Raw genomic sequence first — 72,089 nt, forward strand, 5'->3', positions numbered from 1 at the left:
TCTATTTTCTAGGTCATTTCCTCAACTTTATCTTTCAACCCATCTACTGAAGTATTTTATTTATGCTATTGTACTTTTAGTTTCAAAGATACTTTTTCTTGCCCAAGTATTCCTTTTTCATAGCATCCTGTTCCTAAAGGCAATATCCTATTTGAGGACCATATTGATCCCTACCCCGCTCCCCCCAACTCCTCCTAGTCTTGTTTTTTCCCTCAAGTTGCCTTTCTCTGTTTTCTTCTTCAGTCCTCTAGTCAGCGTATAGAAAAAGATTCTAGATAACACCATGCTGGCTCTTTTTGTCTGTTTTGTTTCTTTGTTTTGGCTTCTGCATTTAATACCAGATGCCTTCCTAGAATGCCTAGTGATCTGTGACTGTTTGGTTATTCTTAAGTGTGGGACATTACAGAGCTGATTGGAAGATCTATGTATGGGGTGGCTATGTTGACTCTTGGCCTAACTGTAGGGTGATCTGGGTGAGCGTTTCATTAGCAAATATCCAAAGTCAGTATCTTTCAGCGTTTTCTCCTGGTATGACCGGATTCTCCAGAGAGCACTGTCCCAGTCTCTTGCCTGGAGAAGGTAAGTCTTGCTGCTGGTGTTATATGTTAACTTTCTCTGAACCCCTTGTTTCCAGGATGGTAAGCTCTCCCTCAACGGCTTCTGGAGTCTCCCAGTCCCAAAACTCCATTTTTTCCCACATCGCCATATGATCTATTGCTAGGATGGAGGAAGGGACAGTTACCTGGCTGCTTGGGATTAGTGAGGGAGCTGAAAACGTTTCCTAAATTGACTCTGAGCCAACTGCACTGTTTAGTTCCACATTCACCCCACTTCTTAAGGAACCTGGTGCTGCCTAGTCTTGAGTCTCTTGAGGGATTCTGCAATGTAAAGCAGGTTGCTTCTTAGCTCCCCCCCCGTTGGCTTTCTTAGATCTGCTAAGTCAGTTAGCACTGCTTTCCACCTGCTTCCCAGAGTTCTGTTGTCTCCTCTCTCACTCCTTATCTTTGGGAGTTCACGTCTGTGACCACCGATGATCCCTTCCCCCTACTGTTCACACCTTTTGAAATCCCCTCCCCTTGAGTGTGCCCAGGACCTGTGACTTACTTCTAACCAATAGATTATGGCAAAAGCTATGAGATGTCACTCCTCTGATTACCTGATATGATACAAGACTCTATCTTCACAGCAGAATGGAGTATGAGCTATAAAGTTATTTCATTGTATTTTTGATTAACTTTCAAAGTTAAGTGACAAAACCCAAAAAAGCAAAAATAAGCCTAAACTCCAGTGGGAAAATTGAGAGGGAAATGCCTTTTCTGTAGGAAATTTGCACCAATGACTTTTTGATAAGAAGGTAAACATAATCCATGAATTTATCTAAGACAATTTCATAAGGTTTCTTACTCCAATTCAGATGATTGGAAATGCCTCATGAATAATGCTATTTTATTCAAAAAGAAACCCAGTTTGTGGCAGTGAGAAGCTGGTACAATTGACACAATTTCCGACAAAATCTGCTCATCTTCATTTATGGAGAAATTCTTTTGAATCAAACCACATGGAAATAAATCTTTCCATTTAACTGACCATAAAGAGGGCAGTGATGTAGCCGCTGAAACCTCCCAGACTCCTCAATCAGAAAAATTCCTTCTAATATTGAGCATAATTTCTTCACTGACATTTAGCTCTAAATGTCAAGTTGTTCCAAAAAATTGTCCTTGATTTTAGGGCTCCCAGCCTTATTCAGCTGCTGAAAACTGCGTTAGCATGATGTTGCTGGTGGACTCTCCAGTGTGAGACAGTGCATAAGCGCCTGAGAGAGGAAAAAGAGGAGAAGAATTATTGCTACCACGTTGGAATCAAGCATGAGACCAAAATCAATATAAGCCTATGCAATTCCTTAGAACCCTGGACAGTTTTACAAAGATGTTAGGAGAAGATAGAGAATGCAGTTGGTCTATAGGCACAGTATTTCATTAATGCCGTAGAAGCTTGCATTGATCAGACTTCTCCCATTTGAGAAGAGAAGCACCACATCTGTCAGATATTCAGATATTCAGCTGGAAAATGAGATAAAGTAGATTTGAGATCACAGAATGTTATTGCCGGAAGGAACCTTCGTGATCTCTTAGTTTTTCTCTTTACTGATGAGGAAGAAATGCCTGAAAAGGTAAAGAGATTTGTAAAAGCACTCAGGCTGGTTGACAGCAGTGATCACAGGACCCAAGGCTTCCAGATGAGCACATGGAACATTTTGGGAGGGAGGTGACTTTTCAAGTTCAGACACTTGAAGTTTATCTGGAATTCAAATAATTTTGATTGGAATCTAAAATGAGTTGCCTGTTCCCCCACCTTAATAAGGATATTAACATAATTCACGTGAAATGAGATTGAGCCACTTAAATAAGATTTCAACTTAACTTGGAATGCCATCACTCTTCCTTAGCCTCATGCTCCACCCTTCTCCTCCAGGAATACTGGGACCATTTGCAGTGCTTAACTATCAGTCTTCCAGTAGCTGAATATCATTGTCTTTAGCAACAGCCAATATATGAGCACAGGAACCACGCATGTCGTAGGTGGAGGGGGCAGTGCTCTCTCGCCCATACCATGTAGTGGCTCCTCCCTTTCTGGGAACACTTTAGGGAGGAAGATATGTCCAACATCAGGGCACAAGCACCTGGCCCCAAGCCCACTGCCCAGCAGCTGGCACAAGAGTTTGCTTCTCCAGTAAGGACACAATTGTTGTTAGTCTAACCACACTCCTTCACCGCATGGCTCTGATGATTAATATCACAGATTTATGTAATATCTAACTGAGGAAATGGCAGTAATTAGTGATGAAATTAAAAGTGACACCTGCTAGTCTCCATGAGTGTCAAATCTCCAACATTGTTCTGTCAGCCCTGAGCATCATCCAGATGAACTCTGAACATGTGGCTGGCTGATGTCCTCACACTTGTCACGTATATTTTCTTAAAGTTGCCATTGAATTTTCCTCATATGATGCACTCATATTCCTTCTTCTTACCTTTTATAACCTTTGGTTTATTGTAACTTACCTTTGTGTTGCAATGGGTTGAAAGGCTTTGCGAATTTGTGTTGGGCAGATAAATCTGATGATTTTTGCTGCATAAAAGAAAAACAAGTCATTTGGACATTAGTAGTATTCTTTTAGTGACAGTCTGCATTTCCTGACTTCTGGATGTCATTAGCGATCTTGTACTCCGTTTACGTAGTGCACTATTCTCTTTTCAAGAAATTAGAGTCTTTACTTGCTTACTCTTTCCTCTGCTTTGATCTATTTAAATATGCTTAAGAACTTATTTCTAAGTGAATCTTGTGTTCCTATATATTCTCACAACTTTTAACAACAAACTAGACAATAGTTTTAAAGGAGATATTATCCTTTTTCACATCCACACTTACATTTCTTTGATTCACACATTTATCATTTGAAGAGGAACCCATGAAGGAAAAACAATGCTTCTAGTAAAAATGGCCTTCAATAAAGCTTTGCTTCAGTGTCGCTCATCTTCACATTCAAATCTCTCTATGAATAATCTTTTAGTTACTGACGCAGAGGTGAAACACAGTTCAAAATTTTTAAAACTGAATTATCAAACTGAAATAAAATATTTCAAATAAAGAACATGCACTTATTGGGAAAAATAAAAGTGTTAAGATACATTGTATCCTTTTCCCACTCATTAATTGATTTCCTCACTAATTTAACGTTTCATATTGAGTGCCGTTGTGTGCCACACACTGTTTTAGACACCAAGAATATTGGAAGGAATGAGTTCCATTTCCTACTACAGAACATGTCATTAAGAAGCTAAATGAAGGGGCTGGCCCTGTGGCCGAGTGGTTAAGTTCGCGCGCTCCGCTGTAGGCAGCCCAGTGTTTTGTTGGTTCGAATCCTGGGCGCGGACATGGCACTGCTCATCAAACCACGCTGAGGCAGCGTCCCACATACCACAACTAGAAGGATCCACAACGAAGAATATACAACTATGTACCGGGGGGGCTTTGGAGAGAAAAAGGAAAAAATAAAATCTTTGAAAAAAAAAAAAAGAAGCTAAATGAAGACGGGAGAAATAGGTTCTTGTTATATGCCATAGACAGCCCAGTGATCATTTCCTGATTTTCACTGAAATATTTAAGTGGTTATCCCACATGAAGCTATGAAAAAAAATTATCATAGAGACAGGAATGAGAAATGTCTGAAAGTTCCAAAGTAAAAGAATTGATTTTCTAGAATTTAGAGCTCAGTAAACATATAATACTATAACCCTCAAGAAAAATCCTAAAGTGATGATCATTGCATTTAAAACGGCATCCTGCCCCATTTGGAGAGAAGAATCTTAGATTGCAACACTCTCAAGGACTCTACATGGCCTGAGAAAAAGCAACCTCTTTGGGCGTGTAAAGTTGTACGAGTTTAAGCTATTGGTCAAAAATAGGACCTGAGTCATTGGAACTAAGAATACAGAAATCCCTTCTTTGTGGAGGGGAGCCTGTAGAGGCCACCAAAGCCTACCTCTTGGTGAAGAGTCACAGAGAACACAGCTAGGGACAATGGAAGGGCCAAGAAGGAGCCCTGAGCCCGCAGCAGGGAGAGGATTTTGAGATAAACCACATTATGGGTCTATACAGCGTTATGGCGGCTTGGGGGAAGGTCCTTGCTGAGAACATCGTTAGTTTCTTCTTCCATTCCCTTCAGCCAACCATCCAAATTTTCACTGCTCTTTTCAAGATCGCTACTTCATCATCCCTTTTCCCATTGCTTCGTGGATGGCCATGTCTCTTACTTTAAAAAAAAGGTATCCAGATCTAAATTCTCTCAACATCATGACCTCACTCTGTACATGTTGATGGGAATCTGCATCAGCCTGATACTTCCTTGTCTAGGGAAGAAGCTAATCTCTCTATCTTCAGCCCAGCCCTCCATCCATCTTCCCAGGAATCCTCTTCTCTCAGTTAACCTCCCTCTCTTTTAATTTCAAACTCTCTTTTGCTGGCTTCTCCCTCCCAACATATGGACTTGCTCACATCCTGGCAGCTCAGCTCAACGTTGTTACTCCAGGTCCCATGTCTGCATCCAGTTACCACTTTCACCCTCTTTTCACTCATAAGCAACCTTCTTGACAGGAGCAGCCATGCTGAGCTTTCTCTTCCTCGCCTTATTCCTCAACCACTCTAATCTGAGTTCCTGCTTTTTCATTCAAACTCCCTCAGAAAATTACAAATATTCATCTTTTCTTCTGCCAAATGTACATTTATTTTAAAGCAAATGAAACACCTAATCAGAAAACAAAAATCCCATTATTGCCATGTGATTTGAAAACAACGGAGAAGGGGTGCACATCCAGAAAACGCAGAGCCCTCCCCGACCGCTGTTGCCTCGTGAAGTGTCCACGCTTTACTTTAGAAAAGGGGAAAAAACAGTCAGGGACCTTTACTGTTGTTTTCACTTGATTTTACTTTTGGGTGTTTTACTCTTTGGTTTTCAAATGAGAAAAATTCTGACTTCCTGCTTTGGAGGGTGGGGGCTGTCCTGTCTCACTTTATTAACTAAAGGTGGTCTGTAATTCAGCCACCTGTGCTGTAGCTCCCGCCTTGTCTTAAGAGTAGTGAATGATTTGCTAGTTTCACATTTTCTGGTTCAAGGGACTTTATTTCTCCACAACATAAACTCAAAATCACAGAACGTTAGCACTTCCGCTTTGAGTAACTAGTCCAACGCTTCATTTTAACTCTTGAGAAAATTGAAAGCAAAACACACTATGTGACTTTCCTAAGATCACGAAACCAATTGGTCACTGAATCCGAAATACAGGGCAGGTCTGTCTGCTCAGGGGCCACTGCTGCCTAATTCTCAGCAGTGTCCTCTACCTCAAAATGCAAACCTGGGAAAATTTTTTCATGTCAAAGGTTAATTTCCTCACTGTTTTTTATTTCAACAGGTTATGTTGTCCCTTGTAAAAAATCTTTAAACATCTGTGTAGGTTTTCATGTACTTAACTCTGTCGACTTTTATCCAACACAGAAATCTCTGCTTTAAAATACTTTCTGAAAGGCCCTCAGTGTTTTGCCAAAAAATGAAAGTCTAAATTAACATCAAAAATGCAAACTATGGATGCAGGTACTTTTGTTTCTAACTGGACTTTCCTTCTGTGGATTGCACTTTTATGGCAAAGAATGAAACGAAAATCCTCTGTTTCCCTGCAAACTCATCAGTTTGTAGACTTCAGAGCTTCAAATCGCAAGTCTGTGTCAGTTATACCAGCTTAAGAGAGACAATTCAGAGAGAGTATTTTCTACATGAGAAGTTAATCAAACCCTCACCCTTTACTTTTCTGGAGAAGGAAAAATGGTCTGCAGGAGGTCCAGAAAGTCAGGCAGAGAAATGGGCCTTCCTGATTCTGGATATTGGGAGACAAGTCAGACTAAAGCAAACGATATTGTTCAAAGGCATTTGCTCATGATAGCACCCACAGACCTCAATGCTTGAGCATCCTTGAAGCTTTCCATGCTTCTTATTCATTCATTCATTCATTCATTCCCTTGCTTGCTCACTCAAGAACTCTGTTATGAGTATTGACCATGTGCTGGGCACTGTGCCAGATACCAGGAATATAATGGTGACAGAAACTCAAGGGGTTTACACAAAAGTGGGCTTGCTGTGGGACTGCACAAAAAGAAAAATGCAAAACTGGAACTTCATGCATTGGCTCCATGGTAGCAGGAGAGAATTACCTTTGATGCATGCTTCCAAGAGCTTAAAGGAGACAACTTGTTGAACAGCAGTTGTCGCAGCTATAAGGGCAACAAAAAAATATTGAGGAGATAAACATATACCATCATACATCAAATCAAGAACAAAACTGCACAGAAATTGTGATTTTACAGTAGTATTTTCTGGAAGCACTTAATATACCACAAGCATGAGGATCTGATGAAAGCATTTACTTTCTTTTATTTCTTTTCTTTGCCTATAAACAAATCCAGAATTAAACAAATAAAAACAGTACCAAAAGCCATAATGACTCAGATTCTAGACGTTAGTAATTGGCACTAATTCCTAAACTGAAGTTTACCTTTGAAGTGAAGTTTCCTGACCATGTGAATGGTGCAAACAAGGGAATACTTAGTCCAATCAGGAACAGAAAATTGCCTCTTTGTAAACAAGAGTTTTGTGCATGTGCAACAATTGTGCTAATCATAAAATATCCTTGTCTTCTTATTACAACAAAGTCTATGTCTGTTAGCTTACTGTCTTTACCTCTCAATAGAATTGCTCAATGCTTTGGAAAAATAATGAAACAAGTTTATTTTTAATTTTTTTTCTTGATCTTTCATTTACATTGATCGTCCTTCATTAGGAATTTTATTTAATGCTAGAGATTATTTAATATTTACTATATAAAACTCTACAAATATAGAGGTAGATATCTCTTTCAGTATATTCTAAGTAAATGGATAAATTAATCAAAGGAGAAAAAGGAAATTCACCCCTAAGGAAAGTACTTTTGCTCTTGAATTATTGCCAAACCATAGCTGAAGGTAGAAAAATTAACAAGAAGAACAATTTCTCTTTTTCTTCTGTAATGTTCACATTATAAGTTGTGATTGGCTCCATACGGCTTTATCATCAGCAGTGAGTGTTTAGTTCTCTTGTCTCTTGACTGAGTCTGCCTTTTGTAAAGTTACAGAATTTTATTTAACAAGTACCCGTAGTCCACCCTCTTACCACATGAACGAGGGCCCCAGAGTTGAAGGGGAAGGATTGGATGCATGGGTTGGGGATGAAGAGAGAAATGAACATACATACCTTACCATCCAAGAGGATTCCAAAACATAAGATGAAAAACCCCTTAAAAAAGGAATAAACCACATGTATTATCTTTTTCTTTTCTAGAAAAGAAAGCATTTATATGTTATAGTATTCCCTCACCCGACACTGAAGCTGTTCTCTTGTCTCTCTCCTTACTAGAGTATGGGCCCCTTGAAGTCAAGGACACTGTGTGACCTCCACAGTGCCTGGCATAACACAAAGTACTCAAAAATCTTTTCGTTGAATGTATAAGTAAATGAATTATTGAGTGAATAAAGTTTCGAACACATGAAGAGTTTCGTCTTCCCCTTTGCGTTATCCTAAACCCAAAACAAATAACTTCTGTTTGCTCCTATATCTTAGTCTTTTTTCAGAACAGGCATTCAGTGAACATTTCCTAAGCATCTATGATGGCAGCAGGCACTGAGGGCCAACCCTAAGGCCAAGCAGAGGAAGTTGACCTATATCAACACCCTTTCCATCAAGTCCATCCCTTGGGGAACCCTTGGCAGAGCCTTTCTTGGACCTTGAAATCCTCCTTCCAGTCAGAGCACCCTCAGTTGGCGTCTGTTCAGACAGCACATCACCACGAACCTACTCCTGACAGGAGCTCCGCAAACCTGCCACGACTAGGTGTGTGCTCTCCATGATTGCCATCTGTACCATCACTTAAACTTCCACTGAGCTGCTGAAGAAACTGGAGAACCAGCTGCATTTAGGAGACAACTATGGAGCATTTATGATGTACCAGGCACTGTGCCAAGTGCTAAATCATCTCACTTAATCCTCACATTTACTCTGTGATGTAGGTAACATTGTCCTTATTTAGCAGATGAGAGAATTGAGGGACAGAGAGATTAAGTAATTTGTTAGAGGTCACACAGTTGATAAAGTGACAAGTTTGAGCCGAGACCTATTTAACTCCAGGGCTCAAACGTTTAACCGCCACTTCCCTGAGTCATTGTCCAGAGGTGACCCAGCAAATCAAGATTGAAGACTCTCTTCCAGATTCATCAAAACCTAAGGATTGCTTGATCCACCTACTCGCCAAACATGCTCTAATGGTAGTGTGTAAAGCCAGCTTTTGCAGCAGGGGTTGGCAAACGTTTTCTGTAAAGAGCCAGAGAGTAAATATTTTAGGCTTTGCAGGTCATGCAGTCTCTGTCGCAACTCTGCCAGCGCAATGAAAGCAGCCATAGACCATATGTAAAGGAATGGGCGTGGCTGTGTGCCAATAAAACTTTATTTACAAAGGGTGCTGGCCGCAGTTTGCCAGCCCCTGCTCTGTCTCACTCTAGGGACCACCTTTGCACCATTTAGAGTTAACCAATACTCTGGACTTTCCCTGTGGGCTTTTACAGAGGTCTGCACAAGAGAAAGAGAACTGAGTCAGCAGCCAGAGGGGTTAATCTTAGCTACATAAACTCTAACAGATTTAAAATCCTGGAATCGATTACTGGAGAAGTCCAATATTCTGCTTCAGTCAGTATGAGAGCAACTGTTGGGAAAAGTGGGTCCTTTTTTTTTTTCTTTAATTCACTGTTGCCAGACAGTTTGGGTTATAGTCCTGCTGGAGACAGGGAGATGAGAGAGCCTTCAGAGTGGTCTTACCAACCTCAGTTCTGTATAATTTGTCTAATTACCTAATGATATAACAGGTTCTTATTTTTTAAAATTATTTTATTGAGTTCATAGTCGCTTATAACATTGTGTAAATTTCAGGTTATCCCTATTGTTCTCACCTGGAATGCGTTGAGTGATGCAAAAATAACGTGCCAAGCCGGATTCTGTCTGTCCACCATTATTCCTATGCCAAAACCCCAGGTGAGCCCCAGCAGTGGGGTCAGAATGAGCAGGCTCTTCCCCATGCGGACGATCGTGGCCTTGTAGTCCTGACTCAGTCTTTCTCCCACAGCGGGCCTCCAGAGCTTCGTGAGAACTAACAGAACCACAACCAAATTCACAGCCACAATAGTCAGTGCAGGAACACCGAAGGCCAACAGAGGTTTGCTCCCTTCAGCCCAGTTAAGCCAACACACATCTTTGCTTTTGTAGCTATCGCTAGGTTGCGTGACTGCAATGGTGATGACAGATATAATGAGAGGACATCCGTAGCCCAGGCAGAACCCGACCGCCATCATTGAAGGCATGGCCATGTGATGGAACACGAAGATGATCCGATAAGCCAACAGGATGCCGAGCATGAGCATCCAAAAGAACAAGGAGAGGTAGAAAAGGTGCGTAAAGAACACTGCAGCTATGCAGACTCCAGAAGGGTTTACCGTGGTATCCACAGTGGCAGCAACAATAAACCAAACATCAGCAATCAGGAGGCACAGGGCTATGTTCACCATGCAAATATGACGTGTGTGTGAGGTCTGGCTTTTCTTGACCTGCTTCCAAAACAGAGCTTCAATGATCAGGCATAAGATGAGACTTCCGATGGAGATGCCCAGTCCCACAAAGGTGATCCATTTCACAACGGGGATGATGGCAGGGGGGACAAAAGAAGCCATCAGCATGGAGAAGGAGGTCAGGTGAGTACATCGACACATCACCGTGTCTGGAGTTTCATTCACCAGGTGACAGCCTGCATTGTTCCATCGCAAATGACTGAAATCCCAAAACACACAACGAGGCTGGCTCAGGTTTGACTCTATCTTGGAAAAAATCAGGAAAATTTCATTTATGGTATAGTTTTGGATAACCGTAGATATCACAGGCCCATTAACTTGAGCATTTCCATTTTGGGTAATGGGTAGAATGTTCCCCATGGTCAATGAGGCCATGCTGATAACAGTTTCTGGAAGGGACCTCTGGAATTGGTCTGACCCAATTAGCACATGGCCTCTGATGGGAATGGAGATATTTTGAGGGAGCATTTCAGTCTGATAGTTGTAACCCTTCTCGAGTTGGATTTCAGACCCTGGAATCCCTTTCCAGTTAATGAACTCCCGAGAAAAATTCAGAGGCAGAGCTGTCGGAGGTACCAGCATGCTGATATTTTCCAATGTCTCTAGTAGCTGTGAGCTGGCATGCTTTTCTTCCCGCAGCAATACTGTCCAATTGGTTACAGATGATGAATTAAGAATATGGTCAGCTATCCTGATGATATCCTGAAATACAAGGATGAAAGTGAGTTTGTATTTTGAATAAACAACTCAGAGGACTAAGAGTGAATAGTCATTAATATTAAGCATAAGAAGATTGCCCAGAGAATTGGCTCAGTTGAGAATCACATGAAAACTCATCAATGAAATTCATCCTGGTTGTTCTGCACAATAGAAGCTTCGGTTTAAGAAACTTGGGTCAGCAGAATCATGTAAGTTCGGGAGTGATCACCCCAGGGCATTCATATGCACACCGGGCTTTCAGGATGAGTGACAAAGAATCCTGCAATTTGGGCTGCAACAGTGCGCGTTGGTTCCTCCTGAGATGGCAGACATGACTGCATTGCTACTCAGGCTGAGGGTCAAAGAGTGAGACATGACTTAACTGCTTTCCCATCTTGTTTGTTTTGCCAGCATCTGAATTTCTAAATTCATGTCACAGACTGTCAAGTTTTAATTCATGTCTGTTTATGACTTTTGTTTAATAGAGAAGAATATAAAGCAAAAATCCTCTAAAACTGGACCTAGCAACAAGAAAGCATTGAATTGTGGGTTCTATGGGTCAGTCTCAGTTTGAGAGATTCTTTTTTCAAACAACTCCTCGAAAGGTGCTGCTTTCTCCCACAGGACCCTCTCTTGCTTGTGGCTCTGGTTCCCAGGCCTTCCGCCACAGGCATCTGTCACTCTGGCAGAGTCTCACCCTGCTGCTGTGGCTTCTGGCCCACAGTCCCGTAGCACACTTCTTCTATGCACCCCCAGGAAGCTCTGCTTTTTTTTTTTTTTTTTTTTTTAAGGAAGATTAGCCCTGACATCAGCCACCAATCCTCCTCCTTTTGCTAAGTAAGATTAGCCCCGAGCTAACATCCATGCCCATCTTCGTCTACTTTATATGTGGGACGCCTGCCACAGCATGGCTTGATGAGCGGTGTGTAGGTCTGCACCCGGGATCCAAACCGGAGGACCACGTGCCACTGAAGCAGAGCAGCGGAACTTAACCGCTACAGCACCAGGCCAGCCCCTCCTCTGCTTTCTTTTGGTTTGTTCTTTGCCTGCTCTGTTTTTGCCCTTTATTTTATTTTACTTTCAGCCTTTTGCGTTTAAATTTTTGTTTTAGTCTCTTGTAAACAACATATGGTCAGGCTTCTTTTTTTCAAACAAACCTGAGCATCCTTTCTTGGATTCGGGAAGATTAACTTATTCATGTGTAATGCCATCTCTGACATAATGCTTACCTTATGTAGTTAAGTATAATTGTGTGATCATGTAATGTTATACATTATATAATCCAGTTTTGCAAAATATTTTATTTTTTAAAATATAAAATGCATACATCCAAAATGTTGGGAAGGGATGTATTTAGCAAATATTTATCGAGTACCTCTTAGGTGTCACTTGTCATTCTTCTGGCCACTAAGGTGATACCTAAAATCTAAGCAGTGGCTATTCCAGGGTGATCAGATTACAAACTATTTTTCTTTTTGCTTATTTGCATTTCTTATAGTGACCAAGACTTATGTGTATAATTTTTGAGTTAATTTTTAAATATCTATACTAAATGATGAATTTCCCAGTTGAAAAAAGAGTTCTTAAAATATATGTTACTCAAGTCAGAGCTTATGGCCACAGGAAACAACTATTGTAGATTGCAAACAGATGTTAAACAGTTGGCACCTGTGTCATATGGTGCAAAGGCACTAAGCTTCCTCCACGCCAGGTGCTATCTAGGCAGCCTGCCCAGGGGCAGCTCCCTCTTCCTTTGAACTCACATAATTGATCCCATGAGTTCCCGGTACACCACAGAGGAAGCAGTAAAGCTCACACAAGGACTGTTTGCTGGCTCCTGGGTCTTTCTCAGTCGTGCCCCATCAACTCAGGCTTTTGTCATTCCTCCTGCGAGATCGAGCATTTAAAGAGAGCCCTCCAAGCACACACAGACCATACCTCCATTGTCGAATTGGACACCCTGAAATGGCGTGCCGTAGACAGGGATGAAACGTTGCCCAGAATCGACACCACCGAAGCCAGATTCCCAGCCGTGGTTGATTGGCTTTGCTGAATGACAACTGAAAGACTTCGCACCACGGATGACACGGCTGCCTCAGTGGCATTGTCTGCGATCACACTGAAATTCTAGAAATAAAGATGGTTACATTCTAAAAATCAATAAAATGCTATGTTTCATCAAATTTCAATCAAATTTCTTGACCACATATCACTAATATTTGTATGGTGCTGTATAACGTAGGATAATTACATAGCAATGATAACAACAATGGCTGTTATTGAGTGCTTTCTACACTCCAGACACTGTGCTAAATGCTTTACCAGGGATTTGCTGAGTTAATCCTTTCATCACCCCTTGAGGGAGGTGCCATTAGTATTTTTATTTTATAATTAAGGAAACTGAAACTTGAAGAGACTTATTAAAAGGTATTTGCATATGAATTATTGTCCTAATTTTACGGTTCCTGATGTTCAGGGAGATTCAGTGACTCTCCAAACAGTCCCCAGCTAGGAAGTGGTAAGGTAGGGTCTACTGGCACTAAATCCTATGCTGTATACACTATACTATGCTAAGAAATCCTTGTCAGATGGGCAGTAGAGGGACACGCGTGGAGATGTGACTACACTTGTCACTGGATTTGGAATTTTAGTTTTTCCCTGAGGCTCCCATCTGCATCCACTACACTGAGCTGTCTTGGAAGGCACCAAAGGGCTATTCCCTTCCATTCAAAACAAGTCAGCCCAGGAGCCCAGATCCCACCGGTTTTTCTTTTCGCTCTTCTCAGCGGACAGTGCAGTTCTCTGCCTGGGGCACCTGAGATCTGCCTGCCCTCACACCCTGGGGTGGACTAGTCCCAGCTGTGGTCCACGTCCAGAACTGAGGCAAAGAAGGCAAGAGCGAGGAGGCATGAGGAACCATCTGATCCAATCTCCCTCCTCCGTGAACAGATAAGGAAACTCAGGTCCAGAAAGGGAGAAGTAAACACTCTGCAGTCCCTTGATAAACACCATTCTGGGGTTCTTTACTGCAACAGCGGGTCTCTGGCTGGGACAGAAGTTCTGCTCAATATGGGGAGCTATTTGCAGAACAGTATCTGTGATCGGGTCTTGGAGTCCCTCTTTCCCATGACTCAAGTCCTAATTCCTCACCATTTGCTTCCATCTTTCTATCTACCTTGTCTTAAATCCTTGAACCTTCCTAAAAGAGCATCATGTGGAGGTCACAGCACAGGACTGAGAATCAGGTGGCCATGTTTCCAGTTCAACACTATTGCTACCAAAGGGACCATTAGCCCCTTAGTCTTTCATTTCCTGATCCTTGAAAGACGTTGGTAAACCAGATGACCCTTAAGGTCCATTGCAATTCTATCATTCTATATGGCTCACCTCTGCCTGACCCACTCCCTGCCCTGAATTCTGACATGTGTACATCCTCACTCGTACTAGGCCTACAGCTTCTGACCCATGCCTTTCACTTAGATCTTTGATTCCCAGGCTTTCTGGACTTCGGAGGCCAGCTGACTTGCTGTTCTACCATCTATCATAGATGATTCAGCATTGATTCACTCCTCTGCAGCACCCCTCCCCACCAAAACCATCAACTCTGACATTTTCTGACCTTCTCAACTGCCACTTAGACTCTGATACTCAAGCCCACACTCCCTGGGTTGATCAGTGTCTGATGTTACCCTCACATTCTGGCACTCAACAATGAAACAAATTGATAAATTTTATCCCCCACCTAACCGTGCTCACTGGGAGATGCCCACTGTGAAACTCAAAACCAGGGCGAGTCTGCAAGGTGGAAATGCTTTACCTTCTTCAGTTCTTCCAGCTGAGAGAGCACACAGGTCTCCCTGAGGACCTGCCACCCAGAGGGCTGGCACCTGGCAGTGATGCTGCCAGTGTAGCCGCTGCTGCAGGGAAGAGTGTACTCATCATTCGTAGACCCAAATCCAAAGCCAATGCTGTTACACTGGACTGGAAAAGAATGGAAAAAGAGGGAAAATGCCTCTGAATATCCTGGCACTCTATGTAAACTATATAGCAGTGCTTTAGAAATCATAAGTTCAGAGACAAAACCCAGGCAAAACTCAGGAGGAGAAGTTTGTCTCTGATGCCCAGCTTCATTCCCATCAGCACATCTTTCTCCTTCCTGATGCCCTCCCCTCCCTAAGGCTGACCCCTCTCCCTCCAGGTGTCTGATCTGTGCCAACAATCTCATTTTCAGTGGACTATCAACTACTATTTGGTGCCAATAAGGTAGAGTAGGATAACCACCAGGAAATATTTTCACTCTTTAAGGGAATGCTAGAAAACCAGACAACCTTCAAGACACTATGGAACAAAGCAGTAATGACATGGTTAAAAGATGGGCAGTTGCCATCAGAGGTGACATATCCTACTTCGTACCCCTTTAAAGGTTTCTCACGCTGTGACCAGCCTCTAGCAACTCTTGCAGCTGGCCCTTAATAACATATTCTACCATGACTGGGACTGAGAGACAGAAACCTTGAATGGAAGATCCTCAGGGCTCCGATTTTTGTTTGTTTACCCCATTGCTGCGTCCCAAGTGCCCAGACACTTGGGACACTTAGTCAGTGTTTGTGGAATAAATGGTGTTGAAAGTGGCACAAATTTTGGTGGGAGAGGTTTAAGAGTGAATGTAAAGAAGTGAAAGAAAAGTAAAAATATCTGATGGGGGGGTGTGTGTGTGGACGACCTTGATGTATGCATTCCTCCCTGGATTCTTCGGACTACGATTTAGGAAGACTCTCAGCCCCAGCGACGTTTCAGCACGTACACACGTGCATTCCCGTCACAGCCTGCGCTGAAACCAGTCTTCTGTGACGTTCACAGTGGAGATCAGGTCACCGATTAGCAAGGGTCCAAACTAGTTGGCTGAAAGTGAATCTCACCATGAACAGCTGCCTGTTTCTCCTGAAAGTCAGTCTTAGAATAATTCTGTATCAGAAATTTCTCCGATCTACTTCCTGAAGACACAAACGGGCTACTAATTAAAGGACTCTCTTAACCTAAGCCGAGGATGGAAGTCCAGTATTACCTTTTCCGAAAACTCTGAAAGAGTCGTCTTCTAGTGGAAACAGCTGGTGGAGGCCTGCCTTAGCCTCCTCAGCCACCTGCTCAATGGCTGACAGCAGCTCAGCCGTGCTGCTGGAGCCAACCACCTCATACCCAGCAAGGATGCTTCCATCCCTGTCGTGATTATGTGGAAAGAAAAATGAGATTCATTAATTTAATCACTCAGGGCCTACTCTACGTGTGCATGGCATTAGATCCCTGGGAATAAATCAAACAGGTTTGGTCACTGCCTTCACGGAATGTACATTCTAGTGGAGAAGGCAAGGCAAATATGAAACAAGTAACCACTATATATAAGTAATTTCATATATATATAATTATTATATATAATTACATAATTAAGTATATATCATTATATTTAATAATATATACATATACATTATTATATATACACATTATATTTAATAATGATGTGTAATAATATATACATATATAAAATTATTACATGTAATAATAATATATAATTTTATATATATAAATTTTGTAAGTGTTACAACAGACAGGTACAGTAATAAGAATAACAGGTCAAGATGAGGCCTGCTTTAAATAAGGCTGATCAGGAAAGGCTTCTCTGTGCAGTCTTTGAAGCTGAGGCCTAAAAGATGAGAAGAAGAGGCCAGTGAAGCAAAGAACACTGGTGTAGCATGCCAGCACATGTGAAGGTCCTGAGGCAGGAAAACATCTATGAGTTTGACAGATTTAAAGACTAACATGATTAAAGTTCAAAGAGCAAGAGAGAGATAGGCAAGAGATGACATAAGAGAAGCAGCCAGGAGCCAGATCATATAGGGCCTTAGAGTTCGAATTTTACTTTTTATTAAAAGGTTTTAGGGGCTGGCCCTGTGGTCGAGTGGTTAAGTTTGTGTACTCCCCTTCAGTGGCCCAGGGTTTTGCTGGTTCGGACACTGGGCACGGACCTAGCACCGCTCATCAGGCCGTGCTGACGCAGCATCCCACATAGCACAACTAGAAGGACCTACAACTAGAATATACAACTATGTACTGGGGAACTTTGGGGAGAAGAAGGAAAAAGAAAAAGATTAGCAATAGATGTTAGCTCAGGGCCAATCTTTAAGAAAAAAAGGTTTTTTTCTTTATTAAAAGGTAATGGCATGATCAGATTTATTTTTTAAGATCATCACTCTGTCTGTGGTGTAGAAAATAGACTGAAGGGAGATAAGTAGGGAAGCAGGAAGACTAGTTAGGAAAGAGGTGGTGGTGGCTTGAATTAGTTGGGTAGCAGTGCCTGTGGGGGGAAGCGGTCAGATCCAGGTTGCATTTGAAGACTGGCCATAGGACACGCTAATGGAGCAGACTTCCAATGTGGGAGAAAGAACCAGTCAAGAGTGACTGCGAGGAATGGAAAACAAACCAATGTATTCGGACAACATAATCCTACTGGGCAATAGGAAGGAAGGAACCACTGATACTCAGAAAAACAAGGATGCATCTCAAAGACACCATGCTGAGTGAAAAAGGGCAGACACACAAAAAGCTACACACTGGATGACTCCATTTAAATGAAGTTCTGGAAGGGGTAAAACTAACCTATGAGCGTAGAAATAAGATCAGCGGTTATTTCTGGTAGGAGGGTGGGGCTGGGTGTGGAGACCGGCTGGAAAGCAGCACAAGAAAACTTTTAGGATAATGGGAATGTTCTGTATTATGGGAGGTGACTTGTAAACATTTGTCAAAGCTAATCAAGCTGTACACCTAAGGTTTGAACACACGTATGTAAATTATACTTCAATAAAATAAATTAAAACAAAAGACGCCTCCAAGGTTTGGGTGTGTGCAACTGGAAGAATAGCATGGCTGCAACCGAGACGGGGAAGACAGTGGGAGAAGGAGGTTAAAGGTCAGGAGAGGTGAGTGGAGGACCCCTGTTTTGGACATGTTATGTTTGACACATATGCCAGAAATTCAAGTGGAGATGTTAACAGGCTTTGGATATTTGGGTCCAGAGTTCAGGGGAGAGGCCAAGCTTGAGCAAGAAATTTAGAAATCATCAGCATATAGATGGTGTTTGAAGTCAAGAAAGTGAGATCACATGTTAATTCTGCAATAACTCCATGAGGTAAACACTGTACTATCCCCATTTTATAGATAAGGGAATTGAGTCCTGAAGAGAAGTTGAGTCAGGTAATTATCAATTACTAATTGATGAGTTAGAATCTCTGATGCTTTCAAGTTCAAATTCTTTTTTTTTTTTTTCTTTTTCTCCCCAAAGCCCCCCGGTACATAGCTGTATATTCTTTGTTGTGAGTCCTTCTAGTTGTGGCATGTGGGACACTGCCTCAGCGTGGTTTGATGAGCAGTGCCATGTCCGCGCCCAGGATTCGAACCAATGAAACTCTGGGCCGCCTGCAGCGGAGCGCGAACTTAACCACTCAGCCATGGGGCCAGCCCCTCAAGTTCAAATTCTTAATCACTACATTAAACTACCACTCGCAATAGCTAAATCCAAATAGGCTTTTATGTAGTGATGGTCACAGTGTCTTTGTGTTCATATGGCCCTTCTATATTGTTTACAAAGTAATTTCTTGCCTATTATTTCATTTTACTTAATGAAATTAAATCAAGTTCCACAGGTATTAACAGTCCTGTTTGACAGATAAGTAAATTGAGGCAGAAATTAAAATTTACTTTGAATCACATACGTAAAGAGTAAAGCCTAAACACTTGTGTTTTATAAACTTATGCCTACTTTTACTGTGATTTTGTCTACAAATTATTAGAGACAGCTTCTAAGACATAGATGATGGAATGAAAGTTGAAATATAAATAGAAAACCAGGACCGAGGAAAGAAAAATATGAGTACTGAATATAAAACCATTATGACTGAGTTTCAATTTTGTCTATGAGTTCAATGACAGCAAAGTCAAGGGAAAATATAATCAATTATATAGATCTTGATGTAAGAAAAAAAGAGGCAGTGTTTTTCCTAGCATTGAATTTTAAAGAAAATTATACATTTTATAGGGACGTGAGATGACCTAAAGGATAATGTCCAGGACAATTATTCACAGCAAATGCTGTTGAAATTTTTCTATGGCTGTTCTTTCAATTAACTGTGAAAAAAAATATGTCAAGTTTTCTCACCTCTAAGCCACTTCCTCTATCAAGCTGACTATTAATGCTTGGTAAGCAATGCACACAGGGCTAACTAACCCAATCCCTTGGAATTAAAGCATAATAAATAAAGCATAATAAATAAATAAAGCATAAACAAAAGGATAATTTATTTGTTGTAAACAATGACTACCAGGTTTTGAACTATGGTGCATACATGATATCTACACAAAAATACAGTATTCTACCCAAAGCTCCCCTTCCGGCTCCCAATTATACATCATACCCGCTCTGTGGTCGTGGAAGGAGAAAATCTATCCCTCTGCAGCCCATAATCCTCATCGCCACCACACACCCCTTCCCATACATGCGCATCATGGTCTCCTGCCTTCTTTCAAGTTCTGCCGTACTATGTGGGTTTGTAATCCCAGTCTCTGAGCCATAGCTTTGAGAATGTCATTCAATATTTAAGTTCCTAAATTCACTTAAATGAGAATATAGACTTTCTTCTTCAGACTTTTTAAAGGATCACAGACTCTAGTCCAGTTTTAGTAATCCTACTAGAAAGATCAATTCTGCCTTCTTTTCTGTCAAGGTCACTTGAGAACAGCACTAGGCATTCTGCGGGCCTGGTGCACAATTCCGGGGATGCCCTTCTAAGGCCATTGTGTTACTTACCGAAATTGGGTGACTCGAACTGACTCAAAACCTGGAATTCTTTTGTATGCTTCTTTGAGCTTACAAAGAGAACAAAAGGCAATATGTTGGTCTTTGTCCCCACAGAAGAAAGACGTTTGAGCGAAAAATGGATGCAGACAATAAGCAAACCAACAGAGTCACTGAGCAAAGGAAAGAGACACAGCGGGAGGTAGTTTCATGTTGTATGAATACAGTTAAAATGACAGTTGAGAATGTATGCATACACACACACACATATAATTTACTTTTGAGATTGCTAATAAAGAGTGAAGAACCAATTACTTAGAATGGGGCGTGAATTTGGTGCCAGTTAATACAATAAATTTACCCAAAATCTATTTATTTTCTCCTTCTCAAAAATAAACCATGAATTTCCATATATACTTAAACTGAATCTATCGGCAAAGTATTTGCACATGTCTTCAGTTAGAACCACACCTGAACCATCATCTGAGGCAGAAGTACACTGATCTCATCTTTATGTGACTTTACCATGAGTTTAGAATTTTTCTCAGTAACTCTTTAGCTGTCAACAAAAGAGGCTTCCTTTTTTCCTTTTTTTAGTGAGGAAGATTGGTCCTGAGCTAAAATCCTTTGCCAATCTTCCTCTTTTTCATATGTGGGATGTCCTCACAGCATGGCTTGATGAGCGGTGTGTACATCCGCCCCCAGGATCTAAACCCACAAACCCCGGGCCACCAAAGCACAGCATGCGAACTTAACCACTGCACCGTGGGACCAGCCCCAAGAGAGGCTTCTTTATGGAACAAATCCCAATGAAATTTTCCCAAATGAAAATTGCATTTTGATAAATAAAAAACAGAAAATAATCAAGAAGGCTTAGCATATTACCCACATAAATGAGCAAAACTGAACACAAGTGGAAAAAAGTCAACTGCTAAACTCTCTTAGAAAAAAATTGTTCAAAATACGTCAGTTGTGCGTAATGCTGTTAACTGCTCTGTAATAACTCTCTGAAAATGAATAATTAAGAATATATATTAAATAAACATGCTAAATTGAAAACATCTGAATTTCCTGGTTAAACAGCCAACAATTTCTTATGTAGTGAGTAGAAACTGCTTACTTGAAGTTCAATTCCAGCGGTATATCTGGAGTGTGTAGCAGAGGATGAATTCAAAAGGTCTTTGGTAAATGTTTCATTAATTTTGAAAGTGCCCCAAACTTCTATGGGAATTAAAAAGAAGTTTATAGATACAAAAGCTACTCGATTGTATTATAGCATAAAATTACAGAAGTACAACTTGGAGCCCATCTATTCAACAGAGGTATTTCAATTGCTTTTTATAATGAATGCTCACCTAAAATAATATAGGAAGTGTACATAAAACCAGACCTTCAATTGTGGATTTGGAACATAATGGGAAAGTGTTGGTAATCAAGGCCACCTCGTAAGTAGGTAAACGTGTGATCACTCAGGTGTGGTTAAATAAGGCAGTCACTTAACACTGAAATACATCCCCATCTAGGCATTGAGCTTAAACATTGTCCCCATTAAAAATTTTTTTTAAAAAAATCACTACTTGCTAACTCCAACATACCCCTTGCTTACTCATCGCTGGTGGTTTTTTTGCGCTGAGATAGGTGTTTCCCCATCTTTGCACGGACAAATTCTGTTCATCCTTCCTTCAAGACCTAGTCAAATACGCCTCCTCTCAGAGAACTTGCCTGATCCCCAGATGCAAAGAGTCTTGTCTTCCTCTAAATGCCTACAGTACTTTATCCATGCCTCCCTTATAGCCTCTGTACCTACACATCTATTTGTGAACATGTCGCATGTATATATGTCCACACTCTACTTTGGGAAGCCCCTTATGAGGGTAATCACTGTCTGATCCATCTTTGCATCCTCGAAGATGGCGCAGACATGGACCACCTTTCAAAAGGTAGGTTTTCATCAAAATTTCTTGAAGAAATTACATTATCTTCTTTCTTATACTAGTAAGATACTTATACTAGTCTCCACAACTAGCCTGCTAATTCACAGATAGCAAGAGAAATGCTTCATTGTGTCCTCCCAGAATTTGACTCAGATCTGAGTATAAAAGTGGTGCTTAATCAATACATGTTGCCTTAACCTGAATTTCTGGGATCCCAGGAAAGGGAGCCAGGAATACCCAGGAAAGCTGGGCTACGTCAGGTCCTCTCTCACTCTTTGCTCAGCTCTACCAAAATCCAGAGCCTCCAGATAACTGGTGTAGTCTTTGAGGAAACTTCTTAAAGTCCTTCAAGTCCTGGAACACACGTCATTTGACTCACCTCTTCATCCACTGAACGAAAACCTGAGTCAACAGTAGTCTCTCAGCTTCCACTGGTTTCCCGAGCTAGGCTTGTAATTTGTTTCATTTTGGTAATGCATTCAGTATACATATTTGTTGGCAACTTAGAGCATTTCTTTCAATATGGTCACTATGTATTCTCCCTGCTTTCATACCTCTAGACTTCTCTTTTCCGGAAATTGATAATGGCAAAAGAGGTGAAAAGAAGGTAGGAAGAAACATTTCATTTACTCAAGCATTTCCCTTACTTGGGATTTCAGCGAATCTCCCTAAATCTCAACAGAATCATAGAATCGCAGAGCTGAGCCAGAGGCTCCTCAAGGCTAAAGTGACACCCAAACATCTACTTGCATTTCTGAATCTTCTCCACCTCTGAGGCTCTCGCTGTATCCAGCAAAGCCTAGCGGGGTGTACCATCGCTGCCCTTCAGTCTCCCTGCAAACACTAGTTCTGCTGAGGGAGGTGAAGAGTAACACATGGGCAAAGAGCTAGAGTCCCCTCTCTATCACATGCTGGGTGGAAGGGCCCCAGCTCAGAGCTCCCCTCCTGGCATCCGTCTGTGCTTACTTGTTCTCTCACAGAAATTGATGCTCTGGGTGAGGTTGTTGAGATGACAGTCACAGCTCTGGTATGATCCAGCCGTGTGAAGATAGCATTTCTGGGGATCAAGGCATGAAGGAGGAAACCAAGTATAGTCATCTTCACAGGCACACCTCAGGAACCCATTCTTGTTGTAACAGTCTGCACAAAAAACAGAACTTCATCTCATGGGGCCTAGTTAATAAATTGACTACTGCCCAGTTCTGATCTATGGCTCTGAGATAGGATCTGACCCAAATATTTCTCACCATAGGCTAGAAGGATGAAACTAAGATGGCAAATTGTTTAAGGTAAAGAAATGCTCAACTCAATGGATTATGAGGTTGGTATCAGAAATCTATCACACACTAAAATCAAATGGCTGGGACTGGCATCCAAAAGAAAAATGTAGATCCAGTAGATATCCCTTAGAATGGCAGAAAGAAGCAGAAGAAGTTACATCACCCTGGGAGTTATTTGAAAAGTTCTAGAGGGTCTTTGTCCACTATCTTATCGGAGGCTCCCCTCATCCACCTAGCACCACTCCCAGGTAGGCCCTGTAAGCAAGATGGCAAAGGCAGAGTGCCTTTTTTTTTTTTTTTGAGACTCATGATAAAAAATTCCATCTGCGAATCCTGTATGCTCATTCCCTTCAAACTGACCTAAAATTCCCACCAAAAACCATTCCTTTTTAATAGACAAAAAAATGAGGTAAAATCATCAGACATCTTTGTGAAAATAAGCATGACAGTATGCAGTGTATGGCTCTCAAATTTGATCACGCATCAGAATCACCTGGCAAGTCTTATCCCCGAATTGCTGATTCACTATGTCTGCGATGGGGCCAAGAATTTGCATTTCCAGTAAGTTCCCTGATACTGCCACTGCTGTCAATCTGGGTACTACACTTTGAGAAGCATTGCTTTAAACAAATCATTTAACTTCTCTGAATCTTACTGTATGCTCATTAGTGCTATTTGCCAAATATGCCTTGTTTTCCTCCAGGCACATGGTAGGATTGCATATTCCGGGCCCCTGAGATTGGATGGGGCCGTGGAACCAGTCCTGGCTGATTAGTTGTGAGCAGAATTAATGTGTCCCTTCTGTATTAGAGGATTCTACTGCCAATGTGAAACCCTCCAGTGTTCCATTTCTTTTTGTCTCAGAATGGGTGCATTTGAGATAGTGTCTGATTCATCAACCTGGGTCCCCAAGTGACCACACAAACACAGCTCTTCTGCCAACTGCAATGGACAGAAAGCATGAAGAAGAAATAAAATGTTTATTCTTTTAAGCCACAGAGATTGTGGGGATGATTGTTTCCACAGCATAACCTGACCTAACCTGACTGATACACTCACCTTCCCCAACCTACTCCCAGTCCCCAGAGAGCTGACTTACATGTGGTGGCCTTTGCTCTGATAATCGTCATTGGCCCATTTGACCATAATGACGGAGGATTCAAAAGCTTCAGAAAACTCTTCAAATCTCTTTTCTCCTTGGAATCTCCATAGGCCACCTGAAGCAGCAGCTCATACTCCTGGACAGCGCCTAAAAAGAGGGAGATCATCAGAAGCCTCCTTTCTCAGTCTGGGAGGGAAATATGGCCAAGGAAGTGACTGGGAAGCAATCATCAGATTCAACCTGGAGGTCACGAACTGCCACACTGCTTGTTATTGACTTCTGCTCATCCAGACATTGACTAAAAATGAGCATCCAGAGCAAACATGCAGAGTCCCACATGTGCCTGATCCATGTCTATCTACCCTTTCGCTTCTGCCAGGCCAGCTGCCCCCACGCTCTCAGACCCAGCCCAGCATCACCTGCTCACTTTACACCCATCCTCGGGACACATCCAAAGTCAAGTTTCAGGGGTCAAGATTGAAGGGAGAAGAGGTGAGAAAATCCTCGTCACTGTTCCCTCCTCCTCCCCCAGCTCTGGTCTCCTTGAAGTACCTCCAGTATACACCCCCAGTCTTATACTTTCCTCCCCAAAGAGTCCTTCCTTCACTTGTAAAACTGTTCCATTAAGTATTTGAGTTTGAATATTTATATGAAACGCAAAAGAAAAACAAAACAAACCCTTACTTAAGCCCTTATGCACATTCATCTCCATCCTATGATTTCTGAGCAGCACTTTTGTTTCCCTAAGGAAAGGCCATTATGTGTTTTCGGCTGGGAGAGAAGGTGAGGCCTGTGAGTCTTCTCCCCCACAGAACTCACGTAGGCACAGTCACATGAAACTTAGTATGAAATTCCACGGGGTTTCAAGACCCTCTGAAGCTCCTCTATGGACCCCAGATTAAGAACGTAAGGACCTTACAGAAAAACAGGCAAAAGGTGAACATCCTTTTACACTGGGTCCCATTTCATTACCATTGGTGGTGAAATTTAGATTTCTCAGGACACCCCCATGCTTTTTGCAGGAACAGAAAAGATGTGGAGCTTCTATGAGACTGTCTCATTTCTTAGGGGCCCTGTGGGGCTAGACAGAGGAGGTTTATAGACAAGCAAAGCAGCTGGACCAATCCCTAGGCTTCTCACAAGAAAATCAAGAGGGTAACAGGAAGCTGGCCGAGGCTGCCACACGTCCCAGGACATTTACAAGAGACTTCTGTCTGCCATAGCTCCCACCATTTCACAGCACAGAGCCTTAACCGCCTCCTCTTACTCTCCCCAGCTCCTCGCAGGCTGGACCCTCTGCCCCAGGCCTTGGAAGTCACCCCAAGTGGTGGAGCTAAAGGGATGCCCATTCCCACTGTGCAAGCAGGTGAGGAGTGGGGATCAGGGGAAAGGTTAACTGTGGTCACACTGCCAGGGGTTAATGGCACTGGTTCTGGAGCTAGACTGACTGGGTTTCATCATTCCTCCTGCCCCTCAGCTCTGTGATTTTATTTTACTATCTGTAAAATAAAGATGACCATTGTACCTAACTCAGAGGGTCAGTGTAAGGATTGAATTCATCTAATGCATCTCAAATAGTGCCTGGCACGTAGTAACAGCTCAACAATTATCAGCTGTATTTTTGCTGTCAGGGAAAATGTATTCATGGCATTCCAAGTTGAATTATTTCATTTTTCTGAAGAATTATAGCCTTGCATGGTGGTAAGTTCTGTGGCACTGTTAGCACATTGCTGTATGGCAGATTTACTGCACTGTAGGAAGACTTCTGTGGACTGACCCAGGAAGCTGACGACCATCTGGGTGCATCACTGTTTCCATGAGGAAATGTATTCGGTGCTTGAAATATCAGACCCACAAATGAAATTTCATAAACAACTCATTCCCAGAATGGAGGCTGTGACCATTAATTACATTGTTAGGATCAAGGTAAGGAGGAAAAGGAAGAATATGGAGCAGCTGCTTGCTAGGTATGGAGCAGGATCCTATGCCTTTGTTATATTATTTAATCCTTACAAAGTTTTACTAGCAAGAATTACTACTATTCTCATTTTACAGTTTTGGGGTGTTTAGTAATGTGCCAAAGATCACACAACCAGTCAGAAGTACTGTTGGGGTTTGAACCCTGGTCTCTTGGCACCAGCGCCCACTGCACCATCTATCTAATGGAATCTCACCTTGAGGCTTTTTCTCATTCACAGTGAGTTCTCTTTTTGTTTTGATGCCATCTCTTCTCTGTTAAAAAGAAAGAAAGAATAATTACGGCGAGGCTCGTAATGTTGTACTTCATGAGGTCTTGTTGGATTTCCCAGATAAACTGAAATCGTGTATCTAAAATGAAAGCCAGGGAAGGTGGGGAGGTGGCAAGAGAGGGCCTCACTGAGGCAACTTTTAAGCACAAACCTGAAGAAGGAGGGGAAGTGAAGATCCTTAAAGAAAGAACTTTCCAGGCAGAGGGAACAGCACATGCAAAGGCCCTGGGATAAGAATGCACCTCGTACATGAAGATAGAGCAAGGAGGCCAGAGTAGCTAAGTGGAGCAGGTGAGGGGAGAGGGGCAGGAAGTGCGATCAGAGAGTGTCTCTGGGGAGGCCAGCTGTGTAGATCTTTACAGGCTAGACCAAGGGCTTAGCTTTTACCTGAGTGAGACGGGAACCCACTGGAGAGATCTGAACAGAGGAAAGACACGCTCAATTTGCTTTTTGAAAGGCTCCATCCTGCAGCCATGTTGAAAATAGACAAGCACAGAATCAATGAGAACATTCCAGAAGTTATTGAAATAATATGGCTGGGAGGTGATGAAGGTGTGGATTAAGGTAGTAGCTTTGGAGGTGGTGAAATGTGTTTGAATTCCAGATATATTTGAAAGATAAATCCAAAAAAAGGAAGAGCCAATGGTTTAGATATGGATTATGAGAAGAGTCAAGCATGAAAATATGTTTTCTGCCTAAGCAGCTGGAGAGATGGTGATATCGCTTGCTAAGGCAGGAAAAGAGGAGCAAGTTGGGTGAGAAGAAATCAAGAGTTTAATTTTAGACATATTAAGTTGAAGCATCTATTGGGCACCCATTTGGAGATCCAAGTAGGTAGCAGCAATGTGAGTGTGGAGCTCAGGGGAGAGGTCTGAGGTGGAGACATAAATTTGGGAGTCATTGGCGTGTAGGGAACTTTAAAACCACGATCCTAGACGAAAGCATCAAGAAAGTGAGTTTAGATAGGGAAGGGAGGGTCCAAGGATTGCTAATGCCAACCTATGTGATTTTTCTCCTTCAAAGATGCCATAGGAGAGAATGTGTTGAACTAGAAGAGATCTCCAAGATGTTTAGTCCAAGATCCTTGTTTTGCAATTAGGTCATCTAAGCTCCAAGAGATGAAATGACTCATCCAAGGCCACCAAGCTAATATTGGTAATCTTGAGACAACAACCCAGGACTTCTGATCCTGAGTTGGTTAAATTATGTAGTTTCAGTTGCTTAAAGAGTGATGGATTCTAAAAGTGCCAGAGGGAGAGAGGAGAGGCGGTAGAGAGGAAAAATGGGACGGACATCAACTCACCTCCAGGAAGCCACCACGGCTCTCGGCGATTGCGAAGATAGAGACGAGCCAGAACACTCGAACTCTCATGTTCAGCAGGTCCCTCTCCTTTTCCTGGACTGAACACAAACAGCTGGGTTCACAGTCTGTGACTGGACAAACAGTGTACCACACAAGGCTGAGCACAAAAACAAGTCCCTCAAGCCAAAATTTAAAAACGTACCCGGTGGTAGGGCTGACTGAGCTGATCAGAAGCCCTGAGTGTTGATTGTTTTTCCACTTCCTGTACACAGCCTGAGGCACCATAACCCCTGCTCCAACTGTAGAAGCAGTAAATTTCCCTCTTTGCAAACTTACTAGAAAATGTCTGAAGAGCTGTCTTCTAGGTGATCAAATTTAACTAAACACAGGCTATTTGAAAATTATGACTTGCTCAACTTTGAAACAAGGTACATTTAACATCCAGCCTTCTGTGCTTCCCTGAGGTTTCCTTTTTATCTCTGTAAAAACAAGCATTAAGATAACCAAGGACCTTTAGAACCATTAATGTAAGCGTAGAATCTGAGTGTTTAGGCATAAAAATAATAATGAATCAATCTGGCAAATCTCCTTCTTTATAGCTGATGCAATTAACAACAATTGTCCTCCAGTTTATGGTGATCTCAGAATAATTTAGACAAAACTCAGCACATTGGGATGGTCACAAAAGTAGTCATTCATACCCAGGTTATTTGTGTCAATGAAACAAATCATGATAAGTTAGAACTGTTCTCTTCAAAAAGTAGTTACTAGGCACATGTGGCAATCTAGATTTTTTTTTTTGCTAAAGAAGATTTGCCCTGCCAATCTTCCCCCTTTTTTGTGTGGTGAGCCACTGCCACAGCATGGCCACTGACAGATGTGTGGTCTAGGTCTGCTCCTAGGAACTGAACCTGGGCCACTGAAGCAGAACACACTGAACTTAACCACTAGGCTGCCAGGTCTAGCCTATGGCAATCTAGATTTTAATTTTAATTACAATAAAATGAAATTAAAAATTCAATTTCTCAGTCACACTAGCCACATTCTAAGTGCTCAATAGCCATATGTGGCTAGGGGCTACTACATTAGGCAGCACAGACACAGGACATCTTGGCCAAAAGTTTTATTAGGCACGGAATATTATTCAGCCTTAAAAAAGAAGGAAATCTTGTCACAGGCCACAACATGGATGAACCTTGAGGACGTTATGTCAAGCGAAATAAGCCAATCATAAAAAGACAAATACTGTATGATTCCACTTATATGAGGTATCTAAAGAAGTCAGACATAGAAATAGAAAGTAGAAAGGTAGTTGCCGGGGGCTTGGAGGAGGGGAAAATGGAGAGCTGTTATTCAAAGGCTATGAGTTTCAGTTTTTCCAGATGAAAAAGTTCTAGAAATCTGTTGCACAATGATGTGAACGTACTTAACACTACTGAGCCACTACATTTAAAAATGGTTAAGATGGGACATTTTATATTGTGTGGGATTTTTTTTACTACAACTAAAAAAAAAAGTTTTATTGGACAGCAGTGACAGAACGTGAAGGAAAATTTCCCTGCGGCCTCCCAACGTTTCTTTCACATCTCCATGGGAAAAGACGAAGAGCTAGGATTCCCAAACTCAACGGCCCACCAGTGGGCTTAGTGACTTGATTGACAGCAGAAAAGAGGCAGAGCTGGGCTCCCTCCCGGCCCCACCTCCTTCCGAGGGGTGCTTCAGCTTCACGCCAACCCTGCCATGGCCCACAGTGCTGCCCCACGCTGTACTCTCTGATCTACGAGAAAAGCGGAAAGGTATTAGAGACAGGGAGTGACGACCACAGACACGGCCTGTGTGCCAGCAGAGGCCCTTTCTAGGGCTTTCCAGGGAAGCATGAAAAATAGGCAATGGAACATATCAACTTTTGATTTACCTTCTCCCTTTTGGTGACGGTCCTCTCGTCCCCCACTTCCTGCTTCCAAGACTCCTCCTGAATCTGTGGCTTTAACTCTCTTTGGGCAGCAGCCTGTGCTCCAGATCATTCTTCCAGATCTTGTTTCCTAAAACTTCCCTGCTCTGAGTCCTATTTCCTCTGCTCTATGCTCTTTGCTTTCCAAAAGTGATGGATATTTGTCTTTAGAGTGGTGTATTTCAAACATTTTTGACCCATAGAAAGAAATATATTTTATGACCTGATATATATGCGTATACACACACACACACACACACACACATAATAAAATGTATGAGTGTATGTGTGTGCATACATAGAGTGAGAGTAAACAACTGAACAGTTGTGTGAGACGGAACTAATTCTTTCACTGAGACGTGCCCTTGGATATTTTATATTCATTTTGCTTCATTTCATTTTTATTGGTAAATCGTCACAACCCACTAAATTGATTTCCCCATACTTCCTGGAGGGCAGCCACATTGCAGCGAGAACTTGGGCTCTTTCCAGCCCCTTTCCCACTGTTTCTCCACTTCCAAGGAAGACTCTTTTCTGAGAACTCCTGGGTACTGTTCAGGCTGTGGTCTGCAGTGGGGGGAGCTTTCAAAGAGCGTAAGAGTCTCGGTGCATGTGGGTGTGATCTCTCATCTCTTGAGCCAGGGCCTGCTTCCAAATGGGAGGCCTGGCCCTCATATGGCTCTTTCTCTCAATCTCTCTCTCTCTCTCTCAAAAATCTTCTTTCTTCCACGTGGAGTCCAGGCCTGAGGCTGCAAACCCAGCTCAAGAAGGCCCGGGTGACAGCTCTGGGCGTCGTGAGGAAACTGTCTCTCACACTCTGGGCCTCTTTATTCCTTCTTCCTCCTACTCTGGAGGGTGGATTCTTGGCCGTCTCCTTGGACTTGCTAGAAGAGGTAAACTGAAACTTATAGTCAGGGTTTCAGACCAGTGATTCCCAGGCACTGTTGTGTAGACCAATCATGAATAGCTGGACTACAAAAAAAGAGGAGGAGGAGGAGGAGGAGGAGGAAAGAAAACACGTAGGAGGAGCTCATGAGAAGACACAGATGACCCCGTCCTGCCCTAAACCTACTAAATCTCGCACCAGCTGGCTCAGCCACGTGCATTATTAAGGCTACCCGAGTGGTGTTGACCTTCAGGTAGCTTTGAGAGTTGTGATTCTAGACTGGTTCTTTTCTGTTGCTGTGAGCACGGTAGAGTGGATTTCGACTCCTAGCAACCCTGTGTGCAGCAGAGGGGAGCCCTGCCCGATCTTTTTGTGCCATCTTCTCACCTTCCAGTGCTGTATCTGACAAAGCTCCAATGCTATTCACACAGTTTTCATCGCCAGTTTCTTCGGAAGTAGGCGGCCAAGTCCTTCTTCCTAGTCCGTCTTAGTCTGGAAGCTCCACTGAAACCTGTCCGCCATGGGTGAGCCTGATGGTATTTGAAATTCCAGTGGCACAGCTTCAGCGTCATAGCAACGTGCAGCCACAACAGTATGACAACCGATAGAGGATGGTGTGGTTCCCTGACTGGGAAACAAACCCTGGGCCCCAGCACACGAATCTTAACCTCTAGTTCCAGGATAGGAAAAAAATAGTTTAACACCTAACTTAATCCTGCGACTGGAATTCTTCTTTGGGATTTGGGACTCAGGCTTCAACTACTCAAAAGTTTTTCTTTGCTTCTTTGATGCATGCAGCTCTTTTTGAGATAGGGTTGGAAAATTGATTTTCTGATAAGTAGCAAATAAATAATTTTTTATTGGAAGTATGCCCCACACAATACTTGGGACACTGTTCATCGTCCAAAATTATTTGTTGTTGTTCTGAAATTCAAGTTTAACTGGACATCCTGTATTTAACAACTAGTCAAAGGTGGGAAAACAGTCTATGAAGGTACACAGGTGAAAACAGGCTGTGTGGCCGACTGCCCAGGGTTCAGGTCCCAGCTCTGACATCTGTCAACTGGATGCTCTTTGACATTTTCTTGGACTTTCTTTACCTCAGTTTACTAATCCATAAGATGGGGGACATAGTATCTAATTCAGAGGCTCTCAGGAGAATTGAATGAGTTATTGCATATGTTGTCCTCAGAAAAATACCTGGTGGGTAGTAATCCTCAATTCTCGTTAGCTATTAATATGAGCATTTTAATCTCATCACCAGTTTATATAGTTACTTGCTGGATTGTGCCAGAATTTGACTTCAATTCTGAGTCAGATTAACTTATCAAATAAAAAGTGCTCCTGGGTTGATGGCTGCCACTGTAGAACTGAGGGATCCCAGCCTCAAGGTAATAGAAACACGTTTTTATAGGAACCGAGCTACCTGACTCAAAGGCACGTCCTCGGTAGTGAGGATGTTAAGACATACTGGGGATGGAGGGGCGCGTCTGATAACTCACTGTACTTTGCCTTTACTAATGCAAACCTGATAGTATTTTCAGCACCTCCCTTTCAAACTGGAAGAGTCCAATTATTAAAAACATTCTCAAGCCCACCCTGACGGCCTAGTGGTTAAAGTTTGGTGCACTCTGCTTCAGTGGTCCAGGTTCCAGTCCTGGGCGTGGAACCACATCACGCATTTGTCAGTAGCGAGGCTGTGGCGGTGGCTCATATAGAAGAACTAGAAGCACCTACAACTAGAATATACAACTATGTACTGGGGATCTGGGGAGGGGAAAAAGAAAAAGAGGAAGACTGGTAACAAATGTTGGCTCAGGGCAAATCTTTCCCAGCAAAAAAAAAAAAAAAAAAAAAAAATCAAGCCAAGTGATAAATGCAGTTCTGGCCTAAGTCCGTGTGTCCTTGCCATAGAGGAGGAGCTATTGTTGTCATTAGAGTATGCATGCTTACATCACACCTCGCTCTGTGGCAGCTGGGGGCTGGCCAGCAATGCCTGACCCGCAGCTGTGTTGGCACTGGCATCCGTGGGAAGGCTTCGCTGTGGGAGGACCTCCCTCACTTCCTTGAATTCATTCAAGTGAATTCACTCCTGATAACCCTTGTCCTTCAATTTGCAAAGAACAATCATCAGAACTACGCCTCTGGAGACTGTTGTCCATTGTCTCCCAATTCTTCCAGTTCTGTATTTATGACTCGAAATATCATTTATGTCAACAGCTGTCTCCTTACCAACAGTATTGCTTGTTTGGAATGGCTCACACGTACACTTTCCAGCATTTTTAGCAATAATCTAATCTCAGACGCAGTTGAACCCTGGGGTTACTCTCCTGGCATCGATCTTTGTGTTTCTTCCTCTACAAATAGAAGAATTCCCAGTAGAGCTGTCTTCCCTCTCTTTGTCTCGGACTCAGATGTACACGTATGAGTCACATACACACACACACACACAAATGGAAAGAGTAGCTCTCCAGCTAGGATCTGAAAGAAATCATGACTCAAATAGAACTGATTGGTTTATAAGCAGAGGACCTATAAAATCTTGTTTTCATTTTACATCTTATTTTATAAGTTTTTGGCAACATTTTCATTGGGCTCTGTATTTGTATAGAAACCTGTGGGCCATCTGCCTTTGAGCATGATTTCTTTGTGCTCCTACAAGTAGGCAGATAGAGAAGACAGATGGAAAGATAGGTGGGGGACAGAAAAAATAACCAATCTCATATCTGGAAAATTGTTTGGAGTTTTGATAAATTTCATGGGCTAGACAAACATCTTCTGGAAGCACTATAATTTAAAGTTATTTAAAATCTCAATGAGAGTCTGCATAAACATGTGTGCACAGTAAAATTTTAAACACATATTTCATATTTTAGCATGTTTTTAGTATGTTTATGTTGTATAAAGCTAGCGGAAAGAGACCTAGCTGAATTAGACCCTGATCCCAGGTTTGTCCCTTATCTGTTAGAACTTATGAAAGTTAAAAAATACCCTCACTGGACTCGCTTTCCTCCTGGACAAAATAAGCGATAAAATAAGGTGAGCTCAGATCCATTCACATTCAGATTCTATTATTATATGGCCATCTTTCAGTTCCTGTTTATAGATTATTTATTTAATTGTTCTTTTCATTAATGTCTGTCAGTCATTAAGTCTAAGCCTGGAAAGATAAAAAATTTTTCCTGGGTTTTATTCCTGTTTTCTTTTCAAACTGGTTATTATAGTTCTTGAGCATCTTTTGAGATGGGCTGAGGACCTACCAAGAATTAAGTCCTTGGGTTGAGAATAGAGGTATGGTTTTTAAGAATTCTTAAGAATTATAAGGCTAGAAGAGACAAAAGGAATTACTGAGCTCAGTCACCCTTTCTCTGGGACACTTTAATTTCTTCCCCAACTGCACACTGAGGGCTTCTGATCTCCCAGGCGCTGTGCCCGGCACCGGCTGTTGAGAGCACAGTCACGCAGGGTGTTCACGCATTGTGGCTCCATCCATTAAGAGAAATTCCAAAAGCAGTGATCCAGGCCCACTTTTGAAAACAACTGCTGGGTTGCTGGAGTCTCTTTGCTCCAGGGTCCCTATGTAAGTCCTCCAATGTTTCAAGGAAAGGCTCTCCTTGAAGAGTCCAGTTTGTGACCCTACCTCCTCATCTGATCCTTTTTGATCCAACAATTGAGATACTCTTTTTGCAAGTCTGTGTGCCCTTTGCCACCCATTGGAACTTCAGCTCCAGAGCATTTCTTCTATTACTGGTGCTGTCAGCCTAGCCCAGCTGTGTGTTCCCTCCTAAGAGTATTCTGGGTTTTTTAATCAGTTTAGTCTGTGCTTTGTATCTTAGAAAAGACACAGGGTGATGTGTTGTTCTTAGCTCAATGCCCGATACTTCTTCAGGTGTCCTAGTAGAGTTAAATTCCCACAGATGACAAGTCCAGCTACATTCCATCGTAAAAAGTTCGATTGCCAGCTTCACAGGCAATCGGTTGGCTCCATTCACAGGTTGGCTCTATTCCAACTCTTTGTAACTAAAGGTTTTCTCCTGTCACTCATGGTTCGGTGAAGCAGGAGTTACCACCGAGCCCTTAAAGGATGATTAATGGCATTCCAGAGAAGGTGCCAAACTCTTTCTTCCAGCCAAGCCTTCAGCTTAGCAGTGGAGACCCAGCTTTCCCGGACTTTCCCAGGTCAGGCTTAAAGTGGGTAGAGCTCAGAGAATATCAACTTCCTCTTGGATTGTTCACTTGAAAAAGTACCTGAACAGCACTCAAGAGAGGTGACAGTTACATAAAAATAAGAGATAAGAATAATTCTTTCTAATTTACAACTTTCGTATGTATTTATTCGATTATTTTGGTAATCTTGTAGATTAAGTGGGAATTATTTCCATTTCGCATTTTCAGAAAATGAGAAGGGTAAACCTAAATTCTAAATAAAAACAATTTATCAATTATTTTTCTAAATTTATTTCCCAAAAGAATCTAATTTTTCTCTGGACTCTGGGCCAGCTCATTTTGTTGCTTGGGGCATGATTTTAATGAAGTCGTGATTGTTAATTGGGTCTCCACCTGAGTTCCTTAAAAATAAATGCTCATTGTTCAGGAAAAAGAAGAACATATGTTTCAAAGCTATCCTCCTAACAAACGTGAGTGTCATCGGTGTCTAAGGATACTCAATTGTCTAAGGATGAAAAGAACTCATCAGGCCTACTCGAAAGAGGCTACAGACGAGCCTCTGTGGGGTCTTCAGGTGTGAGTGGTCGGGTTAGAGACATTACAAACTCTTCTTGGATGGACTATTTTTAAATAAAACAAATATCTGACTTCTCATTCTAATGCTTCTCCTGATAAACTTTAATGGTTTCAAATCTACCAAAAACACTCATTCTTTAAGCTTCCCTATGCATAGTAACAATATTTTCATCATAATTTCCTAAAGAGTAAAGGCAAATTTTTAAATCTTATTCCCAAAATGATCCTCCTAGAAACAGAATCAGATGCCTGGCATTCCACCTATCCTACAAATATCACGTCAATCCATACTCAAGAACCTTCCAGTCTTCACACTATTCAGATGAAGAGTGAACTTATTATCATGGCAAACTCATTATTTGGACTCCCACAATCTGCCTTCAACGTTCCTTCTGTTAAGCTTCCTCTCGTGTATCCTTAATTCCAAGTGAGCCAGGATCTTTCTGGGTTAGAGTGAAGGCTTGCAAATTTTGAGTTTTGATATGCATGGCCAAACTGCCCTTCTGGTTTGTGCCTGTTTACACTCACTGGTAAGGTGTAGAAATATCTGTTACACCACACCGGCCCCAACATCTTTTTAATGTTTGCCAAACTGATAGGAGAAATTTTAACTACTTGTTTTAATTCTCGTGTCTTTGATTATTAGTAAGATTAGGCATTTTTTCGATGTTAGTTGGCCATTTGTATTTTTTTTCTGGCTTGACTATTTGAGTCATTGTTGTAAGTTTTTCTATAGGAATGTTCATATTTTTTAAGAACTGCTTCTTAGGAGCTCTTTATATAGCAGATATTAGCTCTTGTCTGTCACTTGTGTTATAAATAATTGCTTATCAATTGTCTTTTGTCTTTTAACTTTTTGTGTTGTCTTGTTCTGCACAGAAGTTCAAAATGTAAATGAAATTGTACTTGTTAATTTTCTCCCTTATAGATTTTAAACTTGAGGTCATGCTAAGAGTTTTTTTTCTATAAAAAAATGATAAAATATTCTTCTATATTTTCTTCTAACACTTCTTTAGGATTTTTCAAAATCCATCTAAATCTTCAATCCCTCTGGAGTTATTTTAGGTTTTGGTGTGAAATAGGGATTTACTTTCACTTTCCTCCAAATGAATAACCAGTTATCCTAACTACATCTCTTGGCTGAATGATTCTTTGTCAATACCACCCTGATAATTCTTTATCAATTTTAAAGGCCACCTTGTCATATAATAAAATTCTGACTTAAATATATTTTAATTCTACTGCTATCTGTCTTTTGTTTTACTAGTTACTTGCTTAATTGGTATCTTGGTCAACAAAACATAAGAAAGTGTTATATGCCCAAGAAATATATCGTTAACTTTCTTATCAGAAATAATTAGCCTGATTCCCTAGAGATTAAGCATAGGAAAGTATTCAAACAAAATTAGGCCAAAGTAGAAACACAAGTATGAAAGGTTTTCATGGAAAATATAATCTGCTTCATATAAAGTCTCTTTACTCAAAACTTTGCAGGTGTGACTCCGTTCCACTGTGACATGCTGTCCTAACACCACAAATTTATAGTAAATGCCAGCTTGTCCCTAGCAATGAAGAAACTCTCTGATCAGATTTTTTTTTTAACTTTACCTTACGAGAAAGAAGCCAATGATAAGAAAATTATCTTAAAGACTTTCTTTAAAGTCTTTATTTAAAACAAAACAGAAAAACTAGAGTTTCCAAGATCTGTGCGACTCTGGCGATTACAAACTGATGTTTGCACTGAGGACACAGAGACGCCGTGAAGACCTGATAACCATCATCAACAAGATTTAACTCTATTTTGAACAGTTTTAGGACTACATACTTCGTTGCTGTTCACCTCTTTGTATTTGGCTTATTCAACTGACTGCCCACGGGGAATTTACCATAACTCTATGAAACGCCAGGGCACTTTCACACTTAATAATTCTCAGGGATTTTCATTCTCAACATGCCAGAGCCCAGATTTCCATCTGCCATTCAGCAGGAGCCTCTATGAGATGACCTGTGGCTTGCAGGGGACGGGGTGTGGGAAGAGGGCCTCCCCTCCGCGCTGGTTTCACGCTCTGCAGGTGTGGAATTCAGCAAGGCTGGAACCAGCTGTGCATGTGAGAGAGGACATCTCAGGCCATGATGCTATAGACCCTTGCACTATGCCTCCAGGTTTCTAGATCATTTTCACAGCTATTAAGACCACATATCTACCCCATGCAGAACTGTGGAGACCTTGACATCCTGTGAGTACTTCTCTCCTCAGACACAATCTAGGAGAATCCATGGTGTGTTTGGGAATGCGGTTTCCCATTCTCTGTAGCTGTGGGTATCCCCTGCCGAAGAACTTTAGAAAGAGAACAAGGCAGGAGATTGTGAAAGTTGCAAATACACATGTTTAGATTGGGTGGGACGTGGGCTTCAGTGACATTTGTCCTGGGGGTACCCTCCTCCACTTTCTGAGTCTTTTACCCTTGTGGCACGCGTCCCTACCACTGCTAATGCCCTCAATCCCAGTACCCTCTTGCTTCCTCCAGTTTACACTTGTTCCCAACCAAAGTGCTAAAATCAGTCACTAATACCCTGGTTTGAATGAATGTGTTCATTTATTTTCCTATGAGGATGTTTGCATTCTTCTAATGGCAGAATGAATGACATCAGAGAGCACATGGGTGCGAAAGTATGGTGCTCCCCTTCTCTCTCAGCACAAGCGATAAACTCTGTAAGGCGGACCCTGTCTTGTTTTTAAAAAAATTAAAGAAATTTACTGTCTTTTTAGAGAAGCAAGACATGCATACCTATGAGGCATGTCAGCAAGAATTCATGTCAATTTGTGGTTGTGCACAAAACAGGAATGCTTGCAAGTCAAGCCGCTAAGACTCAACATGCATACACTCCCATTTTAAACCTTAATGCTAGTTCTATCATTTTGCAAATTAAGTAGCCAGAGCAAGAAAAGCTAAATAATCTGCTCCAAGTTATGCTACTTGTTAATGGTTGAATAAAGCTTTACGTGCCTATTATTGTAAAATTGTTTTTAATTTTGGTTACGACTAGATAATTACTAGTGGTTTTATTGTGGAAAAAAAGAACATAACAAAAGGCTTGGGCTAATATTCTAATAAATTTTAGAATGTATGTTTATCTATTTTTGTTGTTTCTCTTATATCTATGATCTCCAGCCTATGTGTGCAATTACCAGGTTTAGTTTAATGGATCTGGCCATCAAAAAGCCTAAGTCATCATTTCTCCTCACCTCTCCCACCTTGACCTTTTCCCTAAACCTCCTTCATTAACTTCCCATCATTGAGTCTCTGGCATGGGTGTATTACACACGATACCTGGTTACATAAATGGAGTTTTCATGAAGAAGAAAAAAATGGAAAAGAAAAATTACAAAATTTCAAGACCTGTCCATCAGAAAATAGAGTGTGTCACTTTATATTTATTTGGGGCAAGGAGCAGAGTGGATGGTTTTAAGGGCCAACTTTTGGATTTTTCAGAGTCTAAGGAAGGAATTAAATTGGGAAGTTCTTCCCAGTTCAGTCAAAACTTAAACGAATTCACCCTAGATGGAAAGTAAATTTAATCCTCTCAAGCGTATTTTTATTTTAAGAGATTGCTAAGGCTAATATATTACTAATTAGGGGAAGCCATGAGATTGAGATTTTTAACAAGTATCCTTGGTGCAGCCTTCTTTATTTCAGTCAACCTACCTCCCAGGCACACCCGAAGAACACGGGGATATCCTGTTCTAATCCACAGAGAGAATGAGGAGCTTTGAGTCAGAAAACCTGGAGTCTGAGACTCAGCAAATCACCTCCATTTATATAGTTACAAGAGGCTGACCTCTGTTGTCTCTGCTAGTTGCTTTTTCCACTCTCTGTTCCTTTACTTAATCCTCTTCAGAAAACTGGATATTGAAATCAGAGTTTTCCCCATGGGAAGGGGAAAAAAATACCAGATTAATGGGTAGTACTGGTGATAGTAATACACGTTCTAAGGAACCAAATCACAGCTGTTGGGCTTACCTGCTGATTCCTCTCCTCGCATCACAGCCCGAGGGAGCGCTTCCTCCAGCGTACTTGTGGCTCAATCGCTTCTCACGCTGTTGGAAAGACAATATTAACATCTGAACCTGAACCGCAACAGCTCACTGGCACGCAGGCGGGTCCACTGACTCATGAGCAAGTCCGGGGCACGTTGCTGCCCTTGCGGCAGACAAGCCCAGGACACACCCCCTTCAAGAAGAAAAAGAGAAATGCTTTTCTGCTGACTCTCCCTCACCCTCAAGTCAATATCAGGCCTGGTAAGAGGAAGGAGCGCAGAAACCAAAACATAATGATTTTTCCCGCAGACATAGATGAACTTCTGGAATCACAGAAGGAAAATGGGAGAACAGTGCTTTAGAGGAATGCGGAACACTTCTGTCCCAGATCAGTTTGCTGCAAAATGCCACTCTGTTGAGCTTTCACATCCAGCCTCTGGACACACGGGGTCATACCCCATAAATCGGAAGGAATGCGTCCCTTCATTCGTAATTCCATTTGGGGGAGGTAGGTAAATCCAATAGGGTAGGGGTAGGGGTAGATATTATTTTTCCTTCTCCAACTTTCTCACTCAAGTCTGGAGAATCAGTTTGCTATTTTCCCAGGCAAAGGAACCTTGGGCTTCTGAGTGGGGTAAGGTGAAACCGTGGCTAGCAAAAGAAAGCAACAACGTGCACGCCAAGGGCGAACGTTTTCAGTATGTTCTTTGTCCTTCGAAAACCTAAAGCTAAACCTTATTAACTTCTTTAATAAAGATTTCTTTCCTTTCTAAGGAGTCATCCAATTTGAAAACTAACATTTCATATTTACAAATGACTTGAGGTGGCTTACAATGCTAATGCAGAAAATAAAACGATATTAGAACAGAAATTCTTTTTTCTGTTTCTTTAATTGTATGAGAACTATGAAAGTTCTATAAAAACTACATGAACTAGAAAAAGGGAAGCTATAAAAGAAGAGAGTCAATGAAGAAAAAGAATGCAAATAAAAACCTATGAAGTGTCTACACTGTTTTATAAATTTGAAACTTAACTCTGGGGACAGAGCTTCTTAGCAGTCAAAGAAAAGGGAAAGCAGGGCTGGCCTGGTGGCTCAGTGGTTAAGTGTGCACATTCTGCTTCGCGGCCCGGGGTTCACCGGTTCAGATCCCAGGTGCAGACATGGCACTGCTTGGCAAGCCATGCTGTGGTAGGTGTACCACGTATAAAGTAGACGAGGATGGGCACGAATGTTAGCTCAGGGTCAGTCTTCCTCCACAGGGTAAAAAAAAAGAGGAGGATTGGCTGCAGATGTTAGCTCAGGGCCGATCTTCCTCAAAAAAAAAAGTGCAAAGCTACTCAGGTCCATTGTTCTTATTATCAGAAAATGGGAAGCATCGATCTTCTAAGCAAGAAGAAAATGGTCGTTGGAGCACTAAACTCTGATAGAAATATCTTTTTTAGAATGAACAATATTCCTAGTAACATTGGAACCCATTCTTTCTTGTTGAAGACCGTTAGGGCCAAACAGGCCTAAACACAACATGACTCTCTTGTTTCCCACACCAGCCACTTGGTCTACATCATGACTTTTCATGATCAAGTCTGGATCTGGTCCAATGGGAAAGCTGTCAAGAGAATGAGGCCTCCCTGACAACCCCCAATTGTCCAAGGTCATCAACTATTGCCCCTTTGTCCCCCACTAGCCAGGACAGAATAGAGCTGATCTCATAATTTGGCCAAGTTAATTCTATTCTCCTCATGTGCCTTTTCTTCAAGGTTTTGACTGTTTTCAGAATCCATGAATTCTAAGTGGAGATCAAATTTCCATTCATACAAGGAGTCAAGGACTTCTAGAAACATACACTCTCACTCAGTTGATCCAATGTCTAAAGTCCTAGGAGTAGATATTGTCTCCGTTTAATGCTGCCCTTTTCCTATTGTCTGTATTAAAATGCAAGTGCATATGGAGCACATACATCATTCACAGCTTAGTGGGAATGTGTTTATAAAACGGGACTAATAATCAGCTAATTTTTTGGTGGTGGTGAAGACATCGAGTCTACTCCAGCTCCGAGTGACCCTGTGTCCAGCAGAGAGGAATCCTGCTCAGGAGTTTTGCGCCATCCTCTCACCTTCCGACACTCTTTATTAGACAATGTTCTGCTGCTAGTCACAGGGTTTACGTGGCCAATTTTTGGGGAGTGAGTGGCCAGCTCCTTCTTCCTAGTCTGTCTAGTCTGGAAGCTCTGCTGAAACCTGTCCACCATGGGTGACCCTACCGATATTTAAAATGTTGGTGGCATAGCTTTCAGTATCACAGCAACACGCAGCTGCCACAGTGTGACAACCGACAGACAGGTGCTGTGGTTCCCTGACTGGGAGACGAACCTGGACCATGGTGGCAGTGAGAGCACTGAATCTTAATCACTAGACCACCAGGGTGGCTAGAATCTACTAATTACTTAGAGTGGAAAGTCGCTGTGAAATTGGGTAAGGGTGAGGAGGAGGAGTAAGGAAACAGTAGAAGGGCAGACAAAATGGCCGATCAGTGTGAACTTCACGTGGTAAGGGCTTGAAGCTCAGATGAAGCCCTGTTACTCACCTCCAGCTCATTGTGTCTTGAAGCCCAGCAACTTCCTAGGTGCTGCTGGGTGGCCCTCAGAGCCAAAAGGATCCCTGTAGTTTCTGCTTAGACCAAAAACCTTGTAGCAGATACTAGAAAATAAGGCAACAAGTAGACCTCAATGATTCCGTGAGTATATTGGTTTGGGGAAAGTCTGAATCCAAACAAAGGGATGCATTTCATAGTTCATTAATTCCATATTTAACAGAAGGAGATCATAGTATGCCCGATATTTAGCTTGTTTCACAAAAAGGGTGTGCTTCTGAGATCTGATGACTCACCAATAAGCCATTTACTCACCCCTTCTAGTTTCCTCCTAATAATCTGCTAACACATGTGATGTTGAATACCTCAGTACTTCCCGGTTAGGCTGTGGAGTTACCCAGGCCCCGCAGAGGACAGAGAGCAAGAGAAAGCAGCGTGCATTTGAGCACTGGGGCAGCCCTGTGACATATCACTGTCACAAGCCCCGGAAAGCTAACCTTCTGGAAGGCAGAGCTGAGGAAGCGTTGTAATGCTCCTTCTGCCACAAAATCTCAAGCTCCCTTACCTTTGAAGACGGAACAATGCATTCACTGCAGCATACGAAGGCAGCTAAACAAATGTGTTTTGGTCTGGTCTACTTTACATTTCTCTCTCTGATGATCTTGAGCAGAGAGCTTCCTTGGCGAGGCCAGGCCCAGGATCCTACAAATGCCGAAGAAGAACAAGTAGGAAGATCTAGGGCTGAGGAAGAGCTCAAGCCTTCTAGTTTCATCAGTTTGTGACAAATTGAAATGGCAAGCAATAGGATATATTGGAGTATATGAGGAAGCCACTTGGTATAAACCTAATTCGGCCTGACTTTGTTTTTTCCAAAAGGGCCTGACCTGGCCATTGAGCATGCATTGTATATCTGCTTAGACATTTCCTATGACAAGAACAAAGGCCCTTGAGATAAAGGTGCATCTTCCCTCTCCCTCCCAACGTTGGCATTTCCTTAAGGATTAAGCATCTTTCCTTAGGCTAGGAGCTGATTGCTGCGCTCACCTGTGACTACCCAGCTCGAGACAACAGACCTGCCACCCTGCTGTGTTCACCGAGACAGCAGACCTATCTGCTGTTTCCGTCAATCGCTGTGCTGACAGAGCAGCCTCGTGACTATTGTAATAGGGACATTTCAATCATATGTGAAACACCCTCTTTGAGGGTATATAACCACCCTGTGTACCCCCACTTCTTTGGAGTGCTCTGTTCCTTTGTGGAAAGACTCTCCCGGGTTATAATCCTCAGATTTCAGCTCAGAATAAACTCACCCAAATTTTCATTTATAGATTGGTTATGGATTATTTTCGTTGACATTTGTGTTGGTTTCATGAACAGTTTCATGGCTCAATTTCCCAGCAAAAGAGCAGAGTCACACAAATAAACAGCAACAAACCTGAGGCCCCAAAGAAAGGAACTGGCAAACACAATCATGTTATTGGAACTAGTTATCTAAACCCTATCACGTCAACAAACTCCCTGAGCAGTATCTGAATTAGATCAGCAGGGGGCGCTGGGGAGGGCATGATCCAACCTAGAGCAGATGGACCCTGGATGGCAGAGTCCATCCATCAGAAGTGCTGGGCGTTCTTTGAGTTCGGAAGAAGCTCAACTTGAGGGCTGCAAACCCAAATGGCCACCTTGAAATGATTTGGCGATTCAAGGGTGTCATGGTCCCCTGACTGTTTCAGGTGGCTTTAGTCCATCATTGTGAAGTGGTTAAACGCCACAAAAAAATATTTCAGGTGTCATTTAAAAAAACCTGAAAGGAGGAGTCAAGAGGGGAAGAATTGAGTGTAAAAAGTAAATTATAGTGAAAAGGTTTTCCTAACTAATACGATAAGACAATCAAAACCAATGTCAATGTCATCTCCCAACTCTCAGAACCAGGACTTAAAAGAGAGGTGGGTGGGAATTACTGGACTATTTGAGGACAAAGCTTGGTCAATGTGACTCAGGAGAAACTGTTTTGGGGGGGGGGTGGCATTTCATAACAATTGTATTGTATTTAGCATTAAAATAAAGGACATTCAAATAAACAAAGGGAGAGTTCACAGAACTGTAGGCAATCTTTTCCTATCCATATCAGAGACGTGTAACCCGCTACAAACATGGGAGCAAATGAGAGGAAGTGATGAACCAGCTCACATGTATGAAGCACTGATGTTCCAAGTACTGTTCAGAGCAGTTTCCATGTGCTCCCAGGTTACTGGACCTCACAGGTTAGAGGCAGTTACCACTATCATCCCATTTGACAAGTGAGAAAATCAAGGGACAGAGCAGTTAAGTTGGTGATGGGCCAGAGCACCAACACAGCCTGACCTCAAAGTCTCTTTTCTTAACCTCTCCTCTACTGCTTCTCAAAGACAATGAGATGGACAAATAGAAGGATCCAACCCTTGCAAAATAACCGAAGAAAAGGCAAAGCAAGCTGGTGTCTCAGGCGGTAACAAGACATTGCATTCGTATCATCTGAACCTTCCATAACAAACTGGGGAGCCACCAAAACCGACAGGACCCATGTTTCCAGTTCATTCAACTAGTAAACTGCAAGTGTCACTTAACTCAAGGCCCTGGATAAACCGAACAGATCCAGGCAAGACTCCGCCCATTGCCTGTAATCAGTTCAGAACGTACAGTTTATGAATGTCAGAACTGACACTGAGAAGAGAAAGTTACAGGCTATAAAAGTAATGAGCTTTTTGGGGGGTTTTCTCTCACTCTGCCTGTCTTTAAAACAAGAATTATACAGAATTAAGCAGCCCCCTCTCCAAGCTCAGCAGATGCTCCTGGGGTTGCACAGAAGGCACAACCACAATCACCAAAACCTATCCCCTGTGTTCACATGATGGGCAGGAATTCCCATGGGGCAGGGCAGCCTCAGTAGGGAAGTTCAACCTGCTACAGATCACAAGAATCCTGCTTTCACTGTGCAGCTTGGAGTCCCAGACCCTTCATAGTAAGATGCATTTCTCCACTCACCTAAAGCAGCAGAGAAAAGTAACACAAATGAGGCTTCTGGAGAACAGTGACGCATCTGCTGGCTTAGAGGCTAAAATCCAACAGACGGTCACCTGGTGCCCCAAGGGTGCATTCCTGTGGATGACAAGCTCTTCCAGAACAAAATAAATCTGAGCCCATCCCTGGGCAAGCTGTCTTTGACGTTGTGGCTGCACTCAACTTCCTCCTGAGCACAAACAACTGAAGAAGATGTGGCCCGAGATTAAGACATTCTTTTTTACTTAAGTATTGTTTCTTTTGAACAAACCGCCAGTTGATCCTCAGGGCAGCAGAATGTCCTTTAAGCAAAGGGAGACATCTAGTGGCCAAGATTCACAATGTGGGAGAGGCCACCTGTTTACAGAAGCACTGCAGGGTGCTGTGGTTTAGTTTCCCTGAGGGTGCACTGGGGGACTCAAGGAAGAGGGCGTGGTCTAAACCAAGTAACCTCGGAGACCCTCAGCTACTTCGTCCTGATGTTTGGTAGGGATTTTACTTGCCGCAGAGTTCATTTACTCATTCAACAATCATTCATATTAAATGTCTACTAGGTGCAAGACACTGCTAGATCCTGGGGACCTCCAAATCTGTAATACAGACTTCAAGGATCCTATTGCTTAGTAGAAACACTAGGCCACCAACAATCCCTTAAAATACATCGTGATAAGGGCTGACCACACTATGGTGTGTGAGCCCATGGAGAAGGCCCTTAAATGAATCTTTGAGGGTGAGAGGAAGAAATGTCTAAACCCCAGGTCTCCAACCGACACCCGGTTGGCCCCATCTGGCCTGCAGATGTGTTTTGCTTGTCCCATGCAATGTTTTTAAAACTCTGAAATAATTGCTAACATTTAAACATCAGGGGATTTCACATGAAAATCCAGATTTCAGCTTCTTTTGAAAAATGGGAAGATCTGACAACACTATTTCCATATTCCTGCAGGGGGATATTTAACTGAAGCTGAGCAGAGGCTGCCCGCCTTCTTAGTTCTTTTTTTTTTTCCATAACAGCCAAGAATTTATTTATTTCAATGAATTTTTGATAGATTTCACATAAACAGGGTGCGAAACTCAAAATTACAAAAATATGTTCATAGAAAAATGTCTCCTATTGCCCTTGTGTTACAGCCAAAAAGTCACTATCTGCAAAGGCGCCACTGTTGCTAGTTAGAGATTGGGTAAATTCGTATCCTTGTCTCATACCTTACACTAAAATTAATTTCATCTGGATTGAAGATTTTAAAACAAAATATGAAAATATAAAGATACCAGAAAAAAGCAAGGGAATTCCTGCTGTTGCATTCTTTAAATAATTTGTTGATTCAATAATAAAGGCCTTTCTAAAGTAAAACCATAACACAGAGATCACAAAAAGAAAAAATTGGTATTTGACTACATAAAAAGGGGGAAAAAAATTCCTCATGGCAAAAAATACAATGAACAGCATCCAAATATAAATAATTACCTGGAAAAATAGTTTCAATTTATATCATAAATGAGTCTTCTTGAATATGTAAACAGTTTTTGTAAATCAATAAGAAAAAGACACAACTGTTGAAATAACTTTCTAGGATCAAGATGGAGCTGCTCTTGCCCAGGGTGCCACATCAGCAAACAGAAACTTAGATACTTTCGAGTTCCTGTAAATGCTCCACTTGCCCAGAAAGGCCATATATCCAGTCAGCCAGTCCCCAAAGACCAAGCCAACCCTGGCCTCTACACTTACTTCCTTATTACTTCTCACCCCAAGACAAGGTTGAGGATATGGCCCCAGCCAATCAGATATTTTGTATTTGTCTCTTCCTTGTTCTTTATTCTTTGTCCTATAAAAGCTTCCTGCCTGAGGCTGGCCCAGTGGCGTAGTGGTTAAGTTCTTGCACTCAGCTTCAGCCAGCATCCAGGGGATCCTGGGCGTAGACCTAGCCCCACTCATCAGGCTGTGCTGTGGTGGCATCCCACATAAAGCAGAGGAAGATTGGCAGAGATGTTAGCTAGGGCCAATGTTCCTCACACACCCATACAAAAAAGCTTCTGGCCTTTTGCTCCACTTCGCAGTTCTCTGCATGGAGACTGTTGACCTCAAGAAGTGTTAAATGAAGTTCGTTTGCATCACCCAAATTGTCTTCTTTAATCATTTTTTAACACAACCAAAGAGACAAATGAACAAAGGGATATGAATGAGCAAAAAAAAAAAGTATAAAAATAGTTCTGAAATGTATGAAAAGCAAGGAAACGCCTAATAGAACTTGAAAAATGAAGAGTAAAGCATTGATAAAATATTCTTTTTTCACCTCTCAAGTGGGCGGAGATCAAAAGGGTGGATTTGATTGTTGCAGGTGGTGGAACCAGGCAGTCTCTTAGCTAGCTAGTGGGCATACAAACCGGTAAGTCACTATCAAATTTTAAAATGTACATATCCTTTGACCCAGCAATTCTATCTTCTAGAAATAAAACCTACAGATATACTTGCTCATGTGCAAAATGGTATCCAATCAAACATAAGCGATGCAGAATTATTTGTAATATGTGAAGATTGGAAGCGATATAAAAGTCTGTCAATAGGTGTGGTGGATTGCCGTTGTTTAAAATACATTTTATGCACAATACATAAACCTGTTTTGTTTTAAGTAATTGAAATTCTGAAATTGTTACTACCAGGTAACTTAGCTGACTGATATGGAAATTGGTACCCAGAGTGGGGCAAAAGCTTCCGTAATAGAAATCTGAAAATATGTGGCATTGGCTTCTGGTCTGACCAATGGGCAGCAAGAAGACTGTTGTAGGAAACTGGAGCGGAAGCGATCGATGTAATGCAGCGAAACATCTGTGAAAATTTGGATGGCAAATAATATGCTGAACAAGCTTGTGGCCTTAGGCAAAGAAATTAGAATTCTTTTAGTACAACTAGTGGCTCTCTTGACAGTGCAACTCTCTTCAAAACATAGTTAACTTTTTACCTATTCTATTCAAATTAACCTTATGTGCCAATAGTTATGTTCCCAATTCTTTTCCAGGCAGGTACTTGAGTGGATCTGGTTTTGGTGGGAGAACCACACTTTCAGTGGGAGAGCCACACCTCTGGTCTCTTTTCCCTGAGCGGTTTTGTCCAACTGAAGGGATTTACTTAGAACCACTTTAATCATTCCGGATATTTAAGCAAAAGCTTTTAATTGTCATATCCTTGACTAGCTCCTTGTCATGAGGCTTAGTCGTAATTGGCCTTAATTTTTCAAAGCCCATCTCAGTTTTCCATTTTACTAATTAGAGACAGGAATTAGTTACATCTTCTGTCTGGCAGGTCCTGAAATTTTTGTTCTTACTTTTTTCCTTTTTATTCCTACTTGAGAACTAGCCATTTTTTTCTTGCAATACATAGTCTAAACTAGCCAATAGCAACTTAAGCATGCTAGTGACTGTTTGTTCGGTTATCCACCCATTTGTTCCAACACCATTGGTTCAATAATCTGTCTTTTCCTCCTTGATATGAGATGTCATCTTTATTAAATATTAAATTCTAATTTTGGGGGTTCTATTTATGGACTTTGTATTCTTTTCATTCATCTGTGTCTACTCAAGCCCCAGCTCGACACTTTGCTGACGCTTCAGAATACATTTTCATATCCAATATAATAATTCTCCCTCAGCATTCTTCCTTCGAAGAATTTTTCTTTCCATTGTTGTTTAATAATTTTTCCATGTAAACTTTAGAATCAGCTTGTCTGGTTCTCCTCCCACAGACAAACAGCCAAAAAATGTATGGATATATTTTTTGAGATTGTGTTAAATGTATAGATAAATTTGGGGATAATTAATGCCTTTCGAATGTTGAGTTCCCCTAACTAAGAATATGGCTTGATTTTCTACTTGTTCAAGTAAAATAAAATAAAATATTAAGGAGTAATCCTAACAAATAGGCAAGATTGATATGAAGAAATCTTTTTAAATCTACTAAACAACACGAGAGAGGATTCCTCAGTTACATTCCATGGTTTGTGAGGATGACTGCATGCCCACATATATCGCTAAAGTACGAAATAAAATTGAACGTGATGCTGAGAAATATTCCCACTCAGGATGATGTTCCATTGCAAGTTTAACATGAAATTGCAAAGAGGAGCTTCTGGGACAAATGGGCAAAAGATACAGCTTTAAAAAGAAGTAAACTCCTTTCACAAAGACAGGGGAGAGAGGAAGAAGACGGGGAGACAAATAGAATACACGCATTTTTGCACCGATTGCTCTGCGCAGGCGACTCACAGTGGTGCCTGCCCCTCTTCATGGCCTGGGCATGTGATGTGTATTTGCAGGCAGCTTCCATTTTCCCTCATCCAGGTGAAATTTAAACAGGGTCAAGGCATGCTTAATTGTCAATCTATCCCAGTTACCCACTTTCCTTTCCTCTCCCTTTCCCCTCTTCCTCACCTTTGCTGTCACCTCGGTCTTGCTAGGGCATGATGGGGGCAGGGGCCTGCAAATGAAGAGGAAAAAAATCCAAAACCTTTCCTTTGAAATATGTGTTCAGTGCCTAAGTAAGCACTGGTGCTTATTGGTAAGTGAGTACAAACAATGAGATGAGCAAAACTAAAAAATAGCTTCCTTTGAAGCAATACCCATTACAGCATTTGTGACTAATAAACTTGGAGTCTAATTTCTGCAAGGTATAATATTATCCATGTGTTATTAACTCTTAAAAGTTCTACTTGATGAGAATACCATATATATCTGTATATTTATATATATATAAATACATATATATGTGTATGTATGTATTTATATATATAAATACATATATGCGTATACTTATATGTGTGTATAGAAATATATACATATATATGGTGTTCTGATCAAGTAAAACTTTTAACAGTGTGTATATATGTGTATTCTTAGTTTATAGAGTTTTGATTGTGTGGCGTTGTCTTCCACTTATGCAGCCCAGAACTTCCAGACTAACAATATAAAGCGTTGACAAGGATGCTGAGCAGCTAGAACACTCATACATCAGTGGTGGAGTTGTAAAATGGTACAACCACTTTAGAAAGCAGCTTGGCAATTTCTTAGACGATTAGATATACACTTACCATGTGACCTAGCAATCACACTTCCAGATATTTACCCAAGGGATGAAAATAACATATCCATACAAAGAGTTGAATGCAATGCTCATAGCAGCTTTATTCATAATAGCCCAAATTTGAAACAATCCAAGTGTCCATCAATAGGCAAAGGGACAAAAAAATTCAGATATAGCCAGACAATGGAATACTACTCAGAAGATACATAAAGTTTTTAGCAAGCTTGCTGGACCTGTAAGATATATTAAGGATGTGCTCTACAGAAGAACAGTGCTGTACAAATGCAAGATGTTTCTTTCCTTGGTTTTAATCTTCCTAACGACCCGCATCACTCACTGCCTACCTTGGATTCTAGTGCCTCGCTGCCTGTTTTAGTGGACGAGAACCTCAGTTCTATTCAACAAGTGTGTACCGAGAGCCTCTCTGCACGGGGCCCAGCCCTCGGCCAAGCACTGTCAGAGACACCATGAGAAGTACACTAGGTCTGGAATGTAAGGAGCTGACAATTTTGTATGGGAAACAGCACTAAGGCATAAAAATAATTGAGAACAGTATGAGACATTACAATAGACATTTCCAATGCCTATTTCCTGCTTACATTCAATAAAAGCAACAAGAAGGAAAATAACCACAATAACATAAGAATTTGATTAAAACCTTAAGATATGCCTCTCTTACTGGCCCTCTCTCACTTTCATAATTGGCGTAAAAGGACATGAAGTGAGACAGCAAATTTGTCCTATGATGTCACCTTCTAGAGATTGGGGGTCTACTTTTGGTTTTCCTGCTTATCTTAATAAACTATTGTGGAGTTATCATATATTAAATTTTTAACCCTTGCTTAACTTATCTTGTCTTCAGCATGTAGCAGTGTCGCATGTAAGTTATTCTAACCTCTGGAAAAGACTTCCTTTAATTTGACTTAACTTTAATTTTCAGACCTCAAAGCAGACTCTTTACATAGAGTATCCTCAAAGCTAGTGCTTCCTTCACATATTCTGTAAGCCTTTATTCATAAATTTGATCAGACACATTCTCACACTTTGTGAGCTAGAGGCTTAATTTGTAATTCATCGTATATAAACTTTTTAATAAAAACTTTTAAACAAAATCCACATAAATTTAGAGGATTTTAGGAGGAGGTATAAATTTATCCCTATAAATCCACATTTGCTTTCCTCATTCCCACACATCACAGGCCCATGTTTGCGGTGCAATTACTTAAACGTGGGAAAGTGAATTTAAGTGGCCCAAGAAATGCCAGAATATGCTAAGACGGCCAGACAAAAGCATGTTTAATTTACCAAGCGTTTTAGTCAGGGTCCTCTGCAGATACAGGACCAATGGGATCTACGTGTATATCTACATAGATAGAAAGATTTATTACAAGGAATTGGCTCACATGGTTATGGAGGCTGAGAAGTCCAAGATCTGCCATCAGCAAGCTGGAGACCCAGGAGAGCCAATGTGTAGTTTGAGTCTGAAAGCCAGCAGGCTCAAGACGCAAGAAGAGCAGATGCTTTAGCACAAGTCTGAAGGCTGGAAAAGACCAATGTCCCGGCTCAATCCATCAGGCAGGTGATGTTCCCTCTATTCGCACCAGGGTCACTCACGTTAGGGAAGGCCATCTGCTCTATTCAGTCTACCGGTTCAAATGTTGATCTCATCCAAAAACACCCTCACAGACACACCCAGAATCGTGTTTGACCGAGCATCTGGGGACCCTGTGTCCCAGTCAATCTGACCGTAAAGTTAACCTTCACACCAAGCTAACTAACCATAGACTATTCAGCCTAGAGTTCTCCAATGTATGGTTCTAGATTTTTCATGCTGCTTTTACGGGGTTCCGCATGATTTCCACTACATTCCCCCAAAATCATAAAATTGTACTATTTTATTGAGACTCGTCTATTTAGCCAACGAGAAGTAGATAAAAATCAGTGAGGAATCAGGCATTACACAGAGCCACCTGTAGATCAAGAGCCTACCGTCCTTTGTCAATGATACAGAAAATTTCCGGTACTTCTCCAGGGTCACCTTAGCCACTGATCCCGCAGATGACTCCTACGACCTTTGCAGATGTCAGGTCGTGGATACGCAACACATGAAGGGCTCAATACTAAATTCAACTGCCCCAACAACTCTGACTAGTTAAAACAACATCTGGACCCTTCAGGCTCACTCAACAAGCATCGCTACTGTGTTTACCATGACCCTACATTCCAAGAGATCTCCAAGGGCAACATCTTTTCAGAGTAAACAGTTAGGAATGGGGAATACACTGAGCATTACTAATAACAGTTCTTCCAGTGGTCAGGGCCCTTTACAGTGTTGGGCTTGCATACTGAATACAAGAAATAAAAGCAAAGGAAAAGACAAGAAGCTTTTTGCTGAAGGTAGACTATTTTGGGTGGTCTTTGGGAAAGAAGTGTGATGATTCACAGAACAAGTTTTTATACTAAGAAACAGGGAGAACCACCCTTCAGAGAAAATGTGAGTACCCACCTTTCTCTTGGGAGGAGGGGCAGTGGGTTTCCTTCAGGCATAACAATACCTGGGCAATTCCCCCACTGACTCATGGAACCTGTTGAAGCAGCTTTTCCATGCTTTTGTCCCACAACAAACACACCACAACACTTCCACCCCCACCGTCCCCCCCACCACTGCCACCTACTCCTTCCCAGGAGACACAAATAGCCTTTGAATGGAAATAACTGAGGCAGTTCCACTAATTTATTTCACTCCTAATTTCACATTTACAGAACAATTACTCATGCCAGGAAATACTTTGCATGTATTTGCTCAATTAAATTTCACAACTACCACCTACAATGGGTTCTATTTTTTCCTCCATTTTACAATGATGAAACCAAGGCTTTGAAAGGTTAGCCAGCTCACCCAAGGTCACACGATCAGTGGAAAAGCTAACTCTGGAAATCAAATCAAGTCTGTCCACCTTGGGTTCCTGAGCTTTTCCTCATTTATCTTGAAGTCATACTTAGCACCCCTCTATGCAAATTTGGAAATCACAAGACCTTAAGTATATGGTTTAAAGCAAACTGTACAAGAAGTCTTGCGAAATTTCAAAGGATGAAGTTCCCCACCATGTGTGCAATGCAAAAAGTTTCTGGACCTATTGGTTAAAAGAAATGTCACTACAGAGGTTTTACTTGGGTCCCAGAATATAAATTTAAAATTTTTGTTGTTAGTGCTGTGGACTCAATTCCAACTCCTAGTGACCCAAGGGACAGCAGAGCTGAACTCTGCTCGGGATTTTTGAGCCATCCTCTTACCTTCTGGCACTGTTGAGACAATGCTCCGCTGCTTTTCACAGGGTTTTCAGGGCCAATTTTTTTTGGAAGTAGGTGGTCAGGTCCTTCTTCCTAGTCTGCATTACTCTGGAGAGTAGGAGTACTCTAAGAGTACCTGGATGAGTCTTACTCTGATGAGCAAGACTCATCCAGCTCATTTCATTAGCCTCCCAATGAGCTGACCTTGCATCACATCAAAATGAATTTTGGGGACTCTATTTATATTGTTACAGCAGGGTTTTCCACAACATTAGGATAATGGCCAAGTGTTAGAGCAGGAGATGCCCAAGGGAGTACTGAGCACCTAACCCATGTCCGACCACAGAAAATGTGTGTAAATTGCACCCACTCTGCCAATCAAACTCCGCTCCCCATTTCTTCTCAGAACAGCCTCTTCTCTCTCTTATTCCACCATGTGAAGCAGTATAGTGCAGGGGTTAAGAATAAGGGCTCTCGGGGACAACTGCTGGGTTTGACTACATTTCCACTTAATGAGCTGATGATGCGGAATGAGGTATTTCACCCCCCAAGTCTCTTCCATAAACCTAGAACAATTCATGCCTGCTTCACAGGGTTGCTGTGAAGATTAAACAAGAAAATGTATGTAGAGTACTTTGTTAATGACCAGCATATAACAAAAGCGTTTTAATAAAAATAGCTTCCTGGAATGTCCATTTCCCTCTTCTCCATCTCATTAAATCCTATGAAGACTTTAAAGACTGAATCAAGTTGTCTTCTCCACCGCTACTTTCTCTCTGACTACTCCAGCCCTAATGGGAATGACTTCCCCTAAAAAGTCAATGCCACACACTTACGCCTTAAATAATAAGTTTATTAGACACTGGCAATTCCTGAAAAGCAGGTGGTGGCATGTGGATGGGTTGAGTGGGTAAACGGCAGACAGGCAAGTACTGTTTCCACAGTGTTGCTCATGTCGGTCCAGGCTGGCTAGGTTGCCAGTGTCCCCAAGAGGGAAGCAGAAGGGACTAGAGGCTGCATTTCTACCTTACCCTCCTTCCCCTTCAATCCACTTTCTAGCTGTATAACCTAAGGTAAGGCAAGATCTTGGTTGGTTTATCTGTAAAATGGAGAAGATCCCATTTTCCCTAGCTGAAGTCAAGAACTAAACCTTATCCTAATGTAAGATCTCCTCCTGCTGCAGATATGGGATTCTCCTGGCACATGTGGCCCTAGGTGTGGGAGGTGCATCACCCTGAAGCCTGGTAACCTGTACATCAGGCCACTCTAGAGGCCTCCATACTCTCTGAGTGAACAGCACAGGTTGCTTTTACTTCCTTCCACTCCCTCCAGAATCTGGAATAGCTCTCCTATCAGGCCATGAGCCAACAGCCACTAGCACCCAGGCTGCCAGTAGGCCAGTGCCCAGGGCTCACAGATGTAAACACTGATGAGGACTGATTGAAGTTTGGTTCTGCCTGTCCCTTTCTCTGCTATCTTCAGCCAAAGGCCTGCAGGCTTTCATCTGGTGATCCGGCAGTGTTAAACAACAACATTATTCTTCCTTCCTGTCTTGACTCCCACCCTTCCCTCTGGCCACTGTCTCAAAGGAAATAACCAGCAAGGACCAGACAGCCTCTGCCACTTAGACTTCTTGCAGATGGGTAGGGTTTGGGGAGAGACAGCCAGCTTCTCTGCTTCTTTTAATACTGGCCTGGTGACTAACCTCAAGATGAATGAGAAACAGACAGAAGAAGGGACTGGAGACTTCTTTTGGCTGAAGAAGAGGAGGATATTCATGATCAAAGAGCCCTCTAACCAAGAAAGGACTGTCTGCCTCCAGGTCTCCCCTAGACATTGCAGGAGAAGGTTCCTGGTGAGACTAACCAGTAGCCCAAGGCCAACACTATACCTAGCACACAACGGGAAGGCAGCTGTCCATGGAGGCCATTATCAGGGCACTGCACGAAAACATGCAGGCTGTGCCTTTGCAAGGGCACCTGGACCAGTCAGGGCTGACTTGCCAAACCATGTGCCACATCTGCCCAGAAGGGCTACCTTGTCTGACTTTTACAAAGGCTCCATAAAGGCTAGTGTAGGCGCTGTGTGCACTCGTGTGTCTGTGCCTCCTGATAGCCATTCTGGGTAGTTTGCAAATAGAAGATCAATAGCATCCTTACAGCCAGCTGCTCTCCCACATCCTTACCTCTAGTGCCGTGACTTATTGCTTCTTCCTTTCCTTACCCTTCCCCAGTTATTCCCCTTTTTTTCTTCCCCTTTCCCATCCCTTCCCTTATACCTGCTCCCTTTCTCCTCCTCCTTGCTCCCAATCTATTGTCACATGCTATAGGGCCAGATTCCTGCTTCACACTTAGAAACACTCTGGAAGGGGACAGGTAAGAATGGAAAGGAGCCATGGAGAAGAAAGTCTTTGTATTCAGAGTAGAGCCTTTTTTCTTTTTTTTTAACTTATGGCCTTAGGGTTCAATGGCAGGTCATTCTGGGAGATGGCAGGAAACATCAGGAGGGTGTATTTAAGAAACTTTGACCAGAAAGAACTTGAAGAGATTATTCAACTCTGCTCTACAGAAATTGATAGACACAAATTCTGAGAGCTAGTATGCCTGAGTTCTCTTTTCCTTCCTGGTTGACTGCTATGGTGGGCAGAATAATACCCTCTCCCATGCTGAAGATGTCTATGACCTCATCCCCAGAACCTGTGAGTATATTACCTTACATGATCAAAGAAACTTTGCAGATGTAATTAAATTTAAGGTCAACTTTGCAGTTAACCTTAAAATAGGGAGATTTTCCTGTATTATCTGAGTGAAGCCAATCTAATCACGTCAACTCTTAAAAGCAGAGAACTTTCCAGATAGAAGCAGAAGAGATATGTGGCAGAAGATAAAGCAAGAGAGATGCAGCAGGAGGGGAAATGAGAGAGATTTGAAATGTGAGAGGGCCTGACACACCATTGCTGACTCTGAGATCTACGGGCTCAAATGCAAGGATCATAGAGGGGCCTTTAGGAGATCATGGAAAGCATGAGAATGGATGTGGGCCATTTTGGAGCAAAGACCAGCCCCTGGCTCACAGCCAGCAAGGAAATATAAACCTCTGTCCTATAACCACAAGGAACTAAGAAACTAAAAACAGAAAACCAAAAATAAAATGGTAGGCTTAAGCCCAAACATATCAATAATTACCTTAAATGTAAATGATCTAAATACAGCAAATAAAAAAACAGAGACTAGCAGGATATAGTAAAAAACATGACCAACTATATTGCTATCTGCAAGAAACTCACTTCAAAATATAAGAGTATGGGTAGGTTGAAAGTAAAAGAATGGCTATCATAGAAACATTAAGGAAAAAAATGCAGGAGTGCCTATATCAATATCAGATAAAGTAGCGTTCAGAGAAAAGCAAATTTTCAGGGAAAGAGAAGGGCATTACAAGATAATAAAAGGTCAGTTCACTGAGAAGACATAGCAATTTCAAACATATGTGAACCAAAGAACACAGCTACACACTATGTAAAGCAGGAATGATAAGACAAATGGACAAATCCACAATTACAGCTGGAGACTTCAACGTCCTTCACTCAACAGTTGATAGAACCACTAGACAGAAAATCAACAAGAATATAGAACTCAATACTATCAACCAGCAGGATCTAATAAAAATTTATAGGGTACTCCACTCCACAACAGTAGAATATACATTCTTGAAGTGCCCATAGAACAAACACTGAGATAATCCTTATCCTGGACAAGAAGACAATCCTCAAAAAATTCAGAATAATTAAAATAATACAGAAAATGTTCTCCAACCACAATATAATCAAACTAGAAGTCAATAACAGAAAATCACAAGAAAATCTCCAACTTTTTGGCAACCTAACAATACATCTTGAAATGATCCATGGTTCAAAGAGGAAGTTATCACAGAAATAAAAGAATAGGCTAAACTGAATGAAAATCAAAATATAACATATCAAATTTGTGGGACACAACTAAGCAGTGCACAGAAAGAATTTATAGCACTGAATGCATTTATTAGAAAAGTGGAAAAATCTCAAATCAGTATTCTAAGCTTCCATCTCAAGAATCTAGGAAAAGAAAAGCAAAATAAACCAAAGCAATTAGAAGGAGGGAAATAATAAAAATAAGAGCAGAAATCAATGGAACTGAAAACAAAATAATAATAGAGAAAATCAATGAAATGAAGAACTGATTCTTTGATACGATCAATAAAATTGACAAACCTCTAGCAAGACTGATTTAAAAAATAAGACAAGACAGAAATTACCAATATTAGGAATGAAACAGGGGATATCACTATAAAGTCTGGAGACATCAGAAGAATAATAAAGTAATGCTACAAACAACACTACATATGTTAATTTGACAATTTAGATTAAACGGACCATTCCTCAGAAAACACAGACCACCACAACTCACCTAATACAAAATAGATAATTTGAATAGCCCTATAACTATTAAGGAAATTGAATCTGTAATTTAAAAACTCACAAAGAAATCTGCAGATCTAAATGATTTCACTGGAGAATTCTACCAAATGTTTAAAGAAGAATTAACATAAATTCTACAGAATCTCTTCCAGGGAACAGAAGAGGAGTGAACACTTCCCAATTCATTTAGTGAAGCTACACTGATAGCAAAATCAAACAAGCACAGTATTTAAAAAAAACAAAAAAACAAAACAAATAAAGAAAAAACTGTAGACCAATATCCTTCATGGATATAGACAAAAATCCTTAACAAGATATTAGCAAACAGAATTCAGCAATATATAAAAGGAATTATACACTATGATCAAGTGGAGTTTATTCCAGGAATGCAAGACTGGTTCAATATTGAAAAATCAGTCAATGTAACCTACCATATTAACAAGTGAAAGGAGAAAAATCACAGCATCATATCAACTGATGCAGGAAAAAACATGTCAAAATTCAACATCTATTCAGGATTTTAAAAAACTCTCAGAAAACTATAAATAAACAGAAACTTCCTCAACTTGATAAAAAACATCTACAAAATGCCTTCAGCTAATAGTATGCTAATAATAAAAAACTGAATGCCTTCCTCCTAAGATCAAAAACAGGACGGGGACATCCACTCCCATCATTCTTACTCAACATGGTGCTGCAACTTCTAGCCAACGCAAAAAAGAAAGAAAGGAAATAAAAGCTATTTGTGGTTAGTGCCCTCGAGTCGATTCCAACTCCAGTGAACCCTGCCCAGTCTTTTTTGAGCCATCCTCTCATCTTCTACTGCTATATCAGACAAAGCTCCACTGCTATTCATAGGATTTTCATGACCAATTTTTTCACAAGTGGGTGGCCAGGTCCTTCTTCCTAGTCTGGAAGCTCCACTGAAACCTGTCTACCATGAGTGACTCTGCTGGGATTTGAAATCCCAGTGGCCCAGCTTTCAGCATCACAGAAACACGTAGCCACCAGAGTACGACACCAAACAGATGGGTGCTGTGGTTCCCTGACTAGGAACCCCAGCCACAGCTGGGAGAGCCCCGAATCTTAACCACTCAACCACCAGTGCTGGCTATCCAATACAGTAGCCACTAGCTATTGAGCACTTAAAATGTGGCTAGTTCACTATGTAAAATACACGTAGGTTTCAAAGACATAGTACTAAAAAACTAAACTATCTTGTAAATACTTTCATATTGATTACATGCTGAAACGACAGTATTTTGAATCAATTAGGCTAAGTATATTATCAAAATTGAATTGACTCATTTCTTTTCACTTTTTTGGAATGTGTCTTCTGGAAAATTTTAAATTACATATATGACTATGTGGCTAACATTGTATTTTCATTGGACAGCACTATTCTAGCAAATTTGAAGCCCTTTTCCAAATCAAGGCCTCACACTTTCCTTAAAATAGCATATCTCCCAGCCAACTGTGACGAGATCCTTTCCCACTTCATGCCTTGAATTTTACCCTAAGACTCCCTTTGGGTAAACAACACTGGCACTGTGTGACATAATTTCAAGAAAGCATTTAATATGAATTTTCAATATGAATGGGAAAGATAGAGACTGTCTAATCCTTCCCCCATTATCCATTAACATAGATTAGTTTATAAGATTAGTTTCTTTGATCTTGAAAAGAACATCTGGCTTTTGAATTTCAGAGGTGTTGAATTTCAGGGGATGAAACAGACACCTAGGTAGTCGGGAAGCGTGGAAACTAGTAGGGTAACAAGTAGGGAAGGATGACACAACCAGGTGTTTATGCTGGGTTGTTAGAGAAGGACGAAGGTCTCAGGGCAGAGCCAGACCCAGAATGATTGGCAGATATTGGAGGCCAGTGATTACAAAGGATTCCCAGACAAGCATACTCCCATTCCCAGACAAGCATACCATACTCTGCCCAAAGGCATCATCAAAAGCAAAGTGGGTTCTTAATGAACATTAGACATGCATGGAGCCTCAGTTTCCTCTTTTGTAAATGAGCCTCTGTATCCTGGGGTGGTCGTAAGGATTAAATGAAATAACATAAAGTCCCTGGTACAGAGTAAATGCTTGGTAAATAGTGGCAGGTCCGATGTGTCTTTCCTCTGCCACCTTTAGGCAAATATTCTACATAGATGGACCTGAGGACGTGTTCCTCACAGCTATCAAGGCAGGAGCTTGTGAAAAATACAATAGCAGACCACACATCCAAATTATTTATGTTGCTAGTACGTAAAAGTCTAATACAAACCCATTTGTGAAACTTATAAATTCAAATTGGTAAACTTTTCTCTAACTAAAAACTGTAATTTCATCCTCAGAATATTAAAGAGCATTAAAAGCACTTATCTTGACAGCAGGGAATATTTTCGTGCTGCCTAACACTCAGTAAACACTCCACAAATGCTAAATAAGAGAAAATCCATATTCTTTTTGGGTTTTTTTTCCTGGGAAAGAATAGCCCTGAGCTAACATCTGTTGCCAATCTTCCTCTCTTTTTCAATTCTTTTTCCTACCCAAAGCCCCAGTACATAGTTGTATCTTTTAGTTGTAAGTCCTTCTAGTTCTTCTGTGTGAGTCGCCACCACAGCATCACTACTGACAGATGAGTGGTGTGGTTCCACGCCCAGGAACTGAACCCAGGCCACTGAAGCGGAGTGCACTGAATTTAACCTCTAGCCCATCAGGGCTGGCTCAAAAGTCCATATTCTTGATTATTACAAATATCATTGAAGCCAAAGGGCTTTGTCTCTTTTCTCAGAGCAGATTGATCCTCTAGAGCAAAACTCCTCAGTTGTTAATACTTGAGATTTACAAGGTACATTTGTCAGGTTGGAAATGGTAAGAGTCCATTCATTCATTCAGGGAAAGATTTATTCAGATCTGGCACTGTGATAAGTGCTGAAACAAAACGAGCAATGCTGCTATTGAAGGGCTATTGATCCCACAGCTGAAGAAGTACAGAGTGCCATGTGGCTCAAAGGAAGGAATAGTTGTACCTTCAGGTAGGGGATGGAGTATTATTCAGGAAAAACCTTCTAGTGCTTCGAGGTGAAATAACCCTGGAACTGGATCTTAAAACAGATACACATGCAGATACAGTCATGCACCACATAACGATGTTTCAAAGACAGACCACATATACGATGGTGGTCCCATAAGATTAGTGCCGTGTGGCCTTGGTGTGTAGTCGGCTATATCATCCAGGTTTGTGTAAGTGCACTCTCTGATGTTTGCACAATGACGAAATCACCTAATGACGCACTTCTCAGAACTTGTCCCCGTTGTTAAGCAATGCATGACTGTAATGTGGCATTTGAAGTGGGTTGAGGGTAGAGGGAAATAGACCAATAGCAAGTAAGGAAAGTCAGAAAAGGAAGAGTGTCATTCTGGGCAAGGTGTAAAGAGAATGTATGTTTAGCAGGTGTCTGTGTGGCGAGTGGAGTGCAAGTGGGGCTACATGACGTCACGCTTTATTGGTCCCCCTAAGGAGTATGAACCTCATCCTAAAAGCAATAGGGAGCCTTGAAGGAAGTTCACTTTAGCTGCTTTGTGGGAGACAGATTTCAGATGAAAAAACTGGAGGCAAGAAGAGTATTTTAATAATCCAGGGAAAAGTCAGGAGCTGGGGAAAACGAGAGCAGCAGATACATATCAGAGATGCTAAGAAGGTTGAGTCTACAAGACTTGGTAATGGATTGGCTATAGGAGGTGAGAGAGAGAAAGCTAGGATGACCCCTCAGGTGTCTGACGTGGGTGAGTAGATGGATGGCGGTGTCATCTCCTGGACTCGGGTACAGGAGGAAGAACAGGTTTCCCAGGAAAGGCAAGTGAGATTTTGAGTCTGTTGAGTTTAAGCTGCCTGTGTGACACCCAGGAGGAAAGACCTTGAAGGAACCATTTGGAACTCAGGGAAAATGTCAGGGGTAGAGACATAAATAGGCGTCATCAGTATGCAAGAGGAAGGTGGAACCATGGACATGGAAGAAATTACCAGAAAAGAGTAAGAAGGGACAAGACTCAACGACCCTGAGGGACATCAGCATTTGAGGGTGAGGGTGGAGAGGACCATCAGAGAGACAGAAGGAGAATTAGGAGGCGGTGGTGTCATGGAAATCAGGAGCAGAATTTTAAGAAGAAAGCAGTGATCAATGCAGAGAAGTGCTATACAAAAATCAAACAAACTGAGGTTAAAATGAGTCCTATGGGGGCCGGCCCAGTGGTGCAGCTGTTAACTTCACATGTTCCGCTTCAGCAGCCCAGGGTTCGCCAGTTCAGATCCTGGGTGTGGACCTACACACCACTTGTCAAGCCATGCTGTGGCAGGCATCCCACAAAATAAATAGAGGAAGAGAGGAAGATGGGCACAGGGCCAGTCTTCCTCAGCAAAAAGAGGAGGATTGGCAGCAGATGTTAGCTCAGATGCTAGCTTCCTCAAAAAAAATGCAAAATTAATTAATTTAAAAAATGAGTCCTATGTCTTTGACAATTAGAAGGTCGTTAGTGCCCTATTCCGGATCATTTTATTGCAATTATGGGCTGGGAGTGGGAATGTCAATGTCGGGGAGGTTGAGAGTTTAAAGAGGAAACCACAGTCAAGAAAAGTATAGCAGCAAAGTGTGGCTAAAGGTGGGGATGTCAAATATAAAGTGTCCTTTGAAGGATCTTATTTGGGAAGAGGAAGAGAAAAGAAAGGGAAGCATTGAGGAAAGGGAGAGAAAGACACAGGTTAAGGGAGGGTGTTTTTAAAAGACAAGAGAGACCTGAGCATTTTTATAGGATGAGGCAATGGAGCCAGCTGATGGAGATAAGGACAAAATAACACAGAGCAGAGATAACTTGAAACGAGCTCCTGGAGGAGACATTGGATGAAGAACACAAGAGGGGGGACCAGCGATAACCTGGAGAAAGGCTGCCTTTGTCTGAAACTGGAGGAAAAGCGAGAGGTGTAGGGTGGGGTCACACGGGGAGATCAGCAGGTCCGCTGGCAGAGGAAGGCTCGAGGACAGTGAGGAAGAGTCGGGAAGGCAGATGTGAAACAGACAACATGACCACCATTGTCACGATGACTGGAAAGAAACCCTCCAAACGAATAAGACATTCTGCTAAAATAAAAGGAATTTGTTTAGGCTGCAGCCCCTGGGGGCGGTTTTCTTCTGAAGAGATAACCAGCTTACTTGAAACTTCTTTTGCCCTTTATTTTTTCACACTTCTGTGTTCGTTTTCATTAAATCGGCCTTTATTCTTGTGAGTAATCAAGGAATATTCTGGGATGAAGCATGTCACAGCATGCAGAACAGCCACACTCATTTCTCCCCGTGGATTCAGTTAGCAGCTGCCCGGGGCTCATCATCATACTGCCTGTTCCAGTGGCCCCACTGTCGTAATGGCAGAGAATCACAGTAAGTCTGGTTTGGCAAAGTGCAGAGGCTGTTAAGGCTCCTTGTGCAGGGGCCAGGTTCCTGGTACTGAGGGGCCAGGTTTGCTCTGTGTAACAGTATTGTGGTAGAAAAGCACTGACAGCAAAGGGCACAACATCTCCTTTGGAGACCAGATCATGGGGCCGAGGAAGACGCTATCTGGGCTTGTCGGCCTCGGAAAAAAAAGATGGTCTTGAGACAATTTGGGCAGGAAGACAATAGGATTCTTTATTTCTTGGCACAGGAATGAATGAATCTTTATCCCAAATGCAAAGCAGGCATTAAACCCAAGGACAATAAATAGTGAGACCAGCATCCCAGGAACAATCATGGGCTTTCTTTGTGCGCTCACAATGAACACGGTCCCACAGGGCTTCAAAGAGCCATGTGGACTTCTTTTTCTCTTCTTAAGTAAACAAAATTAAGAGAGAACAAGCACTTCCTAGAGCTGTGGATGCCCAGAATTTCTCCCTACCCTGTCCCAACCCTGACCCCAACCCAAGGAGCCCTCCTCATTTCTAGCTCAAAGCAGCGTGTACGCATGGTGACCTTGATATGTGTAGTGTGACCTTGAGGTTGAACATGAAGCTATCTGGGCGCCCCTTTTGAGAGCAAGGTTGAAATATTCTCCAAAGCATGATGAACTTTCCGAGACCCTCTGGACCTCGCCGCCTCTTTCCTATTCTTTGAAGATAAATATATATTTCTTTGAACAAACCACAATATTGACCACACGTGCTTACAAAATAGATGAACTTGGGAGGGTTAGTTCTGGTCAGATAGTTCACACTGAAAATGTGCACACTGGGATACTTTGAATTTCAAGCTCTTGGATGCTTTTTAAAAAATTAGTTTTTATTGGGGCTGGCCCCGTGGCCGAGTGGTTGAGTTCGCACACTCCGCTGCAGGCGGCCCAGTGTTTCGTTGGTTAGAATCCTGGGCGCGGACATGGCACCGCTCGTCAGACCACGCTGAGGCAGCGTCCCATATGCCACAGCTGGAAGAACCCACAACGAAGAATACACAACTATGTACCGGGGGGCTTTGGGGAGAAAAAGGAAAAAATGAAATCTTTAAAAAAAAAAAAAAAAATTAGTTTTTATTTATAGAAGGAAATGAATTTGGTCTTCCAGTATAAAAGGACATACCAGCACTCCTTTAGCTCAGCTTTCAACTCCTAAAGGAGACGCTTCATACTAAACACTAGCCTGAAAAAAGCTGGTGCTGGTCAGGTTGGGATGTAGCGTCAGCTGCCCCTTTGTTTTCCACTTCCTGTGAGTCTGGCAGAGGGCCATGCCCAAAAGGAGTCTTTGTAGAGGCCGGCAAGGCTCTCTGTGGAGTCACCTCTTGCCACTTCCCAGAAATCACTCCTGAGTCAGGGAATTGCAAACAAAGTTTGCCCCACATCACATGATCCCCTCCTCCCACACACACCCCGCCTTGAATTTCATGGTTTATATATTCCCACAAGGTCAAGTCAAGGACATTTGGTCACATGCAGTTATGGAAACTGCACGTGTAGGGCCAGCCATGCAACAAACTCAGAGATTAAAAATTTCTCTAATTCCACGTAGGATTTCACAAGGGACTGCATCCCTTTGACAGCAGACTGTCCTTTGCCCAGAGCAAGACCAAAGTGTGCCCAATCCTTGAGGGCAGACAATTCCTGTTCGGTTCCATCAATATGCCTGCGCCAGTCCTCCTATTTGCAGAATATGAAGGTCACAAAAGAAAACAAGTTCTGGGCCTCAAGGACCTTACAATCCAGATAAAAAGACAGGAAACACACCCTCATGAAATAGTTTGTTGATTCATTCATCCAATCAACAAATTGTCATTAAGAATCTCCTTTGTGCCAGGCACTATACAAGATACTGGAGAAATAACAAATAAGTCTTGATCCTGTCCTTAAAAAGCTTGCAGTCTGGTTGATGGAAACAGACTCATCAGTAAACCCCTATTGATAGGAAATGTGCCAGGGCCAGTGGTGGCAGGAAATTGTTAGTGGCAGAAATGACTTACACATCCAATAAATGCTGTCAGAGTTCATTGCAGAAGAGATGGGCAAGTGCAGCAGAGATCAGACCTACACAGGGAGAGAGAAGCTTTGATGTGGTTAGGAGCTGCATAGTTAGAGAGAAGCAGTGAGGCCATTCCAGGAAGAAAGACCCATCTGAGATCATGAGCAGGGTCCTTCCCAGGACAGGGAGGAGGCAGTCACAGCTGGAGTGAATTACCCTGCGTACTTGTAGTTGTTTAAAATACAGCCCCACGCTGAAGCAATTGGCACCAAAATGACGATTAAAATATAATGGAGACGTATGTCTAATTCTTCCAGCTCTCACTTGCTGTGTATCCTTGGATCAGTTATTGACCCTCTCTGAGCCTCAGCTGCCTCATTTGTAATGATAGTGCCCACTAGGTAGGATTGTTGTGAGGACTAAGTGAGTTGTACATGAAATGTGTTAGAACAGTGCCTGACACACATAGTATGTGCTCGATAAATAGATATGATTATTAAATATAGAAAAAGTGCTCTCGGGTATGGTAATAATGGCTAGCACTTCCTGAGTGCTTACTATTTGCCAGGGAATGTACTAAAAGCTCTACAAGCATTAGGTTATTTCATGTACCCAAAAATATTAACAAAGCTTCTCCACGCAGTAAAGGCATCAAGAGACGGCTTGGGAAGATTTCTTCCCCACACTGCTTAAATCTTCCATTAGTGCCTGTTCCAGGTCAGGCACCCAGATGCAGAGCTTGAGACAGGGATTCCAGCACCTGTGAAATATTTAAGGCAGTCTCAGGAGAAAGGGAGGGATAGAAGGGGACGGGGCAGGGAAAGAGCTAGACAACGATGTGGCCTCACCAATGTTCCAGCTTTAGGCTAATCCCACAGGGAACACTAGAGTGTGAGTTGATTCTGCCTTGAGGCAAGGGGACCATCTTTTGTAGCAATCAGTCATTGGTGCAGGCTGCCCCTGGTGGCAGGGGGAGGGGGGAATGGGGGTAACCTCCCTTGTACCTCCAGCCAGCCCAGGGCAGTTCTCTGGAGAAGGGAGCAGCTGTACGCAGTGAACAGCCCACGCTCACAGCAGCGGGAGGATGGATACACTGGCTTGGTAAAAGGGATCTGGGCTCTGCATAACGAACCACCTCAAACTTAGTGGCTGAAAACAATAACAATCATTTGTTTTCCTTACACATCTACAATTTGAGGAAGGTTGGCCTGCGACAGTTTGTTTCCGTGTTACATGGTGTCAGTTGGGGTATCTCGAAAACTGAGGGTGACTTGTGTGGGGATCAGAACCACCTGAAGACTCCACTTGACTGGCAGCTGGTGCTGGCCGTCAGCTGGAACACCTACACATGGCGTGCCCATGGGGCTGCTGGGCTTCCTCACAGCTCTGGATTCCAAGAGTGAGCGTCCCAAGAGAAGAAGGAGAAAGTTCCTGGCATTTTTATCACCTAGGCTTGGAAGTCACATAGTGTCACTTCTGCCATACTCTTTCGGTCAAGGCACTCATAATGGTCCACCCAGGTTCAAAGGGAGGTGCTGTGGACTGAATGTCTGTGTCCCCTCTGCCAACATTCATATGTCGAAGCCTTGATCGCCAATGTGATAGCATTAGAAGTGGGACCTTTGGGAGGCGATTAGGTTTAGATGAGGTCAAGAGAGCGTAGCCCCATGATGAGATTAGCACTCTTGGAAGAAGAGGGAGAGACCAGAGCCCTCTCTTTTTGCAAGGTGAGGATACAGCAAGAAAGCAGCCAGGAAGCCAGGAAGAAGATTCTCACCAGAACCCCACAGTGCTGGCACCCTGATCTTGGACTTCCCAGCCTCCAGAAATGCAAGAAATAAATGTCTGTTGTGTAAGCTACCCAGTCTGTGGTATTTGTTATAGCATCCTGAACCAAGACAGGAGATGTATTAACTTGCTAAGCTTGCCATAACAAAATGCCACAGACTGAATGGCTTAAAAAACACATTTATTTTTTCACCGTTCTGGAGGATAGAAGTCCAAAATCAAGGTATTGGCAAGGTCCTTTCTTTTGAGGCCTCTCTCCTTGGTTTGCCGACAGCTACTTCTTGCTGCGTCCTCATACGGTCATCTCTGAGAGGGTGCGTGTGTCTGATGTCTCTTCCTGGGTGTCAAAATTTCCTCCTCTCATAAGGACACCTGTCATTGTGGATTAGGGAAACCCAAAAGAACTCATTTTAGATTAATCACCTCTTTAAAGACTATATCTCCAAATAAAGTTATGTTCTGAGGTAGTGGGTGTTAGGACTTCAATATGTGAGTTTGGGGGAGGGGGACCACAATTCAGCCCATAACAGGCAGGAGGGAACACAGAAACCTTGCCTCAAGGGGAGGGACAGTGTCACATGGTAGGAAGAGCAGCTGGGATGGGGTACACTGTGGGGGCCATCTTTGGAAACTACCTTCTGCCTCAGGGACCCACATCTACTTCAGGGTTCTACCCCTTTGATCTTTGATAAAGACAAATCTCAATTTAAATAAAATGTTTAGCAAATGAAACTTTAATACTCATCTTCTTAGTTGTCACCTTCCAAGTAGTTTAGTGTCTTTAAGCTCTTCCTACATAAAAATTCTGAAGCCACCATTATTCTGGGTGATGGAATTATGAATGTGCTGTTATCATTTATTAATAACAAATGTGCATTCTTACAGATAGATTACATGTCATACAAAGTGCATAGATTTAGAAAAAGCATGTTAGGGGCTGGCCCCGTGGCCGAGTGGTTAAGTTCGCGCACTCCGCTGCAGGCGGCCCAGTGTTTCGTTGGTTCGAATCCTGGGCGTGGACATGGCACTGCTCATCAAACCACACTGAGGCAGCGTCCCACATGCCACAACTAGAAGGACCCACAACTAAGAAAATACAACTATGTACTGGGGGGCTTTGGGGAGACAAAGGAGAAAAAATAAAATAAAATAAAATCTTAAAAAGAAAGAAAAAGCATGTTATAGGGCTGGCCCTGTGGCTCAGTGGTTAAGTTCACATGCTTCACTTCAGCGGCCCAGAGCTTCACTCATTCAGATCCTGGGCATGGACCTAGCACCGCTGGTCAAGCCGTGCTGAGGGGGTGTCCCACGCAGCAGAAACAGGAGGACCCACAACTAGAATATACAACTATGTACTGGGGGGCTTTGGGGAGAAGAAGAAGAAAAAAGAACGATTGGCAACAGATGTCAGGGTAGGCGCCAATCTTTAAAAGAAAATAAATGTGTTACAAAAATAATGCACTGAGGCTGGCCCAGTGGCATAGTGATTAAGTTCATGCACTCCACTTTGGCAGCCTGGGGTTCACAGGTTCGGATCCTGGGCATGGACCTACACACTGCTCATCAAGCCACACTGTGGCAGTGTCCCACATACAAAACAGAGGAAGAATGGCACACATGTTAGCTCAGGACCAGTCTTCCTCACCCAAAAAAATAATAATAATGCACTGATGGAATGTAGCACTGATAAAGTACTGCTTAAACTCTCGAACAGAATCTGAATTGTAGCAAATTAAAAGATTGTTCTACCCACTGTATCTCAGGAATAAAGTTCCTCAGTGGGGAGATGGTTATCTTTTAAAAATTTTTTTATTGTTCTTTATCCAATTAGAAACTAATACATGCTACGGTGGTCACTATTGATGGCTTATACAACATTTCCCATCTTTTCTTTTTAACATACTTTATCTTTTTTATTAAAAATACTTTTGAATTGGGACTACTCTCAAAAAATTGGAGATCTTTCCACATCAGTTCATAGGGACATAGCTGTGACACATTCAACATATTAGATTGCTCTCCATGGAATCTTGCAACAGAATGTGTGTTCAAACTTTTGTATTTTTGTAGATCTGATTGGTGAAAATGATATTTTTGTTTAATTTGAGTTTATATTTATCGTACTCAGAATTATCATGAGCATTATTTTACATGTTTAAGAATCATTTGCATTTCCTATTTTCTGAACTGCCTATTTTTTTCCTTTACTCATAGTTCTAGTGGACTGTTTTTATTTATATCTAGGAGCCCTTTATATGCTAGTGAAATAAGCACTTTGTCAAGGATACGAGTCCCATTCGGCTTCTAAACCCCAATTTTGTTCAGATATTAGACTACTTCCAATATCCTGATATAAGTTTACCATAGAAAACTTGCAAAAAGAAAAAGAAAAAATAATTAGCATAACCCCATATAAGAGACCTCAAAGCTGATTTAAACAGAGAACTTTTCTTGACCTATTTCTTTAAGGAGATGAGAGTTGCAGCAAAGAAAAAGAAGGGAAGAGAATATTTACTGAACATCTACTATATGCATTTTCTTCACGGAATCCTATTTATATTTACATATTTATAAATTTTGATAAATATTTATATATTTATAGTGCTCACAACAGCTCTATCAGGCACTTTGCTTCCACTGCATAGCTAAGAAACTTGAAGCTCAGAGAAGTTTAAAAGCCAGACCAAGGTCACACAGCTAATAAGAGGTGGACCTGGGGTTCCAACTCTGATCTGTCAGACCCTGAAGTTCTTCTCTTTCTATAGCTTCCGTGGCTTCCCAGCCACCTGTGTTTCAAGAGTAGGCTGTTACAGCCTTGAAGATCCATAACAATTGAATAACAGGCACCAAAATCGAGAGGCTAACAATCCTAAGAAAGATGATGAAGACGTTGTTCTTGTTTGAATACCTCCAGAATTCATTCACTCCCGGTCCTGGAACATCCACAGGTCTGGAACAGTCACAATTCCTCAGGAAGTAAGGCCCAGCTGCCTGCCGCTGGCTCCTAGCCGTATGTAGACAACCCCTGGTCATTTGTCAATGTTCCCGAGGGGTGCCTGCTTCGTGTTAAAATCCTGGCAGTGTGCCCCATTGCACTGTATAATTGCACTGGCCATTGCAAGGCTGACTAACTCCTCTTGATGCTTCTGTTAATTCCACGGGCCCTGCAGGCTAGAAGGGCCCAGAAACAGAACAGGGCGCACCCAATGTGGAATCCAAAGGCTGGAGGCTCCTCTGGTTTCTTGACATGAGTAAACATTCCATTGTCAAACTGTCAACATGCAAATGCAGGCAAGGCTTTCTTCTGGGCCAGGACACAACGCTCGAACTAGAATTGACATCAGTGATTCCCTAACACAGTGTTTGAAACTGTGCTTTGAGGAGCCCTGCGGTGGTGGAGGGGTTTTCCACAAGGGCCCCTGCAGGGATTAGGAAAAGCTGAACAGGTGAGGGTCTCGGTTTCACACCCCCAAGTTCAGCCAGATCAGCCCTACTTCTTTCTAGGGCTGCCACAGAAGATTTATTTGGAGAAAGGGCTCCCAGATAACACAAGTCTGAGAACCACTTTATTTTACTGGTGTGGAAACTGAGGCTCAGAAAGAGTTCAACATGGCTGCATCCCATGGGAAGTTAGCGACAGGACTCCGATTAGTAGCTGCCTCCTCAGCCAGAGCTCTCCCCACTATCTGGGCTCCATCACCCGACGGATGCCTCCTGTTCTCTTTGTTTAGGCCCTTATTCTTATGAATTTCCAGCCAGCTATTTCCCAGACCTTCAGCTGTGAATCAGCTCATCCTGGATTCTCAAAAGCCCCTCTGTGAAGCAAGCTTTCCGTAAGAGTGCTCTGGGCTTTTTCTCCTCCGCCCTGCTCACAGCACAACTTGTGCGTGACAGGCTGAGCCCTACTGGAGCCTGAGGCAAAGGAAAAGTGTGCACACCTATGTACGCTTGTCAAAATATCCCCCCACATTTTGAACCAAGTGGAAACATGAGTGAAACCTCTACAATTTAAAAAAACAAAACAAAACAAAACTTATCTTTGTATAAAGCCCTGTGATGTCCAGTTTGTTCACTCACCATTATCAACCCTCATGACCCACCCAGGGGGACGCAGTGGCCGTGCAGACCCAGAACCAAGGGCTGATGGGAAACGGCTGTCGCTGCAACACAATACCACAGGATCATCAAACAAAGAAGAAGTAACAGCTTGTTTTTATTGTAAAATTTTGATATTTTGTTCATCATAGATTTTCACCTGAATTTTGATTAAGTATTGCACTAAATGTTTATTTTTGATGAGAAATTCTTGGTTCTTGATTTGGGGTTCTGAGTTTTTTTGGCGCTCCCTTAAATTTTGTGCCCCGCTCGCCTGACCTTGCTCCCAGCGCTGGTGCTCGCTTGTGCTGTCCGACAGCTCCCCCCACCACAGGGCTTCCCGGACCCCCGTCTAGTCATTTATAGAACCCAAGGATACAAGAACCCACACGTGAGCTAGTAGTTTACCTCCTGTGTCCTCCTGAAAACTCCTGAAGGCCCACGTTAGTATTCTATTATTTATCTCAGCCTTTCCCCCCTCCCAGCTCCAAATAAGAAGCTCGCTTTCAAATCATAACTCCTTCTGCAAAGGGCTATGTTCTTACTCCTCGCAGTTCCTCCTCCTGTGGGTGCTGAGTCAGAACGGGACAAGACGGGCTTATCATTAGGACGGAGCCAGATATGTAGATTCCAGAACACCACGTGAAGGTGTTGCCAACATGCTCCCATATGACTAGAGTTTCCAATTGAATTTGTACCCCTAAAACTTAGTCAGTCTCTGCAGTCCCTCGCTTAGACAAAAATAACGTGGAATTTGGGGCTGGCTTGGTATGGACTTCTCAGTCACCTTCATTCTCCCCTCGTTATGGATTTTGAAATAACCAACACTGACTTGGAAATTATATCCTAAGGGAGCATGTGGTGTGTGAATAAATTGAGGGGCTGATGGCCACTAGTTATGCAACTTCCCCTGCTTCGTGACGCACCAACACAGGTGCAAAAACACCAGGTTGAAGAGGGACGAAAAGCTTGCTTTGCCCTTTTCCTTCCTTCCGCAATATCTTGGAAGC

At 42.1% G+C, this 72,089-nt stretch overlaps 1 protein-coding gene across 3 annotated transcripts; it reads right to left on the reverse strand.

Moving 5' to 3' along the window:
• Positions 1-1,429: 1,429 nt before the first annotated feature.
• Positions 1,430-39,468, reverse strand: ADGRF1 (adhesion G protein-coupled receptor F1). Of its 3 annotated transcripts, XM_070245658.1 has the most exons (16): positions 39,266-39,368; positions 27,664-27,761; positions 26,748-26,825; positions 26,286-26,343; positions 24,109-24,258; positions 22,696-22,869; positions 20,916-21,016; positions 19,808-19,866; positions 16,019-16,170; positions 14,771-14,934; positions 12,892-13,080; positions 9,583-10,956; positions 7,838-7,879; positions 6,763-6,822; positions 3,063-3,129; positions 1,430-1,813 (listed from the first exon to the last, which is right to left on the reverse strand). In XM_070245658.1, the coding sequence occupies exons 5-16, from the start codon at positions 24,137-24,139 to the stop codon at positions 1,740-1,742; spliced, it is 2,487 nt and encodes an 828-aa protein (XP_070101759.1). In that variant the 5' UTR covers positions 24,140-24,258; positions 26,286-26,343; positions 26,748-26,825; positions 27,664-27,761; positions 39,266-39,368; the 3' UTR covers positions 1,430-1,739. The 3 variants fall into 3 exon arrangements, 2 of the variants coding, with proteins under 2 accessions (XP_070101759.1, XP_005604129.3); XR_011430054.1 differs by lacking the exon at positions 26,748-26,825 and having other exon boundaries at positions 2,860-3,129; positions 39,266-39,403; XM_005604072.4 differs by lacking the exon at positions 26,748-26,825 and having other exon boundaries at positions 39,266-39,468.
• Between the last annotated feature and the right edge of the window lie 32,621 nt (positions 39,469-72,089).

The sequence above is a fragment of the Equus caballus genome, chromosome 20 (assembly GCF_041296265.1).
Source record: "Equus caballus isolate H_3958 breed thoroughbred chromosome 20, TB-T2T, whole genome shotgun sequence".
In the NCBI taxonomy this organism is placed as follows: Eukaryota; Metazoa; Chordata; class Mammalia; order Perissodactyla; family Equidae; genus Equus; species Equus caballus.

Excerpts from the sequence above, each read along its gene's own strand:
- ADGRF1 (XM_005604072.4), bottom strand. The coding sequence starts at position 39,287 with ATGCGAGGAGAGGAATCAGCAG. Across the intron at positions 22,870-24,108 it reads CAGAGCAAAGGCCACCACAT|ACTGTTACAACAAGAATGGG; the intron begins GTAAGTCAGCTC and ends TTTTTTGTGCAG. Across the intron at positions 19,867-20,915 it reads CCGCTGGAATTGAACTTCAA|CTCAAAGAAGCATACAAAAG; the intron begins GTAAGCAGTTTC and ends TCTCTTTGTAAG.